The 61,383-nt window shown below is 34.9% G+C and overlaps 2 protein-coding genes across 2 annotated transcripts; both read right to left on the bottom strand.

The window, feature by feature from the left end:
* Positions 1-34,995: 34,995 nt before the first annotated feature.
* Positions 34,996-37,662, bottom strand: LOC113353682. The gene is made up of 2 exons (XM_026597206.1): positions 36,415-37,662; positions 34,996-35,997 (listed from the first exon to the last, which is right to left on the bottom strand). Exon 2 carries the CDS (start codon positions 35,597-35,599, stop codon positions 35,135-35,137), a length of 465 nt encoding a protein of 154 aa, XP_026452991.1. The 5' UTR covers positions 35,600-35,997; positions 36,415-37,662; the 3' UTR covers positions 34,996-35,134.
* Positions 37,663-38,147: 485 nt separating this feature from the next.
* LOC113348326 (ADAMTS-like protein 2) lies at positions 38,148-42,336 on the bottom strand. The gene is made up of 6 exons (XM_026592047.1): positions 41,976-42,336; positions 40,947-41,105; positions 39,877-40,044; positions 39,608-39,762; positions 39,303-39,475; positions 38,148-38,387 (listed from the first exon to the last, which is right to left on the bottom strand). Exons 1-6 carry the CDS (start codon positions 42,085-42,087, stop codon positions 38,333-38,335), a joined length of 822 nt encoding a protein of 273 aa, XP_026447832.1. The 5' UTR covers positions 42,088-42,336; the 3' UTR covers positions 38,148-38,332.
* Positions 42,337-61,383: the final 19,047 nt, after the last annotated feature.

The following is a 61,383-nucleotide window of genomic DNA, read 5'->3' as shown; positions in this document are numbered from 1 at the left end:
CAGACCCAATGTCCTCGTTGGCCCACTCTATCGAAACTGATCCGACGGTAACCCTTTCCTTATGGAGGCTCCACACCTATCAGTATTCAATGCGGTGACAACTGCGCCCATACATAGGTGCCCCTACACCTTAATCCAGGCTATATGTCACCCCTTCCATGGAGCGGGTATGGGTCATGGTGGTTGGCTCTAATACCAAATGTTAGCGTACCAACCCCAACTCGTCATAAGCCCATGGGTAGAACTCAACTCGAAAACCGGTTGAATAGATGAGGGATCCCATTGACTTATAAACTACCAAATTAATCCCTATCTACCAATGTAGGACTAAGGTCTCAACAAAGTATTTATAAGAACTCATGTTAACACAAAGAGTTTCGATAACTGATCATGAATGTCTGATTCAATATTCAACATACGATTTTATACTAAATAATAATAGACAAGTCACGTCACGATTCATGATTTCAGTACCTTGCTTCTATTCCTTTAAGTCCAGAAAACCCAAATAATATATGGCAAATGGGATCGAGGGCCAACCTCTTTTCGAAATCTTCTTACCTTTCTGCAGAGGCCAAATCTAGTCTTACTTGAAAAAATTATTACTAATTTCACTTCTAGGTTATCCAACACCTTTTGTATATAGTGTTGATACACTATTACTCTATTAGTTTATCTCGAGTGTGAGATTTCATCTTGTAGGTACTAGAATGTTGGGAACGCATATATATTGTTTCTTATCGACAATACAAACAACATTAAAAAAAAATAATATTCCAAATGATCAATAACCTACCAACAAATCTCCCATACCATTCAGAAAGGAGAGGGTATTAAGTACACCACCAAATTTTTCGTTAGGCAACCCGTATGAATAAAACCTAATACAATTGAAAGTAGACAAACTAAATGATACTTGAAAATATGTATATAGAGTTTACATCTTTACCTCTTCTCAATCAGAAAGTCTAGACAATAGAGTCCATGAACCTGATTGTTAAGAGGAGTACTTGGATGATCTCAAAATTCAATATCCAAGATTAATTGTCATGAACTGAATTCCAGATTCACCTCTTTCAGTGCCTTCTCTTCCCCAGACAAGGAATGATCCTTAATAAATTTCAATTATTGGTTGAATGGTTTTCTCTCACAACCAATCCGAGAAGATAAACCAAGGAAAAGATTGAATCAGCCGTTGGGTGCAAACAACTAACAAAGTACCCTAAAACAGAATCAAAGAAATACATTCCCACAATGGGCTTAACAAAAGAAAAGATCTAATAAGGTTTGTCACTGCCCAACCAGCTAAAGAAAAACACTAGGTACATGACAATACCCCCTTCTTTGGCATATCCTTGTCCTCAAGGATAAAGTATGGGAATTAGGATTGAATGTGGCCAATGTCCTCCCATGTTGCATCCTCAGCAGGAGCTCCAGCCCATTGAATCAATACTTGAGAAAAAGTGATATCATCCATGATAATATATCCGGAGTCCAAAACAACAATAGGGGTGACAATGAAGGTACCTGAGCTATCCACTAGTGGCAGGGTAGGAGTGAGAACAATGTGCTGACCAATTTTTTTCTTTAATTGGGACACATGAAACACAGGGTGAATTCTTGATCCCGCAGGCAACTTCAACTTATAAGCAACAACACCCACTTTGTGTAAGACTTCAAAAGGGCCAAAATATTTAGCAGCCAGCTTCATATTAGTTTTGAGAGCCACTGAAGACTGTCTATATGGCTGTAACTTCAAGAAAACCAAGTTTCCCTCTGCAAAAGATCTTTAAGTCCTTTTAAGATCAGCATAATGTTTAATTCTGTGTTGGGATTGAATCAGATCATCCTTGAGTAACTGCAGCATGTGATCTCTTTCCTGAAGATATTCTTGTACAGCTGCAACAGATGTAGTAGCCTGCACCGAAAAAGCCATGTGTGGGGAAATGTAGCCATATAAAGCCTGAAATGGTGTTATCTTCAGACTAGTATAGAAATTGGTGTTGAACCACCATTCAACAAGGGACAACCATTTAAACCATTGCTTAGGAGTAACACCATTCATGCACCTAAAATATTGTTCCAAGCAAGCATTTGTTCTCTCAGTTTGTCCATTTATTTGTGGATGGTATGATGTACTGAGGTTCAATTGAGTGCCCAAGGATTTAAATAAATGTTTCCATAAAGAGCTAATAAATACCTTGTCCCTGTCAGATACTATGGATCTTGGAAGGCCATGAAGCTTGAAGATATGGTGCATGAATTCTTTGGCTAATGAAATAGATATGAAAGGGTGACACAAGGCAATGAAATGGCTATATTTAGTAAGCCTGTCCACCACTACCAAAATGATAGTCTTCTTGTAATACATTGGTAAACCTTCTATGAAATCCATAGAAATGTGCTGCCATGCTCTCTCTGGAATTGGAAGGGGTTGCAATAGTCCAGCAGGAGAAGAATGATCAGTCTTGTTGCATTGTCAAACATCACAGGCAGCAACAAATGTGAATATATCTTCCTTCATATGAGGCAAGTAGAAATAAGCTTTTGCTCATTGTAAGTCCCCATCATCCCAGAATGGCCTCCTACAACTGAAGTATGCACAGAGTGAATGATGGATTGCCTTATATTCATGTGAGAGCCAACATAGAGTCAAGCCTTGAATATGAGAATGCCATCTTTGAATGAGTACAACTTGTTGGTAGGAGTGATGAGGAGTTCAGAAATTAATTGTTAAGCATGAGAGTCCTCAGTGTAACTTGAAATAATATCCTGGTACCATTGTGGCTAAGAAACTTCCATAGCTTGACATGTAGAAGCATCATGAGGAAGCCTAGATAAGGCATCTGCCACTTTGTTTTCCATGCCCTTTTTGTAATTGATAACGTAATCTAGTCCCATCAATTTCATGGGCCATTTCTGTTGCAAGACAGTAGTAAGCCTTTGTTCTATGAGATACTTCAAGCTTTGATAATCTGTATGAATAATGAACTGACTATGAGAAAGATAATGCCTCCATTTTTGGACTGCCATGACAATGGCCAATAATTCTTTCTCATAAGTGGATAAAGCTAATGCTTTGGGACCTAAAGCTTTGCTATAAAATGCAATTGGTCTTCCATTTTACATCAATACTGCCTCAACCCCCGTAGAGCAAGCATATGTTTTCATTGTAAATGATTGAGAAAAATTTGGAAGAGCCAGAACTGGGGAAGAAATCATTGCTTGTTTCAAAGCAGAAAATGCTTGTAAGGCTAAAGGAGACCACACAAAAGAATCTTTCTTCAACATATCTGTAAGTGGCTTGCTGAGAAATCCATAACCTTTGACAAATCTTCTATAATAACCAGTCAAACCCAAAAAAACCCTCAACTGCTTCGAGTTAACTGGTTGTGGCGAAGGCCGCATTGCAGCTATTTTATCAAGGTCAGCAGAAACTCCTTGTGAAGTAATAAGATGGCCCAAATAATCCACCTGAGGCTAAGTAAAAAAACATTTTTTCTTGTTGGAAAATAAGGAATGTGCTCTCAAGAGTGACAAAGTTTGTGACAAGTATAATACATGTTCTTCCACAGACTTACTATAAACCAAAATGTCATCAAAAAAGACTAAGATGAACTTCCTTAAGCAAGGTTTAAATATGGTATTCATGAGATATTGAAAAGTAGCTGGTGCATTTGTAAGGCCAAATGGCATAACTCTAGACTCATAATGACCCTGATGTGTTCTAAAAGCAGTTTTGAAAATGGCATAACTTTATAAAAATGACTGCTCCATTCAATTCATCTAGTAACTATTCAATTAAAGGAATAGTAAACTTGTCTTTAATTGTGATATCATTCAGCTTCCTATAGTATACACAGAATCTCCAAGAGCCATCTTTTTTCTTAATGAGTAAGATAGATGAAACAAAAGGACTATGACTCTCTTGAATCAACCCAGTATTAAGCATGTCACGAGCCAACTTTTCTACAACTTCCTTATGGATATAAGGACATCTATATGGTCTATGAGAAATAGGAGTTGAATTCGGTTTTAAAGGTATCTTATGGTCTAATTTCCTTGGAGGACGTAATAATGTTGGCTTATCAAATACATCTGAAAAAGAATCTAAAAGTGTATTGATCTCAGGTGGAATTGGTTCCAAAGGCATGGTGGAAATGGAGAAAAATTGGCCAATAATAGTAGGAGTATTGGCTTTCAAAAATTTCATAAAGGAACTACCACTGATTAAATTGCAAGATGGAATGGAAGAAGTACCTTGAAGAGTTATTTGTTTCCCTTGGTGGATAAAAGAAACCTTGAGATCAGCTAGATTAAACATCACATCACCCAATTGTTTCAACCAATCAACTCCCAATACCATGTGACAACCTCCTAGTGGAAGAACTCTCAAATCACCACAGAAATGATAACCCTGCATACTCCAAATCAATTCAGAACATATACCCTTACTTATTGTAGTATCACCATTAGAAACAGTGACTAACATATGGCATGTGGGTATAATGGGTAACTGCAACTTTTCAGCTAGTTGTAAATTCACAAAGCTTTGAGTACTACCTGTCTATCAAGACCAAAATATCTTCAGATTGTAGAATACCTGGTACCCTTATGATGTTTTGAGTGACAAGCCCTATCACAGCATGAAGTGATATCTCCATAGAAGATTCAATAGGTGATAAAGGAGAGGTGGTATCTTCTTCAAGATCCTCCACAGAAGAAGGAGAGGAAGCTTCTTCTGCTACCAACATAAGCAGTTGTTGCGATTTACAGAAGTGCCCTGGTTTATATAATTCATCACAGTTATAACAGAGCCCTTGATCACGTCTAGTTTTCATTTGAGAAGGTGTTAATCTCCAAATAGGAGGAATAGACGTAGTAGCTTTGGTAGGTGTACTAGGGTGAGTTACAAATGGTTTTGTATTAGAGAATGATGGCTTTGGAATATTAGTAAGCTGAGGCAGAGCTGGTTTAGAAGGTGATGGTATAGGAGAGAATGTATTAGGTGAAGGTTGAAATGGATTAGGAAAATTTCGAGAACGTTTGTTCTGAAAATCTACAGAAGCTTGTTGCATTCTAGAAAGATAGAACGCATCAGTGTCTGAAGTGGGTTTAAACATCTGCACTGGATTACGAATTTCTTCCTTGAGACCACTAATAAAACTCATTGTAAAATAAGCATCAGAAAGAAACGGATTACGAGCCTTCATTAAATCTTTTAATGACTCATAATGTTCATAATAATCCTCAACTGTTGTGAGATGAGACAATTTATTAAAGCTACCCACATAATTATCATAAGAAACATCTTCAAAATGACAACAAACATCATAAGAAAATTGAAGCCAATCGATAAGAATATTACTCTCCTGATAGTCTAAAAACCATGAATCTGCTTTACCATCAAAATGAATGGAAGCTAGATCTACTTTATGAACATCTTCTACTGAATTAAGCTGAAAATACCTTTCACATTTACGAATCCAGCCTCTAGGATTAGACCCATCAAATCTAGGAAAATCAACCCTAGGGTGTTTAGAGAATTTACCAGATTTGCAAATCAATTCATTATCTTGAGATTGAGATGCTCCAACTGATGAAGCTGCCGGAGTAATTACGTTACCACCCTGTTGTTGACAGAATTGAACAATAGTATCCAAGGATTCTTTAACAGAAGCCATATATGTAGAATGAGAACGAACTTCAGTAGACAGGTTCTTAACCGTATCCTCTAAGGTCTGTAATCGATCTTCTTGAGTATGTAGAACAATAACAACATCCTTCACTGTTTTAGGTTTATCAAGGCCTCTAGCCATAACTCCGGAAATCAGGATTGTAACCGGCTGATACCAATTGTCATGAACTGAATTCCAGATTCACCTCTTTCAGTGCCTTCTCTTCCTCAGACAAGGAATGAGCCTTAATAAATTTCAATTATTGGTCGAATGGTTTTCTCTCACAGCCAATCCGAGAAGATAAACAAAGAAAAAGGTTGAATCAGTCGTTGGGTGCAAACAACTAACAAAGTACCCTAAAACAGAATCAAAGAAATATATTCCCACAATGGGCTTAACAAAAAAAAAAAGATCTAATAAGGTTTGTCATGTCCCAACCAGCTAAATAAAAACACTAGGTACATGACATTAATCTAGTTATATCCAAATAATCAAATCGGAATTATTCCAAGTATGAAACTTGTTATATATATATTTCAAGATACGAATTCTACAAAAGCGAGTCTCATAATCGATCATAATTCATATGAACATATCTATTAGTATTTAATACGCACTATTTGTGTAAATCCTATTAAAAAGATAAACAATATAATGCGAAAAAGAAAAAACACAAGACACCGGAAGTTTTGTTAATGAGGAAACAACAACTGCATAAAAACATCGGGGACCTCGTCAAGATTTGAGCACCTAATTCATATCTTGAAATACGAATTAATTAATTCAGCTGCAGACGTGCTCCCTACGTCTCTCGAAACTCGTAAGGCTCTACGTAATTAATTCCCCTAGATGACATCCTTTACATCCAAAGAGTTGCTTCAATCTAAGTGAATGCTTTTGATACCAACCTGCCTCTCACAGATAAACCTATTTGATTTCCCTATAGATCAAAATCAAGGATTGAAAATCTGTTTATAATAGACAAAGCTAGAAAACCTCACAAATCCTGATATTTACATTCAGTTAGCTGGGAAGCCTGGATTATTAACCACCTCTTAAGAACATGCTAACATTTAGAATTTTGTACAATTATAGTTTTTGAGTTTCAACCTTTTGATCTAGAAAAGTTATCACAAAACTCAATGTCATCATGGAAGGAGATGAAGTTAGATCCCTTACCTGAGTGTGTATACTTCTCCTTGAAGGTGCATGATAACTTGTCTATGAGATCATTATACATTTTATAAGCAGATTCGTGTTAGCTAGAACAATTTCTTTAGCTGGTAGATCCTTGAATTCCTTTGATGCAGTATGAGTATCTTTAGGAATAAACATCTTATATGATATATTTGAGTTATTGTTGGAACCCTTTGAGCCACTACTCTTACTTCTTGTTCGATTATTCGTGCAGAACTGATATTCTTGGAGTATGATGTCTTGACATGAGCACCAACGTATTTTTTTTCAAACCGAGCGGTTTAGAATTTTGAATGTCAATTACTCCTTTTAATATGAGATTTAAGGTATTTTGGAGATTCTCAAAACGATTGTTTTCTTATTTCAAGTTACACTTCCTTCGAACATGTCCTTCTGAATTACAGAAATAACAAAGCTTTTGAGTTCTAATAGAATCAGAAGAAGTAGTCTTAATACAAGAGTTGTCAGAAGCTCATTTCCTTTTACGAGAGATTGTTAGAGAATTGCTCGGTCGAACTCACAAGCGTTGCTATCTCAAGCTTGTTTTTCAAGTTTAGTTGATCAAAACTATAAGTATTGATTTCTAGTCTACTTATAGCTATGTCTTGGATTAGGATAGAATGTGTAGTTGAGATTTAGACTTCACGGTGTTCATTGATTGAAGATGAAGATCTACTGAGGAGAGCTTGGAGGAACTTCATCAACAAAAGGTATGTGGAGACTAAAACTTACCTATCACTCAGAAGTCTATTATATTCTATCTCCTAATGAGACTAAGTCGTATAGATATATAGACTTTTATATTACACACATTTGATATTTTGAGCTGAGTTTAACTCGGTTATCTATTTTCTTGAAATAAGTGTTGGAATCTTTTTGCTTTAGCTACGTTCATCATATTCTTGAAAAGTTTAGTTGGAAACAATTTATTTGTTGGAAACTAAATAATAAGTCAGAAGATGATTATGTGAAAATTGCCTTGAAACATCTTACATGATTTGTGTGAGACAATCATTTGATGTCGACTCGGAAAGTTTCGTATTGATCACTTGATCAGCTTAAAAATTACTTATAAGCTAATAGTTTGTGTGAGACAGCTATTTTCGTCTTCTAAGGATGTTTCAATGATTGGAATGGGAGTTTAGAACCTTTGTCTAGATACAATGCAGTATGCGTACCTAGTATGCAAACTTTTTGGTATGATTTAGGTCCGAGAACCTTGTTTGCATACCTAGTATGCAAACAGTTTTAACTGTTAAAGTCCGGGAACCATGTTTGCATACTAGTATGCGAACGGTTCTACCTGAGTTAAGGTCCGGGACAACAGTATGCATACCCGTTTGCAAACTGCTGGACAAGACCAAAGTCCGGAAGCTACAGTTTGTATACCTGTTTGCAAACTTACTGGTTAAAGTTCTCAAATCGGTTAAGTATGTTTTCATACTCATGAACAAATACATTTATGAATTAAGGAATGCAATCTTTGCAAACCGTGGCGTAATGTTCATGAATTGATTCTTATGAATCAATCCGATTTTGATTCAATTGGTTCATATATATTTCTGTGAAATAGTGAATAATTGAACAACTCAATGTGAAATAAAATTATATTCATTTGATTATCTTTCATGATTGATTGATCATCATAGTTGATATAGAAGTTATAGATGAATGTGGTTAAGACAAAAGTGTTCATATGGCTAACTTCGGTTAACTATCATTGAGCCAACTCAATATACACGTTTAGGTACGGTTACCCATATCTAAATGAAGGTATATTTCATTTGTGTGTAACAAGCTAATTAATACCATCTAACGGTTGAAAGATATTTCTTTGGTTTTAAGTAGACTTCGCTTGAATCTTAAATCAGGTTTTCATCTAACGGTGAATATTGAATGCTTTGTTACTAATCTATCTTAGCTTTGATTGAAAGCAAACCCTGATTTGAAAGACTATATAAGAGACAACTCTAGAAATTGGAAAACCCTAATCCCGTCACTTCCCTGTGTCCTAGTTGCGACTAGAGTCGATTCTCCTTTAACCCAGGTTTTTTCAAAATCATTATAAGTTAATGACTTGAAGACTTCATTTGGGATTCGTGAAGCCAGACCCAACTATTTTCTCTGTAGTTGCGTGTTCTAATCTTATTCTATCGAATTGAGTTTTATCTTCTCTAAGATTTGCTAGATATTTATCTCCGATAGGTAAGATATAAAAAGTCATCACAAAGCAGTTCGTCTCATTCTTTGTGATTCCCTAATAACTTCTTATACTACCATATAATGAAGTTATTGTGAGGTGATTGATATTTCTAGGCTTCTCTTTGGGAGTATAATTATCAATTGGTTCCTGTTCACCTTGATTTATCAAAAGACGGAACAAAACTTCATAAGTACTTATGTGGGAGATAGATTTATCTATCAGAATAGAATTATCTGTAGGAGACAGATTTGTTTATAATTCTTCTACTTTGGGTCGTAACAACTCTTAGTTGTGGGTGAGATCAGCTAAGGGAATCAAGTGCGCAGAATCCAACCTGGTTCAAGAGGCGTAAGGAACGTGACTGTACCTTGATCAGTGTGAGATTGATTAGGGCTCAACTACATTCCAGTCCGAAGTTAACTGGTAGTAGGCTAGTGTCTGTAGCGGCTTAATACAGTGTGGTGTTCAAATCTTGACTAGGTCCCAGGGTTTTTCTGCATTTTCAGTTTCCTCGTTAACAAAAATTTTGGTGTCTGTGTTATTTTTTTTTCGCATTATATTTGTTTGTACAATTGAAACATCACAGGTTGTGCGTAAATTCAATCAATTAGATAAACCAACCTTTGGTTGTTGATATAAATTGGTTGACACTTGGATATTGGTTTTTGATACCGTCCAAGTTATTTCTTATATTCAATCGGGCTCACAGATTTGGTTTTTGATTTCGGTGTGAGACTTGGTTAGGCTCAACTACATTCCATCCCGAAGTGAACTTGTAGTAGGCGTGTCTGTAGCGGCTTAATACATTGTGGTTTTCAAATATGGACTAGGTCCCGAGGTTTTTCTGCATTTGTGGTTTCCTCGTTAACAAAAATTCTGGTGTCTGTGTTATTTCCTTTTCGCATTATATTTGTTTATATAATTAAAATATCACAGGTTGTGCGTAGTTCAATCAATTAGTAAATCCAACCTTGATTGTTGGATACTAATTGATTGGCACTTGGGCATTGGTCTTTGGTACCGTCCAAGTTATTTCTCATATCAATCGGGCTCACAGATTTCTATCTGTTCGATTGCAAATTTTATTGAGAAATTGAGATATAACTCTTTGGTATATTTCTTGATTGAGCTCTCTTTTTAAGTTGGTGCTCTCGGGATTATATCGAGGTAGTCCATATAGATTTCCGAACGAATTAGTGGGTGTGATTGTTATACCCCTGCTTTTTCATAGATAACATTCCTTGGTCATATGAATTTATCCATTCATCTCTTGTCAAACTAGTTATAATTTGAATATATATAGTATTCTGAATGAGAGTTTGTAAGGAAATCTTGATAACCATATGCAATCACTTTTCTAACTCCTTTATTTTTAATTTTTCAGATTCACAAACGCTACATGGATTGGGAGGGGCACCCAGTAGACGTTGAAGTTCTAAGACATTTTTCTCTAGTTGTGTCTCAAGTGAGTTAATTTTCATATCTACTTCAGATTTTTCTTCGAAGAGTATCCTTATTCTTGAATCTTTTTGATTAACCATACCAATAAGAGTATTAAAAAAAAATTCAGCCTGTTGAACTCAGAAGCTTGGATTTTAAAACGTTTAAGAATCTCAATACTTTCTTTGGCCGATTTCCTTAAAACTTCTGAGTCAGACTCATCAGTAAGATAGTAGGGGTAAGAATTTTCAATACTAGACTGTTTTATGGGAAGACAAGGTTCGTCTATTTTAGAGAGGGATGAAGTTCCGATCTCATTAATAGAATCCATAGAAACAATGATTTCAATATCTAATGATAAATATAGGTTGCACTCTTTTCCACTGTTCATATCGCCACAAACACGGACTTGTTAAGTTTAATGGTGTTTGCCTGCTCTGATACGAATTGAAAATGAGAGGGTACCAAGTACACCACCAACATTTTCGTTCGGCAATCTGTATGAACAAAACCTAATACAATTGCAAGTAGACCAACTTAATGATCCTTGATAATATGTATATAGAGTTTATATCTCTATCTCTTCTCAATCAAAAATTCTATACAATAGAGTTGTGAACCTGATTGTTAAGAAGAGTATTTGGACGATCTCAACTCTTATAACCTAAGATTTGCTTCAACCTAATGAAAACTTTTGAGACCAATCTGCCTCTAACAGATAAGCCTATTTGATTTCCCTTTACATCAAAGATCAAGGCTTGGAAATTTATTTGCAGTAGACAAAGCTAGAAAACCTCATTAGTCCGCAATACTTACACTCAGTTAGCTGAGAAGCCTGGAATCATAATCACCTCTCAAGAAAAATCGTGATCTAATCAATTAAGAATAGTTTTAGATATCTATCTTGAGGAATCACAAAGTACAATAGAAAGAGAACTTTGTGATTTATATCTATCTCGTTCCTGAAAGAGATTACGATAACCTCGATAACATAAAAAACAAGATAGTCGGACTTGGCTTCACGAATCCCTAAGTGAATTATTTTAATCGTAGACCTAATTATGTTTATTAGAGGAAACCTATGTCAATAGAGGATGATCTTAGCAATCAACTAAGACATAAAAGTATCAGGGATTAATTTTCCAATTGAATGAGTGTCTGTATTTATAGATATTCAAGACTGAGGGTTGCTGAAAATTCAAGCGAAGATAACTTGGGATTCAAGCAAACACTATATCTGTTTAGATGAAACCCCTGTTAAGGTTTCAAATAAGCATGTGAGAAGTTTGTCTTGAATTCACATATAATAATATACACTATGGTCTGGAACCGTGTATAGTGATTGTTCTTGGCAAATATGCATTTCGAACTAGTAAGCAACGTCACGTTCATTTAAAAAATTAAGAATTTAACCATGATGCACATACACAAGGTGTAGTGATCAATGATATATTAAAGGTGTTCATGAGAGTCATAGCAATGTTAAACATATGTAAAAATATAAGTCTTTGGGCATCTGCTAATATTTTATTGGTACCTTTGATGAAATGGTTCGTAAACCGTGGGCCAGTTCATAAATTTAGAGTGCTATGGTAAGTGAACCGGGTTCGTGAACCATTCAGCAACTCGTGAATCAGACGTCTATGGTTCATGAATCGTTGGCTATTTCACCATTTCAGATCACAAACTGGGTTGGTGAACTGTCCCATTCAGAACCTTACGATTTGCGAACTGGGTTATCCAACCTTTATATATTTAGAACATCAGATGTGTATGGTTCGTGAAGTGGTTCGCCAACCTACCAAGACTCTAGATTACAGTATTTTTGAAAAAATCTCTTTTGATGATCCACAATGTTAGTTCTTGAACAATAAATATTTTCGAAATAAGATTTTTAAGGACCAATGAACATCCATTGCTTGAATCCTATTTCGAGATGTTTAACAAGAAAAGATTAACTCAAAATTTCTTCTTTGCGACAAAGTTAAATCTACTAGAAGTCATAAGACAAATTCTTATATAGATATAATGATAAAGCTTGTGAGTAAATAAAATGGTTCAATATTCAAATACACTTGTTGATGAAATTCTCCAAATATCTTTGTTGATATTCAGTCTTCGAGGGTTATTCAGTGATGTATGATACTCAACTATCAACTTCAAAACCTAGTCCGAGATTTTACTTTAGTAGACTACAAATCAAGATATTGTTTAGTGCATCTTACACTGACAACAAGCTTGGTGTAGCAAAACTTGTGAGTTTGACCGAACAGTTCTCTAACACCATTACTACAACTTTTGCTCATTTTTTTTGTTGCTTATTTCAGGCTTTTTAATTATCAAACATTTAATGTGCAGTATTTTGCGTGTGAACAAGTTAGTTTGTTATGTAATTTGTATCCCTATTATAGATTTTTTTGTTTTGCCATTTTTAGTTGAACCAATATGCAACAATCCAACTCCATATCAACTCGAAAACACCTCCAAAACAATCATCATTTCAACACCTATAACGACAGCATCAACATCACAACTTTATCATTTTCCAATAGCTGGGAAGTCTGATCTTACCCTAACCTTGGTCACTTGGTTTCTTATGCCCTGTTATTAATATGTTGGGATAATACTTGGTTAACTAATTAGTGAACTTCCTTCCCTAATACCCCAACTTTTTGACAGTCGAGAACTATTTAAAATAAAGTTGTCCAACTTTGTTAGTAATAAAAAGTAGAGTTGTACATACTACCATGGTTCATGCCTTTAACTTCCCAAGTACTTGAAAACCATGATATAAATCAAATCTAGTGTTTGAAGAGTGTAAAAATCTTTGTTGCACTGGGGATTAGGTATGCATTGCTTGCCTTGGACTGTTATAGGAACTTGTAGTCTTGCATTATACATGATTAGTTGGCTCCGCCATCTTGTGGTCCAAACTCATAAGAAGATACATCATGAAAACAAGTAGAAATCTAACAAGTGTCTTATACTTTTGGTATCCAAATTAAAGCATTGACAATATTAGACAATTTCCTTTCAAGGCGGCCAAATATGCATCTCTATTTCAATTTGTACTTAAATATACAATGGATTGATGTTGTATGAATGATGTTTGAAATAATATTCTCTTAATAATGCAAAGAATACATAATAGTATGGTTGATATTTATATTTCGAGGTGCTAAGAAGTTCATATATATTTTAATAATCTTATTTTTGTTCATTATTCTAAATTTTTAGTTGCTCATTTCTCTTACTGCAGAGTTGTTTGGTGATCTTAGTGTTCATACCATCATCATAGATCACGATTGAAGAAGGTTATATGAAGAACTTTTGATGATCTTAATGCTTATTTCAACAGTAGCGCGATGAATGTCAAGATCTGCAGTTGATCGTCCCGATAGAAGAAGAAAGTTGAAGTAAAACAACAGTAAAGGGATGAATGTCAGGAACTAGAGTTATGCGTTTGTTGACAGTAGTCTGTGTTTCTTAGGGAAAGGGTAAAATTCATGAACACCGCACTATTTAGTGTTGTTACATTTGGTCGGTTACATCTAAATCAATAATGAAATTAAACGTTTATTTATCGGTTTGTGAAAGTTTTCATTTCAAAAATCATAAAAGTGAGTTTGACTTTGGGAGAAAAACAACAATAACTAAACCTTCCACCCACCTTATATGCGCTGGTTAAATGACGGGTTGGATAGGATCCTACCCGCCCTACACATTCTACATACAAGGTGGCGAAATAAGCCATTTCCTACCCAACCTACCAACGTGCATCCCTAGAAAACATCCCACTAGCCCATGGATCTGGCAGTGGCTTCTCGATCACCTTTTAATTTTATGTTTCTTTCCTCCCAAAGAAAATAAAAAATTATACACATGTAACCATTTCTCATTCGAAAATCCTATAAAGCCCCCCATCCCTGTCTCTATCTCCGTCCTCTTCTTCTTTAATGGCAACCGAAGAACATCAAGTGAAAGATTATGACTCAAAGGTAAGATTTTTATGTTCTTCTTCCCTCCTGAACTGATTTTTGAAAACCCCTCTTGTGTTTTCTTTTAATTTATTCCTTTAATTTAATAAGAAATTTAGGGTTTTGATAGTTGAAACCTTCCTTGTTTGTAGTAACTTTTTAATTAATTCGTATCTTGCTGGATTGTAGGTTGTCCATTTCAGGTGTCTGGAGAACCCTAATGAAGATATTTTTTCTTTATAGCCGTAAGTACTACTAATTGACTTAAGACCATCCACAAATGAAAATGGTAACAACTTTTACGGTATAAAAGGATTTAGATTTGGTTTCGGAATGATGGATTTTTAGTGGAAGCAAAAGTAACCAATCTGAATCTAAAACGAAGCCAATTATACTCATTACGAGATTGATCCTAGTGTGTGGGCACAATCTCAGATAGTTCCTAACATGATAACATGAGATTGCGTATCATGTGACGCTCGACCTGAGATTGGGCACAATTTCAGATAGTTACTTGGTATAGTAGAAACTCCTTTAATTAATACTCGATTATTTAATAAACTCTCTTAGATAATATTTTTAGCCGGTCCCCAGCCGGGGATAACATGCCAAATTAATAATTCGCTAAAATTATAAGATAATACATATTTTATTACCTATATAGACGCCATGTGAAATATAAATTAATAATGCATTATATATATTTAATACATTAATGATCTACGAAGACTTTTTGAAAAATGATTCAATTCTCTTATGTTTTTTTGCTAAAATCAATATCACATTGAATCTCATCTCTAATTTTTCTTATCATCGTAAGAATTTTTGGTGTTGTTTTCTCATAGCTCAAAAAGAAATTATTCAATGTGATTGCCGCTTTAATAGCCTCGTTTCGTGAAACGGGATCTAGTGTAGAACTTTCATCATCATCTTCAACATCTTTATCAGTTCCCATGACGCTCTCAATTATTTAGAAAATATGATTTGATATTGTGTTTATAATAATATGATTTGATATTGATATTGTGTTTATATAGGAAATAAAAAATATGATTTGATATTGTGTTTATAAAAATATAATTTGATATTGATATTGTGATTATATAGGAGATTAAAAAAAATTGTTTGATATTGTGTTTATAAAGAAACTAATTATTTGATAATAAACTAATCTATAAGTTAATAAGATATTAATTAATATATTAATTAATACTTATTAATTTATCGGTTAATTAATATCTCGTTTACTTAATAATTTTTGGTAGTCCCGACAACATTAATTTATAGAGTATCTACTGTACTTGTTTGTATGTGGGGGCACTCACAACTTTACGTGAGTTTGCATTTCTTGGCCCTTAAAGGCTAGGGTATTTTCTTTGTGCTTCTTATTGTGTGATGAGGAGTATCTATGTATTATGTATTGGGGGTTGGTAATTTGTACTAACTGTTCTATCTATAAAAATCTTTATTTATCAATCAAAAAAAAGAAGATAAGGATGCATCAACAAAAGGACCAAAAAAAAGGAAGACTAGATCGAAAACATAATTGCTAACTATCCTTAAAGAAGGAAGACTAAGACTTGTTACAACAACTCATATATATGGTAAAAATTGAGCAATGCATTAGAAATAACGCAAGAGTTGAAAACCATACACACTAGAAAATATCTTGTTAAACCATCAGACTTTACACTTTTGGAGCACAAAAAAATTAGACTAATTTTGGCACAGACCCACCATAAATATATCTATTAATTAATAATTTCTCATAGAAATTTTAATCAATCCGCTAAATGAACGAATATAAAAGAAAGGGAGAAAAAGCAAAATAAAACACACACACACCATGAAATTTCTACTTTTATTATAGAAATTGATGCATTAGATGATCATCATTAAGCCCTCATGATCATAATACCCTACCTAGATGAAGAAAAAAAAGGACTACAAAGCCAAAGAGAAGGCCACCTTCCATCTCTTACTACAGTAGAACCTCTACATAAGAATATTCCGGGGACCACAAGAAATTATTCTTATGTGGGGGTTATTTTTATATGGAAGTCTACCCTTGTTATACATGTATCTAGGAGAAAACATAATTGCACACAACAAACATCACAATGTATCTATGCAATACAAATATTAGTTAAATTTTGTTTAGTTTCACTTGTATGATACGCAAGTTAAATATAGAAAGTTTGCTATGGAACACAATGTACCTAGACAATACCTAGGAAAACATAAATTTTGTTTAGTTTTGCATGTGAAGTTTGTTTAGTTTCACATGTATTAGTCAAATATATGAAGCTTGCAATGTAACCAATCCACACAAAATTCAACAATGATATGAAAAATTGACCAATAAAATCATATGATTAGAGATATTTCAATGAGTCGTACAAAAAAAAAACACATCATACCCGCTGAAAAGTAAAAGGATTTTTCAAATTGGTTAACCGAATCTTTTCGTCTTAAACTTTGATGTAAGATATGACTTATATCTATATAATATTGTGAATTATTCTTATATGGAGGTAAGTTCCTTAAGACGGTACCGAAAAAAATTATGACTTATACCAATATTTTATTCTTAAATATAACTGGCCCAAATCGGGACCATAAATTTTTATTCTTATGTGGAGGTTATTCCTATATGGAGTATTCTTATATAGAGGTTCTATTGTACTATACCTAGTATTATTGCTACTACTCAGCCTGCATGCACTCCATCAACCTTCTTCTTCTTATCAATTAAACATCCTTTTCCTGATCAATTAAAAATGTATGAAGATGAAATAATATAAAGAAAGATCAAAGAATGAATGAATTACCACCAGACGTACTGGTGCACTCTTGCACTCCTCTCATAAACTTCCGCAAGTAATTTAATCTTTTTTCTTTCTTAATTACTTTTTTAACTTCCTTTTTCTTCTCCTCAACAACATGATTTTCTTCCTGTTCATTTTTCTCAGCATCAACAGGACTCCCAACCACAGAACCTTCTCACCATCTGTGTTAAAAATATCCCAATGAATTGCTCTACACATTTTGGACACACGCAAGTCTCTTAATGTGAAAAGAGGATGCACATTCATGAATATTGATGAGGTTGAAATCTTTGCTCTTGTGACAGTTGGGTCGAGATAAGCGTACAATGAAAAGAGTGAAAGCGGACTTGCAAATTTGGTGTAACAAGTCTTTGTTGGACATCACATTAGCATCTTATAATACAAAACAGAAGGTGTTTTTGAGCTTGGACGGATGGATAACATTTTGAGAGATTAACATTGCATCCGACTATCTCAGTCTCATCTCAGCTAAAGATATCTGACAAATATAAAAGTTGTAACATATTTTGTTATGAATTTAAATTGATTGATTCCCTCATAATTAGGGTCATAAACTTCATAATATGTATTATGAATGTGCATTGGATTTCTTCATTTAAATAAAATAAATGCAATAGAAATTTCTTTTAAGATTATTCTTTATGTCTTTAAGGTTATATACACTACAATTTATTACTATTTTGTCATATGTCTTTAGCACCAGCTGAAATAGTCACCATCTCCTTCCTTCCGCTTGAACAGTAATCTTTAGGCTTCAATATTCCCTTGAAATCCGTTGTTACTTCTTTGTAAAACTTCAATCTCAAACCATCACTCACATCCAGTTTCACCAAGATAAATGAATGAAACCAAAAGAAACTGCAAAGCCAACTTGCCAATTCCACTAAAAAGGTGCATGGAATTTTCACAAACTGTTTGCGAAGAAATCATATCAATACCTGTTATGAAAACTTCATACTCAACTCGATAAGGGGATCAAATACTGAAGCTGGTAGTGGCAATGCTTGAGACTGAAGTGGTGGTGCTTTTGGTCTTGGTGGTGGTATCCGCTGGTAGTAGCGGTGGTGTTGGTTGTGGTGGTGCTATTGGCAGTGTTGTGCTCGCAACCTAAGTGTTGTTGTTGTTAGCAGTATTGCTGCTGGTTGTGGCGGTGGTGGTGCTGCAGCTAGCGGTGTAGGTGGTGTTGGTGGGGATATGTGGGGGTAGCGGTGGTTATATCGTCGGTGGAAATAGGGAAAATCGAAGTTTGAATTTGAAATTGGAGAAACATGTGTACCTCAAATAAATTGATTATAATTGTATATGAATTCGAGTGGTGGTGGAGGTGGTTACAGTGGTGCTGATAGGATAGTGGTGGTGGTGAAAGAATAGCTGATCATCTGAATTAAGCTGAATGGAGATTTATGATTAGGGTAGATATGAACAACGGTATTTGATACTGGTGGTGGCGGTGGTTGACGCTGCTGGTTACATGGTGGCAATCGGGATGGTGGTAGCCGGGTTTTTTTTTTTTCCAAACAACGATGATGTTAGAGTTTGACTGTTGAGTGGTAAAAGAACAATTAAGAATGTCTATGGAAGAGACACTGATGTTATTAGGTTAGAAGTAAAGCATGAAAGGGTATTTTAGTCTTATCAGGTGCACATGACCACCAAAAAGATCCCTTTTCTTTATTATGGTAAGATTTTTTTTTTTAAATCAGTCAAGCTTTGTCAATCAAGTAAAACTGCAAAAAAAAAAAACTTTGGTAGAAGTTTTTGTATTGATCATGTTTCACTCTCCCTCATTTTGTATGTTTGTAGGAAGAAATCAGAGGTGGATCAAAAAGTTATTTTTCAAGATAAAATTAATAACACGTAAGAATCCTTTATCAAATAAACTAGATAACAACTATTTACATTATTTATTTAGTAAAATGAATTGGTATTAAAATGCAAAGAGTTGTTAAACAGATTGATGATACAATCTTAAAGATATTGTGTATTAATCCAAGTTTCATCGAGCTTATATTGTTTTGGTTTTAGTCATTAGAAATAGATAATAAACACGATAAAACAATTTGACTAGCAAGATTTAATTTCAGTAATTACTCTTAAATCAGCTGCACTTTAAAAATTATTTATGTCAAACTTTCAAATTCAAAAGTTTTTATAGGAGGAATATATTAATAAGACTTTGAAACCTAATTAAGTATAATAGTTATTTAGATAGATGTTGAATTACTCTTTTTTTATATGTTTTTGTTAGATATTTACTAGAACTCTATGTTAGTATCATGTCGTACCGTTACAACACGGGTTATTTCTAATGTTTAAACATAACTGCATGAGTTGAAAAAAACTAAAGCAGCATGTGCTCAACTCAAATGGACTGACGCGAACACTAATTCATGCTTATAGATAGTTGAATGTTTCCCCTTAATTTATTACAATTGCATTATGTACAACACACAAAGGTAATGGAGATAAATAATATCGGCAAAGACAATGGAGCTAATTTCTTACGTATCTCTGCAGAAGCCATGAATTCTTCCACTGTAATGCAGAATTGCGGATCTCACTGAGATGTGGTTCATTGTCTAGTTTATCGACCCGGTCAAGGATTGATTAACTTATATTGCTCAAACCTAGTGTTTGAAAGAGGGTATAATATTTGTTGCATTGGGGGATTGATATGCATTGTTTGCCTTGGACTGTTTTAGGAACTTGTAGTCTTGTACTATGCATGATCAGTCTGCATTGCCATCTTGTGGTCCAAACTCAGAAGAGGAGCCATCATGAAAACAAACAAAAAATATAACAAGTGTCTTATATTTTTTTAATGGCAACCGAAGAACATCAAGTGAAAGATTATGACTCAAAGGTAAGATTTTTATGTTCTTCTTCCCTCCTGAACTGATTTTTGAAAATCCCTCTTGTGTTTTCTTTTAATTTATTCCTTTAATTTAATAAGAAATTTAGGGTTTTGATAGTTGAAACCTTCCTTGTTTGTAGTAACTTTTTAATTAATTCATATCTTGCTGGATTGTAGGTTGTCCATTTCAGGTGTCTGGAGAACCCTAATGAAGATATTTTTTCTTTATAGCCGTAAGTACTACTAATTGACTTAAGACCATCCACAAATGAAAATGGTAACAACTTTTACGGTATAAAAGGATTTAGATTTGGTTTCGGAATGATGGATTTTTAGTGGAAGCAAAAGTAACCAATCTGAATCTAAAACGAAGCCAATTATACTCATTACGAGATTGAGCCTAGTGTGTGGGCACAATCTCAGATAGTTCCTAACATGATAACATGAGATTGCGTATCATGTGACGCTCGACCTGAGATTGGGCACAATTTCAGATAGTTACTGGGTATAGTAGAAACTCCTTTAATTAATACTCGATTATTTAATAAACTCTCTTAGATAATATTTTTAGCCGGTCCCCAGCCGGGGATAACATGCCAAATTAATAATTCGCTAAAATTATAAGATAATACATATTTTATTACCTATATCGACGCCATGTGAAATATAAATTAATAATGCATTATATATATTTAATACATTAATGATCTACGAAGACTTTTTGAAAAATGATTCAATTCTCTTATGTTTTTTTGCTAAAATCAATATCACATTGAATCTCATCTCTAATTTTTTTATCATCGTAAGAATTTTTGGTGTTGTTTTCTCATAGCTCAAAAAGAAATTATTCAATGTGATTGCCGCTTTAATAGCCTCGTTTCGTGAAACGGGATCTAGTGTAGAACTTTCATCATCATCTTCAACATCTTTATCAGTTCCCATGACGCTCTCAATTATTTAGAAAATGATTTGATATTGTGTTTATAATAATATGATTTGATATTGATATTGTGTTTATATAGGAAATAAAAATATGATTTGATATTGTGTTTATAAAAATATAATTTGATATTGATATTGTGATTATATAGGAGATTAAAAAAATTGTTTGATATTGTGTTTATAAAGAAACTAATTATTTGATAATAAACTAATCTATAAGTTAATAAGATATTAATTAATATTAATTAATACTTATTAATTTATCGGTTAATTAATATCTCGTTTACTTAATAATTTTTGGTAGTCCCGACAACATTAATTTATAGAGTATCTACTGTACTTGTTTGTATGTGGGGGCACTCACAACTTTACGTGAGTTTGCATTTCTTGGCCCTTAAAGGCTAGGGTATTTTCTTTGTGCTTCTTATTGTGTGATGAGGAGTATCTATGTATTATGTATTGGGGGTTGGTAATTTGTACTAACTGTTCTATCTATAAAAATCTTTATTTATCAATAAAAAAAAAAGATAAGGATGCATCAACAAAAGGACCAAAAAAAAGGAAGACTAGATCGAAAACATAATTGCTAACTATCCTTAAAGAAGGAAGACTAAGACTTGTTACAACAACTCATATATATGGTAAAAATTGAGCAATGCATTAGAAATAACGCAAGAGTTGAAAACCATACACATTAGAAAATATCTTGTTAAACCATCAGACTTTACACTTTTGGAGCACAAAAAAATTAGACTAATTTTGGCACAGACCCACCATAAATATATCTATTAATTAATAATTTCTCATAGAAATTTTAATCAATCCGCTAAATGAACGAATATAAAAGAAAGGGAGAAAAAGCAAAATAAAACACACACACCATGAAATTTCTACTTTTATTATAGAAATTGATGCATTAGATGATCATCATTAAGCCCTCATGATCATAATACCCTACCTAGATGAAGAAAAAAAAGGACTACAAAGCCAAAGAGAAGGCCACCTTCCATCTCTTACTACAGTAGAACCTCTACATAAGAATATTCCGGGGACCACAAGAAATTATTCTTATGTGGGGGTTATTTTTATATGGAAGTCTACCCTTGTTATACATGTATCTAGGAGAAAACATAATTGCACACAACAAACATCACAATGTATCTATGCAATACAAATATTAGTTAAATTTTGTTTAGTTTCACTTGTATGATACGCAAGTTAAATATAGAAAGTTTGCTATGGAACACAATGTACCTAGACAATACCTAGGAAAACATAAATTTTGTTTAGTTTTGCATGTGAAGTTTGTTTAGTTTCACATGTATTAGTCAAATATATGAAGCTTGCAATGTAACCAATCCACACAAAATTCAACAATGATATGAAAAATTGACAAATAAAATCATTGATTAGAGATATTTCAATGAGTCGTACAAAAAAAAAACACATCATACCCGCTGAAAAGTAAAAGGATTTTTCAAATTGGTTAACCGAATCTTTTCGTCTTAAACTTTGATGTAAGATATGACTTATCTATATAATATTGTGAATTATTCTTATATGGAGGTAAGTTCCTTAAGACGGTACCGAAAAAAATTATGACTTATACCAATATTTTATTCTTAAATATAACTGGCCCAAATCGGGACCATAAATTTTTATTCTTATGTGGAGGTTATTCCTATATGGAGTATTCTTATATAGAGGCTCTATTGTACTATACCTAGTATTATTGCTACTACTCAGCCTGCATGCACTCCATCAACCTTCTTCTTCTTATCAATTAAACATCCTTTTCCTGATCAATTAAAAATGTATGAAGATGAAATAATATAAAGAAAGATCAAAGAATGAATGAATTACCACCAGACGTACTGGTGCACTCTTGCACTCCTCTCATAAACTTCCGCAAGTAATTTAATCTTTTTTCTTTCTTAATTACTTTTTTAACTTCCTTTTTCTTCTCCTCAACAACATGATTTTCTTCCTGTTCATTTTTCTCAGCATCAACAGGACTCCCAACCACATAACCTTCTCACCATCTGTGTTAAAAATATCCCAATGAATTGCTCTACACATTTTGGACACACGCAAGTCTCTTAATGTGAAAAGAGGATGCACATTCATGAATATTGATGAGGTTGAAATCTTTGCTCTTGTGACAGTTGGGCCGAGATAAGCGTACAATGAAAAGAGTGAAAGCGGACTTGCAAATTTGGTGTAACAAGTCTTTGTTGGACATCACATTAGCATCTTATAATACAAAACAGAAGGTGTTTTTGAGCTTGGACGGATGGATAACATTTTGAGAGATTAACATTGCATCCGACTATCTCAGTCTCATCTCAGCTAAAGATATCTGACAAATATAAAAGTTGTAACATATTTTGTTATGAATTTAAATTGATTGATTCCCTCATAATTAGGGTCATAAACTTCATAATATGTATTATGAATGTGCATTGGATTTCTTCATTTAAATAAAATAAATGCAATAGAAATTTCTTTTAAGATTATTCTTTATGTCTTTAAGGTTATATACACTACAATTTATTACTATTTTGTCATATGTCTTTAGCACCAGCTGAAATAGTCACCATCTCCTTCCTTCCGCTTGAACAGTAATCTTTAGGCTTCAATATTCCCTTGAAATCCGTTGTTACTTCTTTGTAAAACTTCAATCTCAAACCATCACTCACATCCAGTTTCACCAAGATAAATGAATGAAACCAAAAGAAACTGCAAAGCCAACTTGCCAATTCCACTAAAAAGGTGCATGGAATTTTCACAAACTGTTTGCGAAGAAATCATATCAATACCTGTTATGAAAACTTCATACTCAACTCGATAAGGGGATCAAATACTGAAGCTGGTAGTGGCAATGCTTGAGACTGAAGTGGTGGTGCTTTTGGTCTTGGTGGTGGTATCCGCTGGTAGTAGCGGTGGTGTTGGTTGTGGTGGTGCTATTGGCAGTGTTGTGCTCGCAACCTAAGTGTTGTTGTTGTTAGCAGTATTGCTGCTGGTTGTGGCGGTGGTGGTGCTGCAGCTAGCGGTGTAGGTGGTGTTGGTGGGGATATGTGGGGGTAGCGGTGGTTATATCGTCGGTGGAAATAGGGAAAATCGAAGTTTGAATTTGAAATTGGAGAAACATGTGTACCTCAAATAAATTGATTATAATTGTATATGAATTCGAGTGGTGGTGGAGGTGGTTACAGTGGTGCTGATAGGATAGTGGTGGTGGTGAAAGAATAGCTGATCATCTGAATTAAGCTGAATGGAGATTTATGATTAGGGTAGATATGAACAACGGTATTTGATACTGGTGGTGGCGGTGGTTGACGCTGCTGGTTACATGGTGGCAATCGGGATGGTGGTAGCCGGGTTCTTTTTTTTTTCCAAACAACGATGATGTTAGAGTTTGACTGTTGAGTGGTAAAAGAACAATTAAGAATGTCTATGGAAGAGACACTGATGTTATTAGGTTAGAAGTAAAGCATGAAAGGGTATTTTAGTCTTATCAGGTGCACATGACCACCAAAAAGATCCCTTTTCTTTATTATGGTAAGATTTTTTTTTTTAAATCAGTCAAGCTTTGTCAATCAAGTAAAACTGCAAAAAAAAAAAACTTTGGTAGAAGTTTTTGTATTGATCATGTTTCACTCTCCCTCATTTTGTATGTTTGTAGGAAGAAATCAGAGGTGGATCAAAAAGTTATTTTTCAAGATAAAATTAATAACACGTAAGAATCCTTTATCAAATAAACTAGATAACAACTATTTACATTATTTTTATTTAGTAAAATGAATTGGTATTAAAATGCAAAGAGTTGTTAAACAGATTGATGATACAATCTTAAAGATATTGTGTATTAATCCAAGTTTCATCGAGCTTATATTGTTTTGGTTTTAGTCATTAGAAATAGATAATATAACACGATAAAACAATTTGACTAGCAAGATTTAATTTCAGTAATTACTCTTAAATCAGCTGCACTTTAAAAATTATTTATGTCAAACTTTCAAATTCAAAAGTTTTTATAGGAGGAATATATCTTAATAAGACTTTGAAACCTAATTAAATATAATAGTTATTTAGATAGATGTTGAATTACTCTTTTTTTATATGTGTTTGTTAGATATTTACTAGAACTCTATGTTAGTCTCATGTCGTACCGTTACAACACGGGTTATTTCTAATGTTTAAACATAACTGCATGAGTTGAAAAAAACTAAAGCAGCATGTGCTCAACTCAAATGGACTGACGCGAACACTAATTCATGCTTATAGATAGTTGAATGTTTCCCCTTAATTTATTACAATTGCATTATGTACAACACACAAAGGTAATGGAGATAAATAATATCGGCAAAGACAATGGAGCTAATTTCTTACGTATCTCTGCAGAAGCCATGAATTCTTCCACTGTAATGCAGAATTGCGGATCTCACTGAGATGTGGTTCATTGTCTAGTTTATCGACCCGGTCAAGGATTGATTGACTTATATTGCTCAAACCTAGTGTTTGAAAGAGGGTATAATATTTGTTGCATTGGGGGATTAATATGCATTGTTTGCCTTGGACTGTTTTAGGAACTTGTAGTCTTGTACTATGCATGATCAGTCTGCATTGCCATCTTGTGGTCCAAACTCAGAAGAGGAGCCATCATGAAAACAAACAAAAATCTAACAAGTGTCTTATATTTTTTGATCTAACATTCTCTTAATAATGTATGGTCGGTGTTTATATTTTGAGTTGCCAAGAGGTTCATTTGTATATTACTGATCTTACTTATGTTTCATTATTTTAAATTTTTAATTGCTCATTTTTGTTGCTGCTGAGTTGTTGGTGATTTAAATGCTTATTCCGTCATCATAAATAACGGTTGAAAAAAAAAGTTACATGAATTTTTTTTGATGATCTTAGGGTAATTTCTATGACACTCAACAGGTTTTTTTTTATTAAGTCAGGTGGATGAACAAACTTTATTTTGTACTATGGAAAAAGTACAGGGCGATTGATCATTAAGCGCGAGGACGTTGATCAACCCACGACCACTGAATCTTTCTTTCATTATAAGTACATCAAATACATTATTTAACTTAATATAATATTAGAATCTATATAAAATCATTTTACACTCCACATATAGGGGGCGTTGTCACCTGCTTTTGAGTTTTTAACTCTACAGTGTACTGCACTAATGATTGTTGGCCCCATTTTTTAATCAAAATTAGTCAAATAAAACCAAGGTGACCAAACATGTGGTACAAAAAATCCAGCCATATTATTTTTAATAAATGAAAACCATTTAATTAAAAAGTGACACAAAAACTCCAGTTCAAATAATAATGTGCAAATTTAGTTTTTATTACTTTAAAAAAAAAGCCAAACATATCCTTTTTACCTTGTCTTCTTCTTCTTCTTCTTCTTCTTCTTCTTCTTCTTCTTCTTCTCTCCTTTCTTTTTTCTATTTCTCCGGTCTTCATCTCCCCACCACCATTAACACCAGCAGCAACAAATCTCTCTCCATGAACACCACCGCAACACCTCCGTCACCACCAGCAACAACATCTCCGTCACCACCAGCAGCAACACCTTCGTCTCCTCCACGAAACCTTCGTCTCTTTTTCTTCTATTTCTATTCAGATCTATCACCAACAGTAGCTCCGCCACCATCAAACCAACCGATGTGTCCAGATCCGCCACCAACAGAACCTCCGTCTCCTCCATTAACACCATCATCACCTCCTTCTCCTCCATTAACACCATCATCACCTTCTTCTTCTCCGTCTACAGATTTTCCATCAACAACACCGCCTCCTCTTATTTTTGTTTTTCCCACCAGTACATCAGATCCGCCACCAACACTACTTCTACCTCCTCCTTTTATCATCTAAAACCACCACCAATACCTTCAAATCGGCCACCAACAACACCTCATCTACAATCAACACCAGTACCTGCAGATCCGCTCCCAACATCACCTCCGCCTCCTCGTTCAATCCTCTACAATCACCACCACCACCTTATGATGTTTTCATCACAGCAAATGATGATACATCTTCAAAGTCGAAATCAATATTGTATTGGGAAATGACAGATTTATGATGAAACCAAAATTGGTTTCATCAAATTCTGACAGTTTTGGTTGGTGAAAACAGTAAACTAATGATGAAACCAAATTTGGTTTCATCATAAACTTGCCTATTTTCTGTCATGAAATCAGAGATTTTAATGATGAAAATTAAGTTTATGATGAAACCAAATTTTGGTTTCACCTGATTTTTGTCTAGTTTATTCGGTCTGACTTGGAAGACGGCATGTTTGGTTTCATCATTGAAGTTATGTTGGTGAAATGACAATATGTGGTTTCGATTTTATGTACAATGGTGGTTTTGATTATATGTGTGTATGAATTGGGAGAATTTGTATAGCAGGGTCTGGTACTGGTACTCAAGGTATTGATGAAGAAGTTTTGTTGGTAGTGGTGGCCTTAACTGAAGTTATGGAAGTGATAAAGAATGGATTAACTGAGTAAAGGTGGTGCTAATGCAATGAGAGTTGTAGTTGAGCTTCAGGTGTTGCATAAAGGACTGGTATGTTGACGGTGGTGGTAGGTTTCATCTTATTGTGGATTGTTTTTTGTTGAAAGTAGTCTTAGTTAAAGAGGTAATGGTAGTGGTGGTTGTGGTGATTATGGTTGTGGTGGGGATGGGGGCGGTGCAGTTGACGGTGGTGGAAGGTTTCATTTTATTGTGTTTCATTTTTTCTTCTTCTTCTTTCTCCTTTCTTTTATGATGAAACCAAAATTTGGTTTCATCTTATTTTGGTGAAATCAATTTTTGGTTTCATCATTTTTCTGGTGGTGGTCGGTGGAGCCGGCGACGACGGGCGGTGGTGATGTTGCTGGTGGTGGGTTGTTTTTCGTGGTGATAATATAATAAAATTTAAAGGTTGGGTTGATTTTTGTTTTTGTTGGGGTGATTTAAATAATAGAAGGGTAATGTAGACATTTTATGTTAAATGAGGTTTTTGTGAACATTTTGTTTTGGTGGAGTTTTTGTGCATGGATGTGACACCTTTGGGGTTATAACTCACGGACCGTTTTTTAATATAATATCAATTTTTATAGGGTGATGCTACGTTGACAACCAAAAATATCGAGCGAAATCCCGTGGATAGATCGGGCGAAATCCCGTGGATAGATCGGGCGGCAGAGAGGGGAAGCGTTCTCACCATCAAGATGGTAAAGGCTCATGTGGGTCCCGGCACTCTCCCACATCTCCTCACACGGGTTTAGCTGCGGGATTTTCTCCGGGTACAACAATCATTACTGATTTTTATATCTTCTATCAATGAAAAGATGTATAGAAAATTAATCAGCGTGACACATTAAGACGCGAGCGAGTCTTATACACTCGCGCGTGAGAAACTGATCCGCTGGCGAGTATGGCATGATCGCCCGGTCTATTATCAAGCGCGCGCTACATCTTCCAACTCAATGAACAAACCAACAAATTTGTTGATTTGAACATCCATTTTTTATGTTTGTTGAGTTCATAGTGGGAGCAAAATGAACAAACTATCAAGTTTGTTCATTCCATGGGAAGTACTCTTAGTGCTTATTTCAATAGTAGTGCGCATGTCACTATCTGTAGTTGACGGCTACGACAGAAGGAAGTTTAAGTATAACAACCATAGAGGGACGAATGTTAAGCGGAAAATGGGTCATTTGTCCAAATATTTTTAAATCACGGTTTAAATGGACGAGTAAAAAATAGTTTGGGTGAAATGGCCAAAAATAAAAATAGTAAGGATGAAACTGGTTTTATCCTAACTTAAATTTAAAAAATAGCAAGGATGAAACTGGATACATCCTGTGTAAATTAAAAATAAGAAAAAATATTTGAAAATGGGCACGATGAAACTGGTTACATGCTGCTTATTTTTACATTTTTGTCCATTTAAACAATATCAAAATCTAATTGTCCATTTCACCCAAAAATTGTTGATTTTGGTCTTTTTAACCAATTTTGTGAATGTTAAAATCCACGGTTGTGCGTTTGCTGACATTAGTCTATGTCACGTAGGAAAAGCGTAAAAGTCGTGAACACCACACCATTTAGTGTTGTTACATTTAGTCGGTTACTTAATGAAATTAAATTTTTGTTTGTAGTTTTGCGAAAGTTCTCATTTCAAAAATCATGAAAGTGAGTTTGATTTTAGGAGAAACGGACAACTGTTAAACCTATGCATGGTAATGGATAGCCGAATATCCGACATCCACTCGTATCCGTACCAAAATTTTATTATCTGAAATTTCGGATTTCAGATATAAATATCAGATATTTTTTCCTATCGGATGCTATAAAATTGATAATATCCTATAGGATAATTATTCGATATCCGATAAAATAGATACATACTCCCTCCATCCCAAATTAGATGACCTAGTTGGTTTTAAATTTTGTCCCTTAAATAGATGAGCTATCTCTCTAATCAAGGGGATATTTCTAAAACTACCATTTTAATTGATTATTGTTACTATAAGAAATATGTATAATTTGATAACCATGTTTATATTCGTTACGTAGGTGGTTTAAAATGATTTTCAACGGTATAAAGTTTACAAAAAATCGTGGTATAGTTTAAGAGTTAAATTATTTCTAAGTTTTAGTAGTTATTATCCATAAGGGTATAACTGTAAAAAATAATAAAAGATACTCATCTAACTACAACTAACTCATCTAATTTGGGACGGAGAGAGTACATAAAAAACTATTATTATGAGTTAAGGTATATTTTACTTTTAACACGTGTTGCTGATTTGGATTGAAATGAACCGAAGGATTGACAAATTCATCAAAATCAATTTTGTTTTATTATTATAAAATCACGAAAAACACAAAACGATTAAAGACAAATTAAAAAATTAGATGTTTTTATGTAAATTATGTTGGAAAAACAGTGGTGTAGCCCATATGCCACATCCTTATATGAAACAGTTTCATCTAAATGACACGTCTCTACATTTAAGGTTGCGTCTCTTCCCTCTAAAATAAGTGTCTTTTGGAATTGGTTTTCACGTCTGGTTACTCTTGATGGAAGAGCTATTTAAAGAGATTAATCTACATGTTGTTACACTCACTGAAAAACAGTCTTTACACTTTGTAACCATCAAACAGAGAGATATAAGGAAAAGTAAGAGAGTAGACAAATCCTATAATAGTTATTCTTAATTACTTAGTTTTTGTGTGTTCTACTGATCATGAAAGCGACAGGAATTCTGCATCTTCATTGAGTCTTGTTTATTGGTTCTTTCATTCATTAAAATCAAACCAACGATGGCCTGAGGTATGTTATACATCTTATTTCTACATAAAGAATTTCTAGCAAATTATAATATTTCAAATTATTATCGAATATTACCGGATATCCGTTAACTTTAGCTGAAGGAATGCAGATGTCAATTAATGATTGGATACAAATACGGAATTGGCAATCTCCCTTTCGATAGATACCGTTGACACCCCTAGTTAAACCTGCCACCCACCTAATCTGACATGGTTAAATGGCGGGTCCGATAAGACCCTACCCGCCTTACCCATTCCACAGGTAAGCTATATCCTACCTGCTACCCAATGTGCGACACAGCCCACAAGCCCAACGATGGATCTGGCAGGCTTCTCGATCACCTTTTATGTTCCTTTCCCGCCCAAAGAAAATAAAAAATTATACACATTTAACCTTTTCTCTTTTGAAAATCCTCTAAAGCCACCACCCCTGTCTCTCTATCTCTGTCCTCTTCTTCTATAATGGCAACCGAAGAACATCAAGTGGAAGATTATGACTCAAAGGTAAGATTTTTATGTTCTTCTTCCCTCCTGAACTGATTTTTGAAAACCCCTCGTGTATTTTCTTTTAATTTATTCCTTCTTTTAAATCAAAATCTAGGGTTTTGAAAGTTGACACCCTCACTGTTTGCAGTAATTTTATTAATTAGCACGTATCTTGCTGGATTGTAGGTTGTTCATTTCAGGCGTCTGGAGAACCCTAATGAAGATATTTTCTCTTTTGAGCTGTATGTACTTCTAATTGACTTAATACCATCCACAACTGAAAATGGTAAGAGCTACCAAATCTATATGGTATAAAAGGATTTAGAATTGGTTTTGCAATGATGGGTTTGTTGTGGAAGCAAAAATAACCAGGCTGAATCTAAAATGAAGCCCCAAATTATACTCATTATGAGATTGAGCCTAGTTTGTGGGCACTATCTCACATAGTGTCTAACATGAGATTGAGTATCATGTGGGGCTCAACCTGTGATTGGGTTCCGACACCAAGACTTTGGTTTTAGCCAGACATTACTACATGTGAATTTGTGGATGGTAATGTCATTATATTTAATTTTTTACCATGTACCGTGCTCGACTATTCTGACTTTTGGGAAGATCATGTCCATATTAACAGGCCGTTCTTGATGGCCTCTGTTGCAAACAAATTCTGTTATGAAGATATCACGCAGAGAGTTGCCTTCCGTCTTGAAATGGGTGATCATACTAAAATTAGGCTTACATTTAGCAATCTTACCCATCGATTACCTCAATGCAAACCAATTAGTTACGAGGGTTGCATATACGAGAATTGTAGTCAGGTAATTTGTCACCCTGAGCTGGGTTTTGGCGGTTTGTAATTTAGTATATATGTGTATTTTTGTTGTGGTATAATCGGTCGCTAAGAATTTCTGGATGTATTTCCTGGCAACAGACATTTGATATTATGTACTACGAAGTCTTGGACACACCTTTACCAGAACAGCAGACTCCTAGTTGGTATACACGTTGCGGAATGGGATTAATCACTCTGAATGTCGCATTTCACCATGCATCAGGGAAGAATGTGAGTAAGAACTTCACATAGATAATTGCTGTCAGCGATCATGCAAAGACTATTATGTTTCATGTAATTTTGTAGTCATTATTTGATTTTCCAGGTGTCGGTTCGTAGTATTACACTTGAACAACATGATACAGTAGGGGATCTGATTAGTAACCTTAAGACAAAGGTATCTATTTATTCACTTAACATTCCAAGCTAGTGCATTGCATTAATTTTACCGAGCCTTCAAAAAGCCCATTTTTAACATTCTGAAACAGGTGGGGCTGTCTTCTCCAAAAGCAAAACTTAGATTGCTACTAACCGCCTCTGGGAGAATCTGTAAGGTACAGTGTTCTTTTTCTTCATTGTTACTAAGGTGATTTTAAACCAACTTCAGGTGAAAAACATTCACCATATTCGCTTTGTTCTTTTTATTTTACTCCTTTGGATTTCTTTGGAAAATTTTTGTTGGCTAATTGCAACTCGTGAAGTTTCATATGGTTGTAGTCAATTACCCATCATCACTGTCAGTCAATTTTCTGATTTTCGTGCTTTGTTGCACATAATTGTGTGATTTCAATTTATCCCCTTTGTAGAAGAATTGAGGATATTAAAGTAGGTGATTACTTTGATACAAGTACATTACATGCAGAGGAGGCAAGTTAATATCGGTTTTCTGTTTGGTCTTCTATTCAGACCAGTTGATAATCTTCAATTTTATTTAACTTCATTGTTTTCATGCTTGAGTTTTTTTTTATATCAGAAAGTGAATTCTTAGATTTCTGAAAAGGTTTTGGCTCTTGTATTTTGACAGATTCCAGAAGAAGAGAAAAACCTGGATCCATTAGATACAACAGATAGTCTAGATTACTTCATTGAAGTTCGTCGCGATCGAGAAAATGCATCATTGACCTTAACTGATGAAGTGCCACGTTATTTATCATTGCAACCCTTTCTTTTGAGAATCAAAGAACGAGGGACCTTTGCTGAAGTCAAAGTGCGCATACAGAAAAAATTGTCTATTTCAAACGCTGAGTTTTCAAAGGTGCCATCTCTTTTCGTTCTTCTTTTCATTTGATCTGCTCATCCGTAGAAAACCATTCATGCATGTGAATTACATTTACTAACTATTAACCCATGATTAGTAATGTATTTTAAATGTTGTTCTTTTAATTTGCTGCCAGTATAAGATTAGACTTTTGCCATTTGGGTCTGACCCATACAAATCAAGAAAGATGGAATCATCTGTGGGTTACCTGCTTCAGGACTATGACATAGTATCTAGTCGTTTGCGCAAGGTGGGCATCATTGAACATATGTATCATCTATCTCCTTGTTGAGATATATGTATTTGAGCAAGTGACTTAATTTTTTTTTTCTTCAGACAGAAGCAACGAGAGAAATTGCTGATATGTCACATTTTCTTTTTGTGGATAACTCTGACTATGATAGTGCAAGAGCTGACGTATTCAATAAGGTATACTGTCTCTTTTGATATCGACGCCGTTTGAATTATATAGTACACAGAATTATATTGGATGTCAAAGTTATTCCACCCTGGTTAAGTCCTTGAAATGATGTGATTTCAATACTTAGGATAAGCTAGCCTAGGTGTTTGATACATATGCTCATTTCACATAATGGACTTGTAATGGATTGTACTGGCTTTCTCACCATGTAAACGTTGTTGTTATTCTGATATTCATCTAATAAGCTCTCAGTTTGCAGAAAAGGTTGAAGACAGTACAAATAGAAGCTACCAAGGGAACACCAAATTTGGTCAATTTTTCTCCTTCGCCTTATTATTCTAACGATGGTAAACTGCATAAAGAAGGGCATGGATCTGCTCATGATTCTAAGAAATTTGAAGATTTTGGTGGCTTCAGTATTCTGGAAAAACAAGCACAATCATATGAGAGAATATGGTGGAAACTTGATCGTATGGGTTGGAGTCGAGATACAGCCCCGTTGAATTATCTTAGCGCTGGTCAACTGTATAAAGAAGGGCATGGGTCCGTTCTTGATCCTGAGAAATTCGATGATATTGGTGGCTTTAGTGTTCTAAAACCACAGGCAGCGTTATATAATAGAATATGGTCATATAGCCTCGAGTCGAGTTCTGACACCTCAATTGTATTTTGCTGAAGTCGCGGCAGTCACAAATATAATGAACTCTATCATGGATATGTATCAACGTTGTGTTGCTGATGTGTCTCCATTATTATTATTAATTGAGTTGTGGGAAGAGAAAATAAGGGATGCAGAGCGATTTGGACTTAGCATAAGATGGCTCCGAGGGCATATTGAGCCTGTTAAAAATTACTTCCGTGAGGAATTCAAGCTTATGACTTTTATATCAGAGAAGAAGAAGTTCACGTATGCTGCAGAATGGCATGTTGATTCAGCAAGGTATGGATTGAAGAATTTGAAGAATGAATTGAGGAAGACAAGGGTTGATGTGAATTTGGAGGATGGATTGCAGAATCCACGCGTTGAGGTAAATTCGGAGGATGGATTGGAGAAGGCAAGCACTGAGGTAAAGAATGCAGAAAACAAGCTTGCTTCCATAAAGGCTGAGATTAGCTGCATGTCAAAGAAGTTGGAATATCTTAATAGAGAGGAAGGTAATTGTACAGTGTTGAATGGTTTGTTGTAGGGTGAAGGTTATCATTAGTATTTTGGTCGTTTATTATTTACTCTAGGACAGAAGTGTTGTCATTGTAATTATAATCTGATAACTGAGCCTAGTCCATATGCAATATCTGGTATCTATCTGATGTGAACATTCGATCTGCCAGCCTTTCTAAAAGGTGGGGAATCAGATTAGTGTGAATATCCCGTCAAAGTTGCCCGATGTCACTATAGTAAAGTGGTAAAGTTAATGGTTAGCGAATACAAGAACATAATTCGAAAGAGGCGTGGCATTGTAAAGAAGCTCATAATTTATGCAAGTAAGAAAAACTAGAACTCAATCAAAATTTAAGATAATTGCATGACAAGAATAAGGGAATCTGAACATGAATAAGAACTCAAAAATAATAAATAAATTGTTAAGATTTTGGATACGGCGGACGCTTGGCTAATCGACTTCAATCATCTCCAGTAATGACCTGCTAGTGTTTTGGGGTTGTCTTGCTGCATTTTTCTTTGAGCCATTGGAACCCGAACGTTGCACCATCTTTAACTTTCTTACCACCTTTTATCGCCACTTCTTTAGTTTTCCCCAAACCATCTCCAACTTTCTTAGCACCACTTTTCGCAACTCCTTTGGTTTTCTCAAAACCATCTCCGACTTTCTTCCCAAATTTGTTAGTTTTTTCCCCACCACCACCACCACCAACACGCTTTTGGGTTTTCTTTTTAAATTTTTGTTTAACCAATTGGAACCCGAAAGTTACACCTTCTGTAACTTTCTTAGCACCTGTTTTTGCTACTTGTTTAGTTTTTTCCAAACCATCTCCATCTTTCTTCACAGATTTGCTAGTTCCTTCACCACCATCAGCACCACCACCACCAAGAGTCAGAACTTTTTCATGATCAGCTCCTGATAATGCACCATCTGAATTATTACTCTCCATGCCTTTTAGACACAGAATTCTCTAGTCGATGATCACTTTTAGCTAGAGAAGAGAAAGAATATAAAGTTGTGATTGTGTTTGTTGAATAACCGAGGTTATTCATACTAGTCAGGTGCTCGCTTGATTTTTTTTTCGCGTCCGAACTAAACTCTTGTTTAAGGAAAACTAATACTTGTAAAACACTGTTTAACGAAAGTAATCAAGAAAAGGAAGGTTTCCACCTACCGGTAGATTTCCGTAACTTATTGTAATACTAGAACACATGAAAATATAGAATTTGATAAAATAAAAATTGTTAGAACATTCTAGAAAGCAGCAATACGGGCATCCTCAACCTTTAGCAGTTTCAGCAGCCACTTCAAAGAAATAACGAATCCTCCTGGAGATCACCAAGAAAGCTGTCGAGAACAGTTTAACATTACCGTGTAAGTATTGAACTCACTGATGATGAATAAAGCTAAAGCAAGGAAGAATTTGATCATAAAAAGAGAGAGCGCATATCAATAATAGTGGCAAGAAATTTGAAATTTATCAGTACTAGAAGTGAATCAAAGAATAGTGGCAAGAGCTTTGATAATGTAGTTTGTTCTGAGATCGAAGTGGCAAAACGAGAGAATTTTGCGATATAACGAACCAAACGAAAAATCATGAATCACACATTTACTCAAAGGTAAAAGCTGTGATGCCTGTATTAATCTGACAAGTTTAACTAGTAAAAATAAAGGTCAATATGGTCATGGAAATTACTGTTTTGCAAAGACATTTCTGAAGCGCAGCAAAGATTACCAGTTAAAAAATGTGTCCAGGAATCTCACCTTTTACTGCTTGGCCGGCAAATCCTGGCTTCTGTCTCCTCAGTTTTAGATGACTCCATCACTTTTATATCTCCTTCTCCTAATTCTTTCAACGAAACTAAGGTGTTCTTGTGAGGGAATATTTGATTAGTTTTACTATAATACACAAGAAAGTTCAAGTTTGAAGCTATTGAGTCATAAAAATAGAGATAGAAATCATCGTAACATAAAACACCATCACTCTTTGTAAAGGCTAATGGTTTTGGTCCGGGAAGACTAAATTCTTTACTCCAACCCAATGGCTTGTGTGCCACCTGCTCTTTCATGTCAGGAATATAATTCTTCTGTTTAAGTAGCCATATGTCATAATATTCGCATAGGTTATTTCGACAGAAATTTTGGATACCCTAATATATCACCCCACCAAAAATCCCAATAGTATAATCATGCCACATGCCATCTGTTGGCAGAGGAGGTGGTGCAAGATATTCAAACTTCTTCTCAGTCAAATCCAAGGTGAACACCCTTCCTCCAGTTTTATCCACCCAGTACAGCACTCCATTCACAAAGACACCATGTTGACCATACTTTTCCCCGGACTTGGTATCAAACATCCCAACATTTCTCCACCCATCCCCACTGCCAAGAGTACATACTGCAACCTCCATGAAATGAGGTTTTTTCCTAGTCTTATACAATTCAACAACTTTATATTGATTAGTTAAAGGGAGGTAACCAAATCCACCCGACCAAGTCACATACTGATCAACACAATCTCTATTAAATTTAGGAAGAACAACATAATCTTTGGTCATTGGGTTACAAATACAATAAACAGAATCTTTCCATCCATGAAGACAGACTAAACCATTAAAAGAACCAAGAACATTATAGCGATGAGATGTAAAAGGAGGGCTTAAATTGATCATTCTAGTGTTAGTCTTATCAATAGGTGTCTTCTCATCATGTTTTTCATCATCATACTCAAAATAGTGAAGCTGTTGATCCTGAGATCTAACAAGAAAACTGAACTTACCAGAATTAAGATAATGAAGATGAGTCAGATGCATCCGAGAAAAGGATGGATGATGACAAACCAGATTCCTCCATTGTTTGCATACCGATTTGCAGTCTAGGATTGATTTAGTTAGTAAACGAGTTATAATCTCCAGTAAAATGTCAGCTGGGAGATTCTCTCCATTAACGGGTTTGAAAGAATTGGAAATTTATCTGTGGAGACTGGAGAGAGGCTTGCGAGAGTAAAGTCAACTGGATGTATTAATCTGAGTTCTTGGGGGGTACATACTACATAGGGCGTATTAATCCTGGTCAACAAATAATAACATTTGTTTATGTTTTTCTGACAAACGTAAGGCCTCTTGCTGGTTGAGCACCTGAAAGGGAGCCCTGTATCTTGTTTTGTGATGGAGAAAATGCTGGTAAAAAACTAAAAATCATTTAAAAGTGAACAATAACAAAATTCGCTTAATTTGGTCCATGCGAACAATAACACAACTCAATGCTGGTCATGATCTGATCATTTTACGGATCTTTTTAGTCTCTTTTTTTTTGGGGGGGACCTGAACATTTTTTTAGTCTCATTTTTTATTTTTTTTATGGGACCTGAACCTTTTTGCAGACGCACTGTTAGATTAAAAATGATCGAGCAACTAATTTTCCTTTAGTGGCTGCGCGTATCCTAGTTACTACAACGTGAGAAGTGTGACATTAGTAAGGGTTAGAGGACGGAAAGATGCGGCAAACATGCTCATATTTTCTTTCTTTTTTTGAAACTTACGAAGAGGCTCCTATCGTTCTTCAAAAATTTATACAAGTAAAACTGGAACTCCAACATCAATCAATTCTTTTTTTGATAATGTAAAGGTTTTCAATATTGTACACATATTTAGCTTGACTTCTATCATCTCCAGCAGAAAACTTACGAATATCCTTCCAACATGATATATACAAATCCTTGTTGAGTTGAGGTTCTCCTGCAAGAATCGAAAAATAAATAACTACAGAAAATGCTGTCATCAGAAAACTTATGCTATAGGAGATCATCCCAAGAGAAAACCAAAATTTCCTAGATTAACCCAAAATCAGTTACCCAGACTAGAGAACATGTTGATGATCACCCACCAATATGAGACAAGTCCATTGAATTGTGTTAGCTGAGTGCTTATGCTCAAGACCATAATTCAAAAGACAAGTCCATTATTGGAGCATATCAACCTTACTACCTTAAGGCTTGGGTTTCTATCGCCAAATATTTAATTTAAAATAAACCTTGGTCCTATTAGCTTATCTAAGCTTCAGTCCCTGACCCATGTTTTTGGATTTATTCAAAAGATGGGTCTCAATATCGCCAAGGATTGTGCTGGCGTTCAGGGTGTGCAGCACATTATGGGGCTGTCAGGGAGTAATGGCCTAGGAAAAGCGACCTTCCCTTTTCCTGCCCAGCATTTGGAAACATAGTTTCTCACTGGACAATGCTTCCTAAGTGATATCTCAGTGATATCACCTCAATAACAATTATACAGCTATGTGACGGCATGTGCAAGGGGTCATAGCCGGAGTTGGAAAACAAAAAACCTACATGAATGCATGGCTACATATAAGTACGCAAACAGACATTAGACCAGCATGCCTGTATGCTATGCTGCTTATTTGCTAGTTATAAAGAATCTTTAGCCACACTCCGAAATTTCACCAATGGTGCATCACATACAAGACACCAACCTAAAATAATATTCATGCGCTCTAACTTGATCTTGTAAAAAACACACGCTCAGAACATAGACTAAAAATAATTACGGAGTGTAAGTAATTTCATATGATACTAATGAAATGGCCTGATTTCATAAGCACTAAAAACAGACTTGACTAGCTGATGATATAGGTGGTACCTCTTGTATAAAGTGTAACCTGCAAATCCAAGACCACCTATAGCTGAAATGCTGAGTAAAACAAGCAGCATAACCAGCCAAGCAGACATCCCACTACGTTTGCTGCCTTCTAAAGAATCACTTTCAGCCATATCTTCACAGCTTTTTAAGTTGCAGGCCTCCTGCTCAGGTGGCTGCATTCAGTGGATTTAGAAATATTAGTAACCATCTTTTTAAGGAATGTATTTTAACTAACAAAATGCAATTTTACATATACTAATGTTGAACTAGATTTTCAAAAACATCAATAATGTTTTCCTACTTACCATTTCTTCCCTCGAGCATCTACTTTCATCAACTGGATAATGTGGAATGGACATATCCTCCAACTGCCCATAACACTCCATATCTCGATACCTAACCCCTCCATCACATGGAGATGAACATGGCATCCATGGACCAGTAACCCACTTAAACGTTTCTGTAAACCCAAGAATGCAATGTATCAGAAAGGTTGAGGAGTTTTTTTCAAGAAAAGTGACAAATGAACCCCACACGACACACGAAAACATGTCAAGGTATATTTGACCAGTACCTCGTAGTTTTTGCTGAACAGCTAACTCCGCTCCTGTCTTACAATAACCAACTTTGGTAGCTTTGTCAGTGATAGAAGGATCCGAGCAGTCCATACAACATACATACTCATCACCAAAGTCTACCTTACTTTTACATTTTGCACACTTATCAGTCACCTTCGGAGCTTCTGCATGGATATAGCAGAGAACGAATGAGTCTAATAAAACAGATCAAGAAAAGACTGAACCTGTAAAAGATCATATCCTGTGCCTTTAGGTCCCTACAAATGTTAAATATAAATACGGCGTTCCTCAACATATATAAATTTTAGCCGATGTCTTTTTATAGATCTAATGGCTTATAGTATCCTTTGAGATAACAACAGATAAATTCCAATGCACATACGCCATAAATCCTTCGACTTATCCTCAGCCTCTTCAAATGGGTGGAAGATAGAATAGCTCTGAACTTTGAGATAATTTCTACACATACAATTGCTATGTTTATAGCGAAAAAACCAAAATAATTTGGTACGGGAATCCTCAGATAGAGGCAGTTCACTTGTTTACCGAGTCTGTCTAAGTAACTAAAATAGTATAGAACTAGGTTGTTAAACAAAGTAATCAATGAAATGGACATTGTCTTTTTCAAGATTTGAAGTCAAGACAAATAGGCAAAAGTCAGTTAAACAGCCAACAAGGAGTCAAAAGAATTTGTGCCGCAAAACAAATAGTAGGATTAAGTGGTCTTTTCATTTTGCTCCTAGGTCTTAGGAATCAGTTGATGCAGGTGCAACAAGATCCACTTGTTAGAAGCACCCAAAACATAGATTCATTAGGTGCAAGTAGTTTGCCTCAAAAGAGACTCATTGAGAAAATTTACAAATATTTCAAAGATGAGGGAAGTTACTTATCATTGCAAATCACATAAAAGTGCAGATAGCAACTAGTTTTTTGTTTAACATTCAGCATTTATAAACGTGCAAATCGCTAAGCCTGGAAAATTCTAGTTACCTACATTCTTTTTACTTCTCAATGAAGATTAAAAATCTTTTAGAACTTACTCACCATAATAATATGAATTACTAACCTGATTTGCAACAGTGAAAATGAGTGTAAAATGGATGGCATGGATCATATCCTGGCTGCGGGCAAAGTCCATTACAGTCATCAGAGTAGTCTATTAAGACATGACCTGCACCACATCCTCCAAACCATTTGTTCTGACAAGAATCCGTCCAGAAGCATCCTGTATTTACTTAGGCACCAAATAGTTAGAAGCTACAACTAATAAGACTTTCTTAATTCATTACAAAAGAAAAGAGCATCGCAATGTTTGTTAATGAATAATCCTCAAAATTATATAATGGTGCAAAACGTATGTCAAAACTTTTGACCACAAGAGATGAAGTAATGAGTAAGAAGAAGCCAGAACCACATTAATATTTACAGGTTACAACTAGCTAACCAGATTATCCTAACAAACTTCTATTTACTTCCTCATATGGGCATGTTTGCTTGGTACTCGTACAGTCGTACAAAGTACCTGCACGAGATGAAATTCTCTAGGTGTACTCCAAGAAGTTCTTTCATAAAGATTCAATTCCTTCAAGTTAGAACTGCAATATAATTATCTCTCACTACTCTGTGGCGCACAAACATCTCCCAAGTTTAACCAAGTCAACTCGGTACGTAGAAAACTCCAAATTATCCCCTGATAAATTCTATGCTTACCAGGCCAGGATGCGACCTAAGAGAGGATGAAATTCCTAACAGTCAATTTGAGACCCATGGGACTTAATGATCACATAATCTAGCAATGGTGTAACAAGAAAGGAATGAAAACCCTGAACTGTCTATAAAAAGGATATGGATACAAAATGTGTTCAAAACAACTCTCTTAGGCTAGTTTTAGCTTCAGGGGTTCTAACAAATCAGTTTACGACATAGCTTGACTATATGACTCCTGATGGTTGATTTTTATACTAAAAACTGAACCAATTTCTTGTAATTTTAATCGCAATTTGATCAGAAAAACTTATAAAATGGAAAACAAGAATCAACATAAGAAATAGTAGTAATAAAGTAGTGGAAAACTGGACAGGAAATTAGGGATTACCATGAGAAGAAGGTGGGAAATCAAGTGAGAATGTGGAAGAGAGATATGATGAAGTGATGAGAAGAAAGAACAGTGATTGCAGCTTCAATTTGAAGCTCCTTCTTTTCTCCATTAATTTCTTTCAATTTCTTCTTCTTTGAGCAAAATCAACAAGCAACGTTAAAAACGATGATATTTGTCTAGAATACGGCATGACGTTGGGTGTAATCAAGCTTGACTTTAATTTTTGTTTAATCAACAACGAAGGGTTCAACACCTACTACTACTTGTTCATCACAACTCACGACTCACAATTTCGATTTGGCACTCCATCGTATTCCATTAGTTTGTTTGGTTGGTGAGCGAGTCAGTGTTTCTTTTTCATTTTTTTGTCGGCCCTCTTTTTTTTCCTTCACAAGGCTGGTTCCTAAGGCTGAATATGGTTTCGGTTTTCCGCCAAAACCGGACCGATTAGGAAGAAACCAAATCGAAACATTTACTAATGGAATCGGTTTTGGTAAAAAAAAAACGACTCCAAAACCGAACCAAAAATTAATGGAAAACCGGTTATGTTCAACCATGAGATTAAAACCTAAGATTTAATCTACACCCTTCATTTTTCTTAACCCTAGTACTAGATATCATTGACCAATTTCTTAACCTCACTTCAGTTCTCTATTTTTTTCTTCGCCTCCTTCTTCAGTTCATAGAAGAGAACTACGATTGTGTTAATTATATTCTGCAAGTAGGTTAAAATTCTACTGCGATTATTTTTTCTTAAAGATTTGAATTGTCAGTTTCAGAAAACTGACATACAATCGGTTTTCCATCAACCCAATGGAACAAACCGAAACCCGTTAAAACCATTAAGAAACCGAACCAATTGTTAATGGTTCGGTGATGGTAAGATTTTTTAGAAACCGATAGTATTGGTATTGGTTTGGTTTGGCTGGAAACCGAGCCGAAACCGACTATGAACATCCCTACCGGTTCCAATAGGGGGTGGCTAACCCACCCATTTGCTGTGCCAGCTGGCAAACTGTTCGTGCTACTATGGGAAGCGATCGAGTCTCAACCGCTAGCGGTGTGGTCTCAACCGTTCGGTTGATTTCAAACTTCCAACGGCTCTTTTTCCACCGCTATAAAAATGTGATATTCAAACACAAAAATTACACCAAATTTCTTACAAAAAAAAGATTCCATCTTTATCTATCTTATCTTTCAAAATGGCAAAGTTTGAATCCCAACTTGACTTGGCTACCCAATTTGATTTTTCCTGAGTGGTGCTTGAAGCCGCCGTTAGTAAGATATGTGAAGGTTATAAAGAAATAGGTAAAAACCAAAGAAGTTTACAAGTTTTGGATATTAACCAAATCAAACCTCCAACTAAGAAAAAACAAAGAAAAATTCAAAGGAAGGAAAATTTGAAGGCAAAGAAGAAGATAAACAAAGGAAACTCCGTTCACAAGCGCACTGATTGGAAGTTTGGTGAAATGAAGAAGATAAACAAGATGAAGAACATTGTCCCAAATTTTTACTTTTAAAGTGTTTATTGTAAATTATATCTAGATGAATGAAAGAGGCGCTAATGTAAATTAAAATTCTAAACTTAATGAAAGATGCACTAGTTTTATATTAATAATATCTTAAAATTAAAATTTGATACAAATGAATGATGCATCATACAAATGAAATATGCATCATATTTGGGATGTTAATCTAAACTCATCATATTTGGGCAACACCCTCAAGATAAGATAACAACCATTGAATTAAAAATCTTTTCCCACTCTGTTGCGACATTCGAGCCGACATATTTGCTCCACATCAAATGCGTTTTATCCATTTTGTCGGTTTTGATAGCCTTCAGTAAGTGCAGCAACAAACAACTTCATATCCTTGCTGATTATTTCGAAGCGATGACACAATCCATTTGCATTACGATTATTGAGGTTCAATTTTTCTTCTTGAAATCTCTGAAATATGCGACTCCATACAAACTCTTGTTATTGATGTTGTCCATCATTGACCATATCTTGTATAACAAAAACACAATGCCTGCAAATGGATTCATCTTCAACTATACTAAATTTGCAAGCTCGAACTCGAACTGACACGTAGGATTTGCGGAGTGAAAGAATGGAGATTGAAAAAATGGTGTGAGTTTAAATGAAATTTGATATTGTATTTATAGGATGATGAAATGATGATTGTTAGATGAGATGATACAAAGCGGTCGAGTCTAGACCGCTGGCGGTGGAAACTAGACCTACCATTTTTTTTACGCCGAACGCTCGGTTGAAACTTGACATGGCCTGGCTAAGTAGCAAAGTTTCCACTTAGCCAAGCCAGTTTGCTTGTTTGTCAGCTCCATAGTGGGTGCAAAAGTGGCAAATCTATTGATTTGCCGCACCCATAGGAACCGGCTTAAGGCCTATTCCTATGTACATGTCAAATATCTGATTTTCCATATATGCACCGACTATGGATATGCCAAAGTGCCAAATATATATGCCTATATGTTAAATATAATATATGGGCATACACAATAAATTTTCCAGCGAGCGATAGATTGTCTAGATGGTTAAAAAATGGCTCGTTGGACATTCCAGCGCTAGCGCTAGTCAAGATGTCGCTCGCTGGTCTGATCATCGCTCATCAGTTCCTCATCCAACGGCTACAATTTCCCCCCTCTATAAATACCTAATTTTAAACTCATTTCAACTCACACCAGAATTTCTAAATACCTCTAGAATTTCTCAATTTCTCAATCCTCTTCAAATCTAAAATAATCACACCTTCTTTACAATTCTTAATTTCGTTTCATATGGATTCACAATCTCAAAGTCAAGGCGAAGGTACAAAGAACCAAAGTCCAATGTGCAAAATACAACCTCACAGAAGATGAATGCATTTGTCGTAATTATGTTTTTTTTACCCAAGATTGTATCGATGGTGCACAACAACATGGCAACACCATGTGGGAAAACATATTTCATAAATATGAAGCACAAACCATGAACATCAATTTTCGTGATGCAAAAGGGTTGGCAGAATGCATTACAATCAACAGGGAAGTAGCCGCTTATGTTGGATTGATAATGCAAGTCAAAAGAGGCCGGGAGAGTGGTCTTGTGGATGATGATGTTGAAAGACAGGTTCGTGCAGATTGGAAGCGAAAACATAGAAAACACTTCGCTTTCGAAAGTTGTTATCATATTTTGAAGGTGTTGAACAAATATAATCCAGAATTGTTATCAGCTTCACCAGATACCCCAAGAAACCCAAATGTGAAATTAGTTCTCAATAATGATGATGGTAAGAGAAAACTTCCAGGGAGGAACAATGCAAGATTGGCTAGAAAATTAGCTCAAGAAGGAAGAAGTTCCAATGCATTTAACATGGCAGAGTTTATGGAACATCAGAAGAACGTCGATAAGCAAAGAGCAATTGATGGGAAATTTCAAAACAGGGAGAGTAAGAAAAGTCGCCTTTCTCAATAAAAATTTGGGTTTGACTATGACAAGCATAACATTCTTCAAGCTGACACTTCAATTATGAACCCCCAACAAAAACATATGTGGCAAATTGAATTTGACAGGATTCAAACACAGATTGAACAACTAGATGAATTTACTAACAACCAACCTGGTGGTGATGAGTTCGATGTAGTAGAACCTCTATAAAAACCGAGTTCTGGGTTGACTTCGTCAATTGAAAAACTATGTCCAGAATCGATTTACTATTGCACTAACATCAACCGATTATGAGTCAATTTTTTTTCAAGTTTTGATGATGAATTGATGGTAATTTTGCCATGAAGTAAAAAATAATCGGAAAATGGGTCATTTGTCCAAATATTTTTAAAACATGGTTCAAATGGACGAGTAAAAATTATTATGGGTGAAATGGACACCAAAAAAATAGCAAGGATGAAACTGGATTCATACTGACTTAAACTTAAAAAATAGCAAGGATGAAACTGGATGCATCCTGATGTAAATTAAAAATAAGAAAAAGTATTTAAAAATAGGTAGGATGAAACTGTTTACATCCTGGCTATTTTTACATTTTTGTCATTTAAACAGTATCAAAATCTAAATGTCCTTTTCACCCGGGAATCGTTGATTTTAGTCTTTTTAACCAATTTTGTGAAAAATAATTGGATAAGGGGTTATCAAGTTAACTTCAAAATATATTTGTTTGTCTTGTAGTCGTAGACCCCAAATAATCAAGGCTGAATTGGGGGCCATGGAAAATAATTAGGGGCCTCATCCAATTTATACCCACCCCATAAAAGATAGAGGGCTTCCAAAATATAGGTGAAAATATCAATTTAGCCTTCTCTAATAACTACCCTAAAAATCTCATTAACCACTAACCTCGGCCCCCAATCTTCATTTCAATCAAAACTTCTTCTCCTCCAATTCTTCTTCTCCTCCGCTCCCTCCCTCCCTCCCACTGTCTCCCATTCCATTAACGACTTCTGGAAGAAAAAAAATTCTCACCGATTCATCGTCGTAAGTGAACTAAAACCCCCTAATCTAAGTTGGGTTTGTGTTTAATTTGATTTGTTGATCGAAAAATTAAGTTTTCAACTGCCAAATTGCAGTTACAGTTCCAGGGTCGTTAACCACGGTTTTTTATTGCTTAACGATTTTTGATATGCATATTGAATTGATGAAAAATCGTTAACCACTAGGGTGTAGTAGATAACGACCCTAAACCTGGTTTTCTGCCCTAGAATAGTGTCTTTCAGGAATTTCTAAATCTTTAACGATTCTTCTCGACGACCCTTTTTAAATACGAACGACTCTGTCTTATGCAGAACCACCTCTCTGTCCCAAATAGTGATAGGGTCGCTGGGTTCTAAACATATTAAGTTAACGACTCTGTGTGACCTAACTAGCTGGAGTCGTCAATTATATCACACTTGGTTGACGTTTTTCGTAACCTGCAAAAGTTGCAGGTTTGAGTCGTCAAAGGTTGTGTCAAGTAATTGACGACTTCTTAGAGTCGTTCATTTATTACCCTCACTCTGAGTAGTTGCATAGTGTATATGAATCGACCACTTGGAGCATCATTCATACAATTTGAAGAGTATAGGAAGTTTACCTGATTGTTTTGAGCTTCGGGTTTTTCATTTTGAGGATTGGTTCCTTCATTTTGAGCAATAGGATTCCTCCACTGGAATCACTCATTTCAAATAACCCTAAATTTTCCCCCAAAAACTCAATTTCTTCCTCTCCACAACATAAAAACACAATTTTTCTTTTATCAAAACTCAATAACCCTGAAATCTGATTTTAATCTAATTAAACTAATTAAAAACTAATTAATTAATATTAATGATTTGGGAGTAGTTTAGCCATTTTAAAAAAGTGCGATAAGGGATAACTCCCAATTACTATTTCATGACCTTTTTTTGTCCTATAGTTAGGGTCTCCAATTATTTTTTCAGGACCCCCAGTTCAGCCTGGCAAATAATGTGCCTATATGATCCAAACTAGGGAGGATATTCTATATTTTGGATGATATGATTTCTGAATTGGATGCTATGATATTTTGATTAAAAAAGAAAAGAAAAATGCACCCTTACAAAAGAGGTCATCACGGGGTCACGGACCAAAATCAATTTAAGAATCTATTATCATTATTATCATAATCAATCACATCCTCATTTTGTTTCCATTAATTTAATCTTACTTAACCTAATAAAAATTAAAATATCTTTAACTCTTACTTAACCTAATACTCCTTTAAGTAGATTTGATTTCCTTGGGTTGATCTCCCGGCGGAACTAGTCTTCCGATACTAATGATAACCAATCCCCTGGATTTCGAAGTTTTGACTTCGTCCCGGTTAGCGTCGAAGGGTACTCGATATCTAGCATTAACTTCCCCAACTCTCCTACTATCCCCGGGGAAAATGACCCTTTGTTTCCCTTTATTCGGGTTGGGTGGTTTTGGGAGAGCTAATCCGCACCATTTAGGCCATGAGTGCTGTAGATATTTGATGTCCCGCCGGCGTGGCCAGACCGCCTCAGCGCCCTTGTTATCAAGTGAACACTCTTCGCTCGACCCTTCTCGATGCCGACAGTTCGACTTTCCGTCTCGTTTTCAATCTCCGCATTAATCCGCTTCCTCGGTGACACCCCTGCCAAGTACATCCCGCCCTACCGGTGCTGTCCAGTCCGGAACAGCCGCCCAGGCTAAATCCATCGAGCTGCTGATCTGACTCGGCCATCAACGGTATCCCACCAGTCGTTTTCATTTTTGGGGGGCTATCTGACCTGCCAACAAGGGATTGACCGCCCTTGCTTGCAAAAATCTATCCCCATACTCTCCTACTATCCATCACCAAATATTTCCCATCGACTTCACTGTTCGTAGAACGCGTTCCCGTTACCACAAGCTCATTATTTTGATCCCACTTTGCTTGAACATACCTGAACCCCGGCATGCTTACTTTGTATTCATACTTATTTGTGTATTCTTTGAAATTTGTTGGGGGATTATCTGTATACACCATTTTTCTGTTAAGAGTCGGAGGAGTTGCTGCGACAGTATTAGAAGTGCCATCAGACGGAAAATCATCTTGACATTTTTTCCAAGTTGACAATGGATAAACATAGTGTTGCCTTCTGTTTGGAATCTAAGTTTCCTGTTGCTGTTGCTGCTTTGGATTCAACCGCTTCAGATTTTTTGGTTGGTGCTGCTGCACATTCATTGGCACCCATGGTTTTTTTGACTAATGATTTACCTGATTTTTCTGTGAGTAAAAAACAATAAAAGCATGCTTATATTGATATCCGTACTATATTTCTTGATAAGCAAGAATATTAACCATTTCTTGATAAAAAATCTATATTATTGCCTTTTCGTCACTTGATAAACATGGATTTTCCTTATTTTCTTTGAACAAATCCAGAGGACTTAACTTAATCCACTCGAAACATAAAATTTTATGCTAAGTAAAAATGAACAAACCCAAAAAATTATGCCAAGTAAAATAAGAACAAATTTGGAGGACCTAACTTAATCCACAAGAAACCAAAAAAATAAAAAATGCTAGAGAAAAATGGTGGTCCTGCCGTTGGATTCTCATTCTCATACGATATTATCCGGCAACATTTGTATGCCAAGTTTCTTTTTGTTATCTCATGGCAATATTGGTGTTTTTTAATATTTAATGTATTGTGCCTTAATGCTCTTCAAATAACGAAATCCTACATGAAGATTCGCAACTCACGGGGGAGATTCCCTTGTGCAAGTTCTTTCTCAGTTCCAACAATCGAGTGTCGTTGGTAGAATTCTTTCGAGGCATTAAAATTTGAAAAGATCGACTTGGCAAGGAGCTTGATTATTGGTTCTCTCATAAAGACGGAAGGTGAAATGACCTAATAATTATTTGATCCGTCGCTAAGTTTGCATTTGATTATCGAGGAAGGTACTTAGACTGTTGTACAATGGTGATATAATACTATTCCAGGAAGACTGAGAGCAACCTTTCCAAATATCAGGGATAGGAGGCATAACTTTCACAGAGATATACTCCCTCCGTTTTTTTTAATAAGCCACTTTTTATAAATAAAAGTTCCAAAAAAATAGGCCAGTTTTTTAATTGAGAAAGTCAAATGTTATTTTAATTTTTTGGGACCACTTTTTTCTTAATTTCTTTTGGTGACGAGTGTCATGTGGACCACTTTACTTTACTTCTTTTGCTAACAAGTGTAACGGGGACCATTTCACTTCACTTCTTTTATTGACAAGTGTCATGAGGACCACTTTCAATGATTAGTTCTCTTAATTTCCTTAAATTTCGCTAAAAACAAAACCGGCCTATTAAAAAAGAACGGAGGGAGTAGTATTAATCACAGCAATCTCTAGATCTGTTAATTTTTTAGATCATCAGAGCGAATATGTAACTGGAGCTTGGTCTACGGTCTACCCATGACCCTCCATCTTGTATCTATTTCTACTTCAATTACTCTTAGGTTTTGATATGTAGATCAAAACTAAGATCAATATCTTTGATTGACAACGATTAAGATAAATAAACAACTACATATCAAAATTATAATGAAACAAAAGATTAATAGGAAACAACTACAAAGGCCTACGTCCACTGATAAAACCCTAAAGGGTGAGACAATATCATTGATTTTCAATTGATACTGAGATGAGGTACATGTACATAAGTGATTCATATATATAGGAATAATGAATCAGTAAACCTACAGCTATAGCAAACTAACTGTGTTGACTCATCGAGCTTATCTTGTGTTGCACGTATAATACACGTGCTATATACTCCAACACCCCCCCTCAAGTTGTACACGGAGAAAATTGTAGTGTACAACTTGAAAAATCTCTTGATTCATGACCTAAACTTTGTAGCTTCAACTTTGATTATCCCTGCTGCACTTGATCTTCGATCACTCTTCAACTTGATGAATGATTATTTTTTTTTTACTAGCATTGAGGGGGACTCAAACTAATATTCCAGAGATATTTATGGAGTAAAGACTTGGGAAGAGAAAAATGATAACTTAGAGTCAACAACTCCGAGAAAAAATTGGAGGGAAACAAGGAAGTTTGTTTCATGTTTACCAGGATTAAGTGAAAGTGCCGCATGAACATGGCACAAATGTAAGAAAAGTAGTTTGAGTATTTTCCATGCTTTAAATTTATTTATGCATGAAGAGACATATAAACTCTGTTGAAGATGAGTTCACGATGATCGAATTTCCATGCTTTAAATTTATTTATACATGAAGAGACATCTAAAATTAGTTTGGTGATGAGCTAATTTTAATTATGATTTTAGACATAAAAGTGGAACTAAAACTGAAATTATAGACTATAGTCCATGAAAACCAATAGACTGGACAATGAAAACACGATCATATGCTATGAAAGGAATCGACCGTACTTGATGTTTTCTGGAGTAGTAAGAAACTTGCTTGAAATTTTGAATTGATTAATGCTGAACCGATAGACGGTACAGAAGACAAGATTTATATATGGTTCTTGTAGATAGTTACTGACCATTTATTGTATAAAAAATTAACAACAACACCAAACAAAACCCAAAAGGAAGGTGGGTGTTGTAGAAAATTAACATCATCATTTCGGTGATGTGAGTGAAAAAAGAATGGTCTGTTAGGCAAACTTAAGCCTAAGAAACCAATCTTTTGTGGCTGCAACTCCATAGACTGAAATTTCAGAGAGTCAGATTGACAGATTTGATGCACTGAATGTCTAAGGGGCTTAACAATTGAGACACCGAAAGAAAATCATACCATCATCTTTTATATGGTAAGATTTTAATTTTGTTTTGGAAGAACTTGAATATGAGAAGCAACGATATATCTCTCAGTTTCTAAAACCATCAACCAAAGGAGATAAATAGTTGAATGAAGATTCTTCGTGGATCTTCCGTGAAAAATGGCAAGAAAAAGAACGAAAATACTGCTTTCTTCTATGAAACAGCTAGAACATAATACGTGTCCGTAACTGTCCACAGAGATACAGGTCTTTGCTGAAGAAAAAAAAGACTTAATCCATTTGAAGAACCAAATGGTTCAAAGTGATCATGAAAATGGACCACGATAAGAGAATAGTCGATTTGTATTTTCAAAAGATTGTAATATTAATAAGTTCATTTGAAAAGGATAAAAGAAATGAACTTTCTGATTGATTAAAGAAAATGACTCACCTTAATTGGGTCTCAAAAAAAAAGGGATATGAAAACACTGTGAAACACCTGATGCAATATTTCAATTCACAATATTTGTTCTATTGATACCGATACAGCCATGAATAACTGAATGGTCATTTAAAATAGAACAAGAATGGAGTTATAAAAAACTGGATTGCGGAAGCGATTGGATCAAAAGCATTTCTGCTCTGATACCATCTTAGATTTTGATATGTAGATCAAAATTAAGATAAGTATCTTTAATTAACAAAGATTAAGATAAATAAACAACTACATATCAAAATCATATTAAAACAAAAGATTAAGAGGAAACGAGAGATTAAAGTGGTTCGGCACAAAGGTCTACGTCCACTGATAAAACTCTAAAGGGTGAGACAATATTATTGATCTTCAGTCGATACTGAGATGAGATACATGTACATAAGTGATTCATATATATATAGGAATAATGAATCAGTAAACCTATAGCTATAACAAACTAACTGTGTTGACTCATCAAACTTATCTTGTGTTGCACGTACAATACACGTGCTATATACTCCAACAATTACTTTGAGGAGTGAATAAAATGCAAAAGGAAAAAATTGGAAGAGTGTATAGCACGTACAATACACGTGCTATATACACGTGCTATATACTCCAACAATTTCTGAATTATTTTAGTCAGCATATTCCAAAAAAAAAAAAAAAGAAAAAAAAAAGACAACTGATTGAATGATATATTCTGAACGATGCACAGATGCACAAGGCTTATTAGAAGAGATTATATTAAAATAAATGCGTAAAGAAAAAAAACATAATTAACAATAGTTATGATGTATTAATTATGATAAAGAAACAAACCCTAAATACCTAATTAATTGACATATAAACTAAAACCCTAATTAATTTCCTGATCGTGACCATCTATAACCATTCGCCCTCGTAAATTAGATATTAAATATCTTAGGTTTATTTGACTCACCACTAGGAGGGAACCTCTTGATAGTAACAATAAATTCACCATAATAATCATGTTCGGCTTTGACTGCATTAGGATTTGCATCAAAAGGGAGTTCAACTCTTGTCTCAAACAACATAAGCTTATCTATATCTTTCATCGTGGACCTCAAATACGTCTCATCTTCTCTAAATCTCTTCGACCAATAATTGTCGAGTTTTCTACTAATTACAAGCTCCTTATGATTATTCTCCAAATGAACTTTGATAGAATCATAGCGGTAGTTGATACTTCCAGGGACGTCGAGTATGAGTTTGTACTGATCGGGAAACGCTATAATGTCCATTGGAGGCTGTGAATCCTTTGTTGGGTGCAATAATCAAAAACAAGAAAAAATCAAATAAGTAAAAGTTATTGATATTTAGCTCCTTTATAATGGAAGTGTTCGATTTGACGGAACAGACGAGATCCTCATATTTCTGCAACAGCAACAAGGAAAAACTTTGGAAAAACAGAGTGAGTCACGTGTTCAACACGTTGCCCTTAAGACATTAGCGTCCGGCTACACTCAAGAGTGATGCTATAGCCCTCACAGGACGAATATCTCCAGGATAAAATATCCTACTACACCTACTACTAGCATATGTAGTAGATGCTCAACTTGAGCTTGGCAACTCCGAAAAAATCATAAAGGAAAATCTCGAACACTTGAGAAAATAATATAAAATGTTTTTTCCCTTAGGGGTCCCTCTAAATATAGAGCAACTCCTTTCCCATAGATTTTACAAAAGTAGTGAATTTGTTTATATAATTGACAAATACAACTTAAGAAAAAAAAACTCCCCGATGTGGGACTAAAAGGTTTATATAGTTTTTTAAAACTACTAAAAATTGGAAACTCCACAATGTGAGACTAATAAGTTTCATTCACAAAAGAAAACAATAAATTATAATTTTTATTAAAACTTTAAAAAAATATTTTTTATTAATCATTTTCCAACAATCCCCACATGAATGAAAACTCAATAAAACATGAAAACACAGATAGATCTTGGTAAATTAAAATCCCAATCTCACGATCCAAACAGACTGATCGTGCAAGTGTTGAAATCATACTAGTCATTTCTACGTCCTCTCCCTCGCACAAAAGTGTGTTGACCCCAGGATCATACTATGGATTGCACAAATCATAATAGTATTGAGAGCTTTCATCTTTAGTTCTCACATGGTGAGACTATAGGTATCTTTCACCAAAGTGAAAAAGCATGAACTAGTGAACCCTTAGTGACCTTTAGGTCCTAACTTCCAGTAATACCAAAACCATCAAAACGAAAATCACATAAAAAGCGCAGGAAATACCATTTTAGGTAGAGGTGTCCATGAGGTCTTGAACCTTTGCTTAGTGAGTTATTACCGGAATTACTTGCTAGAGTCAGTGAACTATGTCTTGAACTGCTAGCATTTGATGTAATTCGCGATAACAACCACGGGTGATATCTCCAAGGTTGCTGCCAAGCTCGTGCCATTTTGTCCAATTTGGCCCTGGACATATCATGTTTCTCAGAATGCTCTAGAGAATCAAAGCTCATATTCTCATAGGAAGCGACCCACTTCCTCATTCAGATAGGTGGGTTTCCATAAAGAGTGTTACTGCTACACCCCACTTCAATCTTAAATTGAAACTATATAACCCATTAAGACTTCTTAAAAGTCATCCTTCACATGCAGTCACACTATCACGTCTACACCATAGGGAAGGGACAGAGAATGAAATTCTCTGATAGTGTTTACCTTTACCCACCACAAATTAGTTGTCTCATTCGAAACCTTGATCTTGGGATCTCCAGTCAGCAAGGTTGAGTATCCTTCATGGCAAGTTTAATTTATGAGCTTAAGCCCCATCCCCCTCGATGCATTTCTAACTATCTCTTTGGATAAACCTTTCGTCAAAGGTTGTGCGATATTCTCCTTGGACTTTAACCAATCAATGGAAATAACGCCGATTGAGATTAGTTATTTGTAGCTTTAGCTATTATAGCTTGGCTAATACAATGTATAAATATAGCATGGCACAGGCCTATGCCAGAGAGGAATGTCTTCTAAAAAGCATCTTAGGAACTCGGCCCCCTCTCGTGCTTTATCTAACGCAATACTCTCAGATTCCATAATGAATTGTGCAATATATGTTTGTCTGAAAATCTTCCAAAAACAAACCCTCTTCCTAGAGTGAAAACATATCCACTCGTAGACTTAGACTCCTCTGAGTCAACTATCCAGTTTGCATCAAAAAGTCCCTCAAGGACAACAAGATACCTTTCATAAATCAAACAAAAGGAAATAGAGTATTTTAGGTACCATAATACTCTACTAAGTGCATCCCAATGCTCTTGTTCTGGACTACAAGTATATATACTTAACTTACTCACAATATAGGCAATGTCTGGACTCTTACAGTTCATTAAATTCAACAGACATCCTATAACTCTTGAATATTCAAGTTAAGATACTCCATTACCCTTATTTTTCTCGAGTCTACAAGAAGAATCGTATGGGGTACACGCAGGCTTACAATCAGACTGATTGTATCTCATAAGAACAAATTCAACATAATGAGAACGACTAAGACTATAAATTTTTGATTATATTCTAATCCTCATCCCTAAGATTACATCGAAAGAGCCTAAGTCTTTATAGTCAACGTTCTCATCCAGTGCATGTTTTTAGTGGAATTAATCACATCTATGTTTGTATCAAGTATAAGCACATCATCAACATACAAACATACAATCACACATGCATCCTTAACAAGTTACTTGTAAATACACCTGTAAGATTCATTAACTTAAATCCACTGCACATTATCACATGATCAAATTTTCCATTTCATTGTTTACGTGCTTATTTGAAAACCATACAAAGATTCGTTCAATTTACAAACTTTTTCTTCATAACCTTTCACTACATCCATCTGATGTATCTCCAAGTTTTTTATGGAAGAAATATCAATTAACATCTCAACAGAAGTAATTCTCGTCACAAGTGAGTAAGAATCAAGGAAATCTACACCTTCTTTTAGTTTATAGTCTTTAGCTACCAACTTAGCTTAATATTTTTCCACAGTTCCATCTACCTAACGTTTCCTCTTAAAGACTCATTTACATCACATGGTCTTACTCCTTGGAGGTAAACTAGCAAGCTCCCAAGTCTGGTTCCGAAGGACTGAGTCCATTTCACTAAATGAAGCTTCTTACCAGAATGGGATTTCGGTAGATGTCAAGGCTTCTTTACAAGTCTAGGGCTCAGACTAAGCTATGCATGTTATGAAGTCGGCTTCATAAGAAGTCTCAAGTCTAATTGTTTTACTTCTCTTAGGCTCAACCTCAACTTCATCTTCCTTTAAGATAAGTTCTGATTATTTGAAAAAAAATCTAGGGGATCAACATCACATCTCTAATGAGGTACATGATTAAGAATAAACATGTTCAAAGAATTCAGCATCCCTAGATTCCGTAATGATATTCACACCAAAGTCTGAAAAATCAGAACACACAACTAAAAATTTATATGTAGAAGTATACGACATACCCTATATGAAGACACAATCAACACTTTTTGTTTCAAACTAGTTCTTTTTGGAAGAGGAATTACAATCTTAGTCAAACACCCCCACACTTTGACGCATTCATAAGAAGGTCATCCACCTTTCCATAAATCATATGGAGTTCCATCTGATCCTTAAAAGAGTACTCTATTCAGGATATACTAGTTAAGAGGACTGCCTCTCCCCACAAGGCCGCAGGTAATCCTGAACTAATCAACATGGCAATTATCATCTCCTTAAGGATACGATTGTTATGTTCAAGGCTTCTAATTGGTTTTCAACTTCAAGTTTATACATCTTAAGGCTTCTAAGGCATCATCCTCATCCCTAAGAAAGTATACAAGATATTACCTCGTACAATCATCTACGGAAGTTATAAACCATCTTTTACCACAGTGGTTTTGAGTTGAACTCATGTCAACTAGGCCTAACTGAATTAATTCTAAGGGCATAGAATTACTCTGAACATTTGTGCTCATATTTTGATTCTTCACATATTTCACTTTTGTATCAAAAATCCAAGCTAAATTTGGGTACGCAGCCTATGCTGGCCAGTTTAAGAATTGACTTATAAGTTTACGGTTCAAAGTCTACCACGAAAAACATTCAATCACACAAAGAAAGCACAAGAATAAACTATGTTCACTTCATCAGTTTTCCCTTTAAGATTATATAGACCCAAAGTCCTATAACTCTTGCTTAAAAAATCACTGTCTAGTTACAACAAGTTTTCCAGATTCAATTAAGATCTTAAATCTTTTTTCATCTACAACAGAACAAGATACAAGATTCTCGCATATGCTCGGAACATGAAAACTTCATTCAATGTGAGAATATTACAGATATGAGCTTCTGCTCGACCTTTTCCTTTTATGAAATCTCTATTGCAGATGAGTTACTCAAAAAGAGTTTCTTGACATCCCTTATCCTCTGATAGGAGGTGAACAAGTCTCTATTTCAACAAACATTCTTGGTGGATCCAGAGTCCACCTACTGGTCTCTCACATTGGTTATTAAAATAACTTCCGACATCATGCCACTGAACTCATTCTAGTTTGTTTCAATTAAATTAGCATTAACTTTCTAGTTATTAAGGTTTTTATGTTGTCTACAATTTACTGCCGCGTGGGCAGGAATTTTACAAACATAACAATCACCCTTAATTAAAGTAATGCCGGATTCAGTTTTACGAAACGTACCTTTCTTCTGAAGACTACGCTTAGAGTTGTTTGATGTTCTCGCCTTTGTCAGCTTTGGAAGACTTGTGTTCATCCACATGCTCCTAGTATCCATGTACCTTTCCAATTTTATGTCATAATTTTCCTTTATACTTTGACCACGGACACGGTAATTTCCCAATCATCTAATACACCACATCTCACAAACCTTAGTTCCAAATCGGAAAATAAAATATGAGTTTTGAAGATAACATCTATATCTACAAAATTCGTTTGAATCACCATATCAAAAAACTCATGGTTACCCAATAAAAACTACTTTAGTTAACAACAAATTTCTGCTCGTCAGAATTTTTCAGAAACGTTTCTTTGTTTTGTAAAATATCAAAAAAATACTTTTACAACTCCAAAAATTCTGAAAATTTATGTGGATAACTATAAAATGTCTACTACATCATTTCCAAAGGGTTCAACGAAATTCCTTTTAGGTTAAGAGATAAACTCGAAACTCTAAAGTTGACCAAAAATTCGTTTTTCGTTTTTTCACTCCACAATTAACATCCATGATTATTACAAATTCTAATGTCTTAAGATTGTTGGGTGCAATAATCAAAACAAGGAAAAATCAAATAAGAGAAAGTTATTGGTACTTAGCTCCTTTATAAAGTGATTGATTTGATGAAACGGACGAGCTCACCATATCTCCGCAGCAACAAGGCAAAACTTTGAAAAAACAGAGTGAGTCACGTGTTCAACACGTTGCCTTAAGACATTAGCGCCCGGCTACACTCAAGAGTGATGCTATAGCCTTCACATGACGGATATCTCCAGGATAAAACACCCTACTACACCTACTACTAGCATATACAGTAGATGCTCAACTTGAGCTTGGCAACTCCGAAAAAACCATAAAGGAAAATCTCGAACACTTGAGAAAACAATATAAAATATCTTTTCCCTTAGGGGTCCCTCTAAATATAGAGCAACCACTTTCCCATAGATTTTACAAATGTAGTGAATTTGTTTATATAATTGACAAATACAACTTAAGAAGAAAAACTCCCCGATGTGAGACTAAAAGGTTTATATAGTTTCTTAAAACTACTAAAAATTGGAAACTCCATAATGTGGGACTAATAAGTTTCATTCACAAAAGAAAACAATAAATTATAATTTTTTATTAAAATTTTAAATAATTATTTTTTATTAATCATTTTCCAACATTCTTCTCGACAGGTTTAGCATTTTGAACTGTTGTTGAAGATTTTAAAACATCACGACATTCTTTCCAACTTGCAGCAAGATTACAAAACGTCTTAAGATCACTGTCGCCTTCCATTTTTTTTTTGATATGAAAACAGGAAAAGAGGAGTGTGTCGCCTTCCATTTTGTTTTTGATATGAAAACAGGAAAAGAGGAGTGAATCGAAAGTATATAAGATATGAAATATGGTTCTTGATAAACAAGAAATATATATACGGAGCCTATAATTGATGGACTTGATAAACAAGTTTTATCTAAATTCTTTTACTCATTTTTGGAGTATTTACGTTTAACCTTGGTGTAGGGAAAAAGTAAATTCCGTCTGGTACGCAGGGCCGGCCCTGGACACATGCAGACAATGCCTTGCATTCGGCCACAAATTTTAAGGGACCACATTATACATGTTCTTCACATTAAAAAATAAATAAAACGTCTCCCGTAAAACAAATTTTTTAAAGGGGCAAAAAATATTTTGTAAAGGGCCACAAAAAAATAACAATTTAGTGCTAACTTCTATGCCCGAGACACGTCTTCCTGTTATCAAGAAAACACGTCTTCCTCTTTGGTTTTTTGGTTTATAAAGGGCTTGAAAAATCAAAAAAATCAAAAAGAGGAGAGAAAAAAAATGGAAATAACGAGGATTTATTTTATAAATCAACTTTATTAAGGCAATTTCTTTATCTTGTTCTTTCGATTTTATGATTTTGTTTATTAATTATTTCTATTATTGTTGATTGTGTTGTTTGTTGCCTAATTAGACACTTCACATTGAATTTAATTCATTATTTATAAGTGAGCTATTAAAGACTTCTTATTAGCTCTTTGAATTTCCCATACGTGTGTATGCTTTTTATGTAGATATGAACAAAGGGAATGAGTTACGGGAGTTTACCTGGTTTTTGGTTAGTGCTAAAATCATTAAGATGAAATTTTATTTTGATTGGAAGGGACAAGGCTATTTTGAGTGATACTTTAGACAACTAGACTAATGTTTCTCTTCTTTTTATTTGGTGTAATTTTAAAACTGTGACTTCAATCTCTTAATTGATTGTCACTGGGATCACTATTTCTAGATATCCAATATAGTACTTTTCGGTTGGATAATATTTTTCTTCTTTTTATATTTATAAGTTAGTTGTGAGTAAACTAATTAATAATACTTTTTGATTCTTATGACGGGTTGTGTTCTGCTAACTCTCTTTTTAAATTTGTACTTCAATATCAGTACTGATAACCATTGTCGTCTAAGGCGCACTACGGGAAAAATCATCATTGACGACACAAGATAAGCGTTGCAGTACCCCTACGACAACTCCATTTCATGCATTGTGGAACGGGGGTATTGTAGAAAGTCCAAGTTTTTCTACAATGGTTGACAAGTGTTGTAAAGGGTGATGTGATTCATGGTTCGACAATAGTTTGTCAATGTTCTGATTCTTTTTCGATTTTTTTTGATAACCTAACACAACTCTTGCTTGTATTGTAGAACAATCGTGGACAACATAAGTAGCATATCGTAGAAACATATGCAACAACAATTACCAGTATTATGAATAATATTTGCACAACACTTGTATGAATTGTCGAACTATCTTGGACAACACAAACTTATGTTGTAAAGTAAATGTTTCACAATATCTAGTTTATGTAGTTGAAAACCTTTTCACGATGTCTATTAGTATTGTGAATACTCCTCTCACTACACTTCCTTGTGTTGTATAACTATTCTGAACAACACCTGCTGATGTTGCAAGATTTCATTTTACAATGATTGTGGTATGGAGTAGAAATTGTTAACACAACACTTACTAGTATTGTGAATATTACAGTCAGTACACTTGTTAGCATTGTAGAACATTTGTTTTTACAATTATTGTCATGGGTAGTAGAAATTTTTAACACAACACTTATTAGTATTGTGAATATTACAGTTAGTACACTTGTTAGCATTGTAAAAGTACCTTGATACAACTATACTATATGTAGTAGGACTATCTTGGATAACACATAGTTATGATTGTAAATAAACTATTTTACAATACTTGTCAATAAGATCAAACCCATATTTCAGAATATATATTTCACTTTTGTCACTACTATTTGTGAAATGTAAAGAAACAACTAGATTAAACTGAAATGTAAATAAACAATTGGATTAAACTGAAAGATTCATTCAAATTAAACCAAACCCAGAGTTAAAGCATTCACATACCAATGTGATATACACAAAACATACAAAAAAGTGGCAGTGATATGTTTGTTACCAAAAGTTAAGTCTCCAAAAAGATCACAGAAGATTAAGAAGTCTATTGGTAGATTATTCTATCTTTGGGCCATGTGATAAAATTTGAAACAACATCATGAACAGTTCTGACTTCTGAAGTAGCTTGGTAGACAAGAGCATCATCCACATAAGAAACCTTCACACATACAGTGTAGGCTCCAAGACCGATTGGTTTTCCATGTATCTGCTTACTTGGATCTGTTTCAGCAATTTCAGCCTCTGCAACCACCTCGTCCTCCTTGTACCAGCTTAACAACTTGCAAACTTGGAATCTCTTTGGCACTTGAACCTCATTTTGTTTCCTGACATGACTTGGAGTGGTATCAGTTGAGTCTCTTTCATTACAGATAACATTTCTGCTAGTGCTAGCCTCATGATTGTTGCTGGGACTTAACATGTGAGAGGGTAAGACTCCATTGCAGACACATTTTGATTTCGTT

The sequence above is a fragment of the Papaver somniferum genome, chromosome 2, assembly GCF_003573695.1.
Source record: "Papaver somniferum cultivar HN1 chromosome 2, ASM357369v1, whole genome shotgun sequence".
Classification (NCBI taxonomy): domain Eukaryota; kingdom Viridiplantae; phylum Streptophyta; class Magnoliopsida; order Ranunculales; family Papaveraceae; genus Papaver; species Papaver somniferum.
Note: the sequence above shows the minus strand (reverse complement) of the source record. Positions and strands in the feature narration are given on the sequence as shown.

Coding starts and splice junctions, on each gene's coding strand:
- LOC113353682 (XM_026597206.1), bottom strand. CDS start 35,599: ATGGAGAGTAATAATTCAGATGGTGCATTATCAGGAGCTGATCATGAA.
- LOC113348326 (XM_026592047.1), bottom strand. CDS start 42,087: ATGGAGAAAAGAAGGAGCTTCAAATTGAAGCTGCAATCACTGTTCTTT. Junction 41,106..41,975: donor TTTCCCACCTTCTTCTCATG/GTAATCCCTAAT, acceptor AAGTAAATACAG/GATGCTTCTGGACGGATTCT. Junction 39,763..39,876: donor TGTTCAGCAAAAACTACGAG/GTACTGGTCAAA, acceptor TTGGGTTTACAG/AAACGTTTAAGTGGGTTACT.